Genomic DNA, 69,073 nt, shown 5'->3' on the forward strand with positions numbered 1-69,073 from the left:
AGTCCCCCGGTACATAGTTGTGTATTTTAGTTGTGGGTCCTTCTAGTTGTGGCATGTGGGATGACGCCTCAGTGTGGCTTGATGAGCGAGTGGTGCCATGTCTGTGCCCAGGATCTGAAGCCGGGAAACCCCGAGAGCTTAACCACTCCTCCACGGGCCCGCCCCCAGATTTCTTTCAATACTTAAAAACATTGCTACTTTGTCTTCTTGTGTCTAGTGTTTGTGCTGAGAAGTCTGACGTCGATTTGATTTTATTTCCTTTGTGTTGCTTTGGGAAGTGTTTAGCATTTTATCTGACTTTAGCGCTCTTAATTTTAATATGAATCTAGATGTGTTTTTCTCCCACTTAGTCACTCTACTTAGCACTCTGTGAGCCCTTTCAATCTGAGACCTTTTACCTTTCTCTAATTCTTAGAAATCTGTCACAATGATTTCTTTTTTTTTTTTAAAGATTTTATTTTTCCTTTTTTCTCCCCAAAGCCCCCCAGTACATAGTTGTATATATTTTAGTTGTGGGTCCTTCTAGTTGTGGCATGTGGGACGCTGCCTCAGCATGGCCTGACAAACCGTGCCGTGTCCCCGCCCAGGATTCGAAACAGCAAAACAGTGGGCCACACCGAAGCAGAGCGTGTGAACTTAACCACTTGGCCACAGAGCTGGCCCCTGTTACTATTATTTCTTCAACTATTTTCTCATCTCTCTCTCTTTGAGGAATGCTATTATCCGGACATAACACTTCTATTCTCAATGTCATTTAGCTCCTTTTTAAATATTCTATCTCTTTAGTCTTTTCTTCTGCCCTCTGAGATATTTTCTCAATCTGATCTCCCAGCTCACCCATTTTTTTCTCCAGCTGCATCCATGCTTTATTTTTCCCAATTGGTCTTTTCTTTTCTTTTTTATTTTTTGAGGAAGATTAGCCCTTAGCTAACATCTGCCGCCAATCCTGCTCTTTTTGCTGAGGAAGATTGGCCCTGAGCTAACATCTGTATCCATATTCCTCTACTTTATATGTGGGATGCCTGCCACACATAGCATGGCTTGACGAGCGGTGCATAGTCCACACCCGGGATCCGAACTGGTGAACCCAGGGCCACTGAAGTGGAATGTATGAACTTAACTACTGTGCCACCAGGCTGGCCCCCAACTGTTATTTTCTTTATGCCAACTAATATATATTTTATATTCAATATGCTTTCTTTGTTCTTTTTGTATGACATTCTTATTTCTATCACTAATCTTCTCTTTTATTTTTTTCAAGATTTTATTTTTCCTTCTTCTCTCCAAAGCCCCCTGCTACATAGTTGTATATATTTTCAAATGTAGGTCCTTCTAGTTGTGGCATGTGGGACGCCACCTCATCATGGCTTGATGAGCAGTGCTAGGGCTGTGCCCAGGATCCAAACCAGCGAAACCCTGGGCTGCCGTAGCAGAGCGTGTGAACTTAACCACTCGGCCACAGGGCTGGTCCCTCTTTTATCTTTTTGAGAATACTTATTTCTTTTAACTTCTTGGTCCATCAATTTTAATAATTTTGCTTCAAATGGTTCATGTTGCTCCTTTGGACATGTCATATAACAGCTACACATCTCACGTTCTGATTATTTTCGCTTGTGAGCGTGTTTCCCGGGCTGGGATGTGTGCTGTTCTCAGTCACTGTGCCTGGTGACGGGTATTGGGAGTAACCCTCAGTGCGGACAGACAAAAACATCAGAGAACTAGTGTTACCACCTCTTTGCTGCCACTCCCTGGCAACATCCTGGGCAGAGATTTACCTTTAAATTTTAACTTAAAATGCAGCTCTGGGAAGAGGCAGTCTCTTTAGGTTATAATCCTTCGGCTCTGGGGATTTGCAGGAGGAGGAGACCTGGCTGCCCCAGGTCAGCCCACACCTAGTTTCATCAGCTTCTGATCCCAACAGGCCTGTCATGTTGCCCTGTTTGCAGTCACCTGTCAGGGTTCTTGTTTTTTCTATGGAGGCAATCATATCTTGTTATTTTTTCCCAATCCTCAGACTTTATGAAAAATGTTTTTCTTACCGAAATGGCCATAATCTTCAATTTGATGTTGAGTAAGTTGATAATAAAGGGAATCCTTTCCCTGTTCTTGACTTTAATAGGAATATACTTTAAAGCATTTACTGTTCATTCATTTATTGTTAAGAATGAAATTGCAGCAGGTTTTTGGTAGATGTTCTTTGTCGGTCAAGATATTTCTTTCTATTCTGAGATTACTAAGAGTTTTTGTTATGAATGGGTATTGAATTTATTCTGGCATCTCTTGAGATAATCTTATGGTTTTAGTTTTTGATCTGTTAAAGTGATGATTTAAATTAATATATTTTCTAATGTTAGAACCATCCCCGCATTTGTGGCATAAACCCAACTTAGTCAAGATTTTTTTAAAGTATAATGCTGGATTTCATTTGCGATGGTTTATTTAGGATTTTGTATCTTTAAGCATAACTGAGATTGGCTTCCAATTTTCCTTTCTCATATGGTTCATTTCTGGCATTAGTACCTAGGGTGATCTACTTAGTACACAGATTTGGCTGTGCGTAACAGGTACCAAAAATAGCAGTGGCTTGAAGGAGGGAGATGTACTATCTGGAGTCACGTACAATCTGGAGGTGTGTGGTCCAGGGCTGGTTGGGTGGTTCTGCTCAGCTATCCCTAGTTTGGCTCATCTGTTTGCTAAGCAGCAGTGCGAAGGAATGGCATGTTCTCTGCCTTTAAGGGCGTGAATCAGAAGTTGCATACATCACTTCTGTCTACTTCTCTTGTCCTGAACTTAGTCATGTGGCTACACCTAGCTGCAAGGAAGGCAGCGTGGCCATTATTTGAACTTAAAAGGAAGTGTTCTTTTGCTATGAGATGCAAGGGGAGAACAGGTAATGGGGCAACCAGCAGCCTTTACCACAAAGGTTATTTCATACCTGCCATGTAAAGTAAGTTGGGCCGTATTTCCTTTTTCTATTTTCTGGAAATATAAATTTGTACAGTCATGCGCCACATAACGGCGTTTCGGTCAACAGTGGACTGCATATATTACGTGGTTACATAATATTGGCACCGTATAGCACAGATGGGCAGTAGGCTGGACCATCCAGGTTTGTGTAAGTGCACTCTATGATGTTCTCACAATGACTAACTCACCTAATGACGCATTTCTCAGAATGTATCCCCATTGTTAACTGATGCATGGCTGTATGAGATATTTTTTCTTGGTTATTTGATAAACTTGCCCATAAAAACCATCTGGCAGAGTGGTTGAGTTTGTGCTCTCCACTTCAGCTTCCCAGGGTTTCGCCGGTTTGGATCCTGGGCATGGACATGGTGCCGCTTATTAGGCCATGCTGAGGTGGCGTCCCACGTGCCACAACTAGAAGGACTCATAACTGAAATACACAACTATGTACTGGGGGGATTTGGGGAAAAAAAAAAAAACAGAAAAAAACCCCTCATCTGGATCTGTTTTATTTTTCATTTTTATCTTTGTTGTGTAGATTTATACTACTGATCAATTTCTTTAATGGTTATAGGCCTTCAGATTGTCTCTCTCTTAGTCAATGTTGGTAAGTTATATATATTTTTTCTGCAAAGCCACCTATATTTTGTAATTTTTCAAATTTCATTCACAGCTTCATCTGGGGGAATCCTGGTTAACCTGGTCTAAGGGTGTGAGCCTTCAAAGTCACTTTGCTTTTCCCAAATGCCTCAAGGCCATTCCTGGTTTAGCATCATTTTTTGTGTTAATTTCTTGTTTGGGGATTTTCTGAACCATGTCAGCCACGTAAACTAAAATCCCAAATCTGCATGAAGGCAGGGCTATGGTTAAAATTTCTCTTGGAAAACTATTTTTCCCCATCTAGAGCCTGGGTCAAGATATACAAACTTCCTGGTAATCTCATTTTGCTGTGGAGATTTTTCTTTTAGGCCATTCTTTCACTACGGGCGTAGTTTTTTGAGGTCTTTGCTTCATGTGGGGGGCTTTCCAATTCCCAGCTACTTGCAGGATATAAAGACTCATCTCTTCTCAATTGGTCCTTCAAAACTGAAGCCCTTTGTTTCCTGAGACTAGAAGCCACCCTTCCCAAGGACAGCTGTAGCATTAACCCATGCTTAGTTGGTTTTTAGTTCCTCCTTTGCTTTCGGCCTCTGAGAATTTCCTTTACTTCCTTCTGAGCTCAACTATGAATTAAAAAACGTATAACTGTCATATTTTAACCAGATGGAAACGGAAGTCTAATTCCTTTTTCTTAACACAATAACTTTACCAGAAGATGCCTTGGTTTTGATGATTCTGGATCATTTTTTTTCCTTGGAATATGGTGTGCCCATTAGATTCGAAGAGTCTGGTATTTATTTTAGATTATTTTATTCTATTTGCTTTGTTCTCTTCTTCAGGAATACCAATTATATGTTGGTTGGATTCTTCTGGTTTCCACATTTCTCATTCTTTTCCTCATAGTATTTTCTTTGTTGTCTTTTCTATTTCATTTTTATGATTTTCTTAAACCTATCCATTATGTTCCTGATTTTGTTTTTCATTGTGTTTATCCTGTTTTAAAATATGGACTTTATCTATGTAATGTTTTAATTTTTTCCTTTTTTGTCTTTTCTGAAGTCTTCTAATTCTCCCTTCTTCACCTTCTTTTGGTATGTGACCTTTTCTTTGAAACGTTGTACCTCTTTTTAAAAATCATTTTTAAAAAAGAGGTCATGTTATATGAATTTTTAAAACAATCATCCTTTTTGATTATTATTTACTTTGACTGGAATTAGTTGTCTCCTGAAGGATGGTGAGCTGTAGAGTGGGGTGGGAGTATAGTGGGCTCAGGTGGCCCCTGGGGGTGTGGAGGGGGATCTCCTTTCAATTTTTGGCCTTTGGGCGATAGGGTTGCATCACGGTAAAACTTGGTGTCATGAGGTCTGGCATTCCCTGCCTCCTCTCCTGCTTCACCCCAGTTCAACTCAGGTGGCATATTTGACTAGGAGGCCATGTCACAAGGCAATTGGAATGTCAAGCGAGCATGGTTTCTTCTTAAGCTACCCCCTCCCTGTTGTCCTGTGGTATTAAATTAGGTCTCCACAGGAGACCTCTCCTCAGCCTTTCCTCAACCTCCAATGTTATTGCTTCAAACAGAAGGACACTGGATATCCCTTCAAGGGGGTGGTCTACCCAAGGGTTTGGGCAGCATGTTTCTACCTTCCTGTGACACCCTTGTTTAGATCCACACATGACTGTATTTGGCAGGTGTCCTTGATGATTTTTGGCCTGGAGTTATACCAGTTTCCTTAAACTTGGTCTTTCCCCTCCTCTATGTTTCATTTTGTTTGATTATTCTTAGTGAGGTTCCAAAATGGAGAAACAAAAAATACCTCTACTCTACCATGCTGCATCGAGAGTTCCCCAGTCAGCTTTAAGACCTAAATTAGCTTATGTCATTCTATTACTTAAAATCCTCCAACGGCTTCCTGTTGTACTTAGAATAAGACTCAAACTCCTTACACTGGCTTACACAGCTCTGCATGATTTGACCCCCCCGACCTCTCCAATGCCATCTTATGCTATTATCTCCCTCGCCATCCATGCTCCACCCACACTGGTCTTCCTTTGCTTCTTTCACACCCCAAACTCCTCCCCATCTCTGGGCCACTGCCTGGAGTGCTCATCCTCTACTCTTTATGTGGGTAACTGCTCATCCTTCAGGTCTCAGATGAAAGATCTCCTCCTTCGCAAGCCCTTTCCTCACCACTCTCCCCGGGCGATGGTTCTCAATCATTGCACCCACTTCTTTTTATTTATAGCACTTACTACAGCTTGTAATTACACATTTATTTCCTGTCTTTCCTTGATTACATGCTCCACCAGGGCAAGGAATATGTCTGTTTTATTCACCAATATATCCCCAGGGCCTAGTGCAGTGTCACTACCTAATAAACATTTGTTGAGTATATGAATGAAGAATGAGTTGGAGAGTTGTATCCTTGGGAGCTGTGCTGAAGAGTTTAAATGATGCGGTGGTCAGCAGAGAGACCAGAAGGTTTTTGAGCAAGTGAGTGGCAGGATGGACAGCTATGACCAGAACGGATAAAAAAGAGAGACTGGAGTCCAGGAGGAGACTGGTCAGGAGGTTGTGTCCCAGGCCAGCTGGAGTGAGGCAGTAGCTACAGGCACAGAGAGCAAGGGTTGACTAGATGAGGTTCCAAGGAAAACCCAGCAGCATTTGGTATGTGCTCAGTTAGGACTTGTGACTGCCGAGGCTGCCTGGCTGGATCTGGAATTCTATAGAGCAAGGCAGAGATGATGCCTATGTTGCGACTGGATAACATGGGGGGCTGTGACAGCCTGGGGCTGGCAGGATGGAGCTGCCTGAGTGCAGATTCAAATCCTTTCAGTTTAGGAATGTCTAAACTGAGAGGGTGATGATGCTGTGAGAAAGAGAAAGAGAGAGAAAGGAGACAGAAGGAAGCAAGCAAGAGAGAAGAGGGTAGAAGACTAGTGACAGCCTTACCAGCAGGGGTAGGGAGAGGACGAGGAACTGGGGAAGTGGTCAAAGGAGAAACTTTGGGGTGAAGGAAGACAGTCAGGGTGACTGAGGAGCACTGCTCTGCAGCCAGGCCAACTGGAGCTCAAATCCCGGCTCCACATGTAACCCCCTGGACTGCTGTTTCCTGATCTATTGATCACAGACACTGCCCACGTTCTAGGGTGGTTGGGAGGATTAAATTAGATGATGAATGTACAGTACTTAGAGCAATGTCTACACAGAATAATCACTCAATAAAATTTAGTTTCTTTCCTCCTCCCTGTCTGCCACCCTCTTTCCTTCTTAGGAGGAGCTGTTTATCTAGCCAGAAGCTGGGCAGGTTCAGAAAGTCATTCTGTATCACTTCACTTAGGGATGATCTTGTTCTGAGAGACTAATTCTTGTTCATTCTTATGATTGCACGGTAAACCCAAGCACTCCAGAAATCAGCTCAATTTCTTCCCACAAGGAAATTTCCTTTGAGAATCCAAATGCACACTGGAGGCTGGTTGGTGAAGACAGAGCGAGGATAACTGGAGGTGGATGATCTTAACGGGCTGTGCAAGTAAGCCGGGACGATGACGGGCGTATCTACCCCATGGAGGGAGTCAATCTCCTGATCTATGAAATGAGGAACGGAGTGGCATTGATCTAGATCAGGCTAGGTTGTCATTAAACTGCCATTTTTGAAGCTGGACAGAGGTGTTTTGCCAATTATAATGGGAAAAATATGATCATTTCCAAGCCAGGAGAAGAAATGAAGCAAAGGAACAGATTTTTCACAATTTTAAGATTTTCTTTATTCTTTTTTCTTAAACTCTTAACACCTGATACTAGCAGATGACAAAATGAGGGCTCAAAGAACAAATAAATGTTGACAGGGAAATCAGGAGTGGATTATTTGTATTTTAGTGGATGTATGGGGTTTGATCATGGTTTTATGTTGCTGACATGTTGGATGACCCATCTCCACAATGACATTGGTTCTAACTGCGTGTCATGGTTTCTTCTTCTACTGCTGTATCTAATAACATTCACTGAGTGCTCACTATGTACTTTACATGCGTTATTGCATTTGACCGGTGAGGTGGGCGAGAGTATTCTCATGTTACACAAGAGGACACTGGTGCTTAGAGGGAGGTTGAGTAACCTCCGTAAGGTCCAACGGCCAGTGTAGTGAGTGGGGTAACTTGATTCCTTGTTTTGGTAAGAGACCCTTGACCATAGGGCTATCTGACCCACACTGGCCAATCATAGCATCCTGCCTCTCTGGAAACAGAGATTGGTCCACAGCTGAGTCCATGAAGCAAGCAGGGCCAGCCAGGGCTGTTCCTGGGCTATACGGACACTGGGTTTACAAAGTTAGAGCAGTCTGTGGCCATGTTCCTCCTTATATAGAAAGGACTTGCTACAGTAAGAGTGAAGCCGACATGCAAAGAGAGACAAAAAGTGATGAGGGAAGGAGGAAAAGGTGGATGGATGGTGGGACGGAGGGTGTCGAGTTCCCTGTTCTAGCCCCCAGGGCTGTAGTTCCCTGATCTGGTGAATTATCCCAGGGACCCTAACAGTTATAACACAGTACATCCTCTGTTTTGCTTCAGTGAGCGTGCGTTGAACTTCTGTCTCTGATCGCTGAAAGATCTTGATTAATAGAACTAGAACACGGTGAAGACAAGATTCACACTCAGAATCCAACATCTTAACTTCTCTGCTATAAGCATTTCCTGGTATCATGCACTGATCTCTTCAAACGTCTCTTTAAACCACTTCCTCTTGAGCAATACCCTGTAATTTTTTAAATCACTGCTCACCTTCCTGAGTCAGCTTTCTTTTTCTGAAGCTGCCCTTAGTCCTTTCCTGAGATTTGGGAAGTTCCCTGGGTTTATCAGAGCACATTAGAACACATCTCTCGAGTTGAGTGTTTCTGGGAAAATTGTTAATCACTCTGCTTTATGTTGATTCCTGTTGGCACCAGTTTCACCAAGTGACATTTTTTCCATCCTCAGTCCTCCATTCTGGCAAATGGCAGAGCCCAGCTTCAGACTCAAGTCAGGCTGACACTCAGGCCTGTGTGCTTGCTGGGCAACAGCTGGCCTCCAGGCTGTGGGAGGCTGTGAGGCATCTGCAGGCTGGAGTGGAAGGGTTGTGGCTTCTAAGTCAGGCATCTGACCTCAAGATCTACGGGGCTCCATACATTGACTCTCTAAGGAGTTGTGGGTCAGGGAGGCAAGGCCCCACGCCTGAGGTCCAGCTGTGCGAGGAGACGGCCCCGAGAGAATGTGCTCCTGCTAGCCTACTTTCACAAGGACACCAATGGCGGCGGGGCGGCCGGAGGTTGGGCACACAAGGAATGGTTTGTTCCTGACTGGAACCCCTGAGGAATGACCCTGGTTAGTTGTGTAGATGACAGCAGAAGGCCCAAGGAAGAAGCCTGAGTCCTGGAGTTTCTGAGGGTGCTAACTGTTCACAGCCCTCTCCCTTTTGAGTTCTGAGAAAATCTCTGAATCTCAGCTGTGGACCAGAGAACGTAATTTGGAGCTGAAACCAAAAAAGTTCTTATATTCCAATCTTGCTGCTTCCCAGACTGACCTTCCCCACCTCATCACAGAGAGAAGCTGCCCAACTGCACCCTGCTCTGAGGGGTGGTGGGGTCACCAGGGAGGTGGGGAGAGCAGGAGGAGGGGGTGGGGCCAGCTGATTGAGAAAGAAAGAGCCTCACCCTTTTCCTTCGGAGGAGAGAGGGAGTGGAGGAGAGAGGAGTGGGCTGAAGAGCCCCTCAGAGGAGAACCCCTCAGAGGAGAACCCCTCGGAGGAGTGGGTGTTAAATTGCCCCCTCCCCAAAACACTGGCAATGGCAGGAGGGAAGACATTCTGGTGATGTTGGAGATGGCTGGGTCTGTGGAACGGTAGCAAGTCAGCTTTTAGAAGGTCCAGGTCTGTGAGTAGCAGATTTAGAGCCTGTGTCTGGAAATGTGGTATTGAAGGGAAGAGAGAGGCTGGTGGCGATGGGGGACTGCACGCGTGCCTCCATCTGGCCATTTGCCAAGCACCTGGTCTGTGTCAGGCACCAGGGATACCCGGAATTAACAATACCGAGTGTCTATGTCCAAGCAGCCCAGTCTAGTAGAGGAGACACATAAACAAATAGTCACAGTTAAACATGAAAAGTGCTGTTATAGGGCGATGGGCAAGGGGCTGCAGAACTTCATAGGAGGAAGGCCTAACTGTGTGTGTGTGCATGTAGGCACATCACGCCATCTAATACGTGGGGAGGCTGGGACGTAGATTCAGGGATGCTGCGTGCTGCACAGAGAGGATGACATTTGAGATGTGTTTAAAGGGTGATTAGGAGATTGACAGGGGGACGAACCGAGGAAGGACTTTCCAAGGGAATGAATGGCTTAGACAAGGGCTCGGAGGCAGGCAACGGCACGGCATGTGCATCAGTAAAGCTGGGTGCCGAGGAAGGTGTGCCATGCTCTGTAGCCTTCTCCTGAAAGTTATGGGAGTTCCCTCAGTGCTTCACCTGGGGAGTGACATGCTCGGATTTGAATTTGGGGAAGATCACCCTGGTGGCAGAGCTGAGAAGGGGTCAGAGTGGGGGGGCAAGGTTAGAGGTGGGAGAAGAGACCAGAAGTGTTTACGGAAGACCAGGAGCAAGGTGATGCAGCGGGATCCCAGGCAGTGTGGACACAGCGGAGCCCTACGTAGTACGCGGAAACAATAGATCGCTTGACCGGACACCTGGAAGGCAGTGAGGAGGAAGCGGGAGGCTAGGAGGACAGCCAAGTTTCTCATCTGGGTCATTGGGTGGATGGTGGTGTTATTTTGGGCAAAGAGGAGGGCCAAGGGAGATGGGAGATCGAGGAAGGATCCTTTTAAGCTTATTTTAAATCCAGGCCAGAGTGCAACTGGAGGCAAGAGGAAAGGGGATTACTGAAGACGCCTGACCAGAGCAGGTAGAGGAGCTGGGCTTCTGGGCAATGGGTGTAGGGGTGGGGAGAGGGTGGGCAGAGAGACTGAGGCTGGTCTGGGTACGAATCGAAACGTCAGGCTCTCAGCGAGATTCTTGATGACTGGGGTTTACAGGGAGGTTTGCCATTGTGACTAAGTCCTGTGTTTAAGTCATGCCGCATTAATTGTGTGAACTTGGGCAAACTTCCCTGAGCCTCAGTTTCTTCCTCTGTAAAGTGGGGTAAGGTTGCACTAACTTTTTGGGACTGGTGTGTAAATTAAATGGGGATAATCTATGGAACTCGCCCAGCACACAGTAGGTGCCCCACAATGTCAGTCTGACCCCTCTGGCAAAGGGAACGCACAAACCCGTTTCTCATGGTGAATCCAGGCAAATCCAGAATGACCCGAACCACGTGTGATAACACGGGTTCTCTCACGCTAATCATGCTATCAGGGGATAGTTAGATAAATTATTTAACGCAGTTAAGAGAAAATATTTCAAAGTGTATTTTAGGGGGCAGAAAGAATAATAAAAGGGATCCTTGTGGGAAAAAGTTTAAGTTCAGAGGCGTGGTGCAACTCACCCAAGGCTGCCCGGTGAGTCAGAGTGAATGGCAGGGCTTAAACCCGTGGCCGCAGCAGTGAGGCCATTTCTCTTTCCGCTGAACTACCTTCGGAGAAGGGGCTGGGTGGGCAGAGCTTGGCAGTGTTCAGCCCCTCAGTTCTGCTACCTAGCTCCTTCCTGCCCCTATCCTTAAGGCTGTTAAACAGCTTCCAGGCATCTGGATTCCATCTCAGAAGTCTACCTGGGCTTCTCGGCAGGGACTGTCCAGGAAACACCTTATATGTTAGGCAGGTGTGAGAGGTGTGGGTGTGGGAAGGCTCCCCAAAGGTGAATCAGCACTGCCTCCTCCTGCGTGAGTCAGGAGACGGGCATGGCAACCCTGGGGGATGGGCGGGAAAGAGGGAGAGCAGGGAGAGACCTGCCTGCAATGACATGTCGCAACCACCAGGGGGCACGAACCAGGCGGGCAAATCCCAGCCGCCGCTGGTGGTGGGAAACCTCTGGCACCCGGAGCCAGGGCGGGGACGGAAAGCAAAGACTCAGCTTCTCAGGCTGGACACGGGCAGAGTCACTGCCAGGGGTGTGCCCACTGCCTGCCCGTGTCCCGGCTTCTCTGCCTTCCTGGAGAAGTGGAGCATGTAGAGCGGGATTGGGCTCCAGGGGTCATTCTATCCAAGCCTCCTGTTCTGCCGTGGGGAAGAGTTACTCAAGATCACACAGGCAGTTACTAACAAATTAAAGTGATCTTCACCAGTCTCAGGAATATGGCCGCTTGATGAGCACCATCCTTTTCCTTCACAGTCCCTTTGTTTCTGTGATTGTTTTGCTCTGGTCATTTCTCCCAGTTTCCATCTGACTGCCTCTTTGTCTCCCTTCTGTCCGCCTGTCTCGTCCTTGCGCACTGGGGAGTTTGCTCAGCTCCCTCCCTCACTGGGTGCCTGGAGGGAGATGTTTCCGGCAGGCACTCCTCAGGGATTTGTAGCTCTCTGAAGCTCTGTTTTCCAACCCAGTGTCTCAGTTCCACTCCTGGGATCTGGAGGAGAAGTTATGATTTGGTACATAATCAGTGGCGTGATTTGGGGAGGTGAGAAGGCCCCCTGGCTCCAAAATACTACCCCCAGCACCCCCCCACCCTTGCCATTCAGTAGCCATAACCACTGACTGGCACCTGCTTCTGCAGAAATGAATAAGACCCAGGCCCTGCCCAGTGAGCTCACCATGTGGGGGTGAGGGCAAGAGAAGACAAGCACACAAGTGATTCAGTCGAGGGCAGAATGCTCCAAGCACACAGGGACAAAAGGAGTGCTTTGTATGGGACACAGCAGGTGGGGAGGAATCTGGCTGGGCCTGGGGTAGTTCTCCATGAAGTAGGTGGCATTTGACTGGCCTTTGAAGGATAGGTGGGATTTCAACAGGAAGAGATGTGGTGGGTGGGCACATTCTGAGCAGGGGGATGAGCATAGGCAATGGGGCTCAGCCGCACCGGCTGTGCTCCAGGCACAATGAGCAAAGCAGGTAGGGTGTACACAAGGGAGGCTGGAAAGCAGGTGGGGGCCACAGTCCGAGCACCTCAGTGCCAGGCTTTATGAGAGAGCCATGGGGACGCCACTGCGACTCCTGAGCAGGAGCGGCACCTGCTGAAGTCCTCAGTTACAACAGAAGCCGCACTGTGGAGAGCCACGCATTGCACCCTGTGTCCTTACCCTCAGGGTGAAGGACTCTCGTTCCCAGCTCTACCTGAAATAGGTTTTCATGGGGGAAATTGTAGTATGAGGGGTCCAAGTGCGTGGGGATGAGGGGACACTGGCTGGCTGTGCAAAGATGTAGGAGAGGATGCCAGAGGCCCCAAGGCTTGACTTCATCTGTGCTGCTCAGACTGCCCCCACGTCCCATGGTGACCCCCAGAAAGAGAGCAGCCTGGCTTCCCGGCTGATCCTCTGTCAGTTCTCAGTCTGAGCTTCTCTGTGGCGTCCTGATCCAAAGCTCCCCGGGTGGGCCTGAGGAAGGGTGTCGTGCCAGCTCTCTCCTCCCAGGCCGGGCTGGGGTTTCCGCCTGTGCTGCCCTGGCCCTGGGGGAGGAGGGCGGTGCTGCTGAGTCACTGCCTGGGCCTCTGGGCCTGGAACCACGGGTGAGTCACCTAGGATTAGGGGGTGCTGGGGGAGGGGAAAGAAGCTGCTGGACATCTGGAGCGGAGGGGGGAGCTGGGCCCGCAGGAAGGGCGTTGCCCGCGCCACCGGGTTTTGGATAGACAGAGCAATAGGTAAAGGGGGCCTGAGAGGGGGCAGCGGGAAGCCTGCTCTGCCCCAAAACCCTTCCCCCGGGCTGGGTCCTGAAAGGCTGCCATATTTGCCTTTCTCTGGGTCTGGGGAGGGGCCTGTGGAGGGGGGTTAGGGAGGGCCGTGACTGTGGCCTCCCCTCAGGCCTGGCCTCCTGGTTTGGGAAGCTGTCCTGGCCTCACTCACTTCCCCCGCAAGCTGGAGAAGAGGAGGCCTGAGTTTACTCTTCTCCCTTTCAAACTCCTTGGGGCTTCCTTACACTCCACACAGACGTTGCTCACCCCAACTGCCATCGAAGCAGAGCCACCTGCATGTCTCACTGCTTCCCTGTCTCCTTCCAGACCCCTTCCCACCCAAAGGCAGCCTTTCAAGGTATTTCTAAGCACACCCGCTTGCCTCATGACCTGGTGAAGAGGTATTCCGGCGCCAGTGCCGGTGCCGGCTATTAGAAGTACCTTTGTTTCCCCCACTGCCTGAAGTCAGCCCTGCCCTCTTCCTCCTGATGTCTCCCAGCTGCCTTCTCTGGCCACTCGCTGTCTAAAGGTGGCCCCAGACGTGTGCACACATGCATGCACAAATGCAGACGGCCCTGTGAAGTCCCCGCTTGCACCTGCAGCCCCTGACACACCAATGAGCTGTGACTCACAGGCATGTATCATGAGAACAAGGTCTGGCATGAGTCTCCAGGCCCCACGAACAGGGCTGCGTCCCCTCACCCTGGGCCCAGGCTGACCCTGCCCCATGACATCTCTTACTCCCCTCTGTGGTCTGGGTGGGTGGGGGCTGGGGGGGGGGGGCTGCCCTTGGCCGCCTGGAGCTCCCCTCCAGCTGATGGTGGAGCTGGCAGTCTCTGGGAGGGAGGGGGCCGGAGCGGGGCAGTGGGTGGGGATGGCAGGAGGCCAGGCTTTGGCTGGATCAGGTTAGGGCAGGTTGGGTTTCCTTAAAATGCCAAGTTGGGGGCCAGTGGGGCTGGCGTATAAATCCCCACTCTGGGCACCTGGCCCTTTGCTTCCCTTCCTGAGGCTCTCTCTGCCCTCCGGTCTGGTGAGTACCTCTGTCCTGCTGAGGGCTGGGTGGGGCGGACCCCCATGGGTCTCTGCCTTTGTCCCTGTGTCTTGATCTTTGTTTCCAGAGTTTTCTCCCTCCGGCCTCCTTGGTGGATCAGCCTGGGACCTCTTGGGTCTCTCCTATTTGGAGGGATCTCTGTGAAGTATCAGAGAGGGTTTTTCCAGGTTCCTCTGTGAGATCTCAGTTTAGGGGTTACTCTGAGGCACTCTCTCTTGGGTCTCTCAGTCTAGAGGCCCTTCTTGGGGTCTAGGCCTAGGAGTATGAGGGGTGTGTGGGGGTGCTTAATGAGAATCCTGAGTTTGTTTGTTTTTTATTCTTGTTTTTTGCCAAGTCCTGGATTCTAGCAGGACTAAGGAACAAGAGCCAGAGCGCTCAAGTGCTTGGGCCCACCTGGGTCCCTGCCCTGAGTGGTGGCGTAGCTTTGCCCACTGCAGCCTCCACTCTTCCCCCACCTCTGGAAGGTGGGGTTGGAGGGGTTGGCGGGGCTGGCAGGAGCAGCCCAGGGCTTTCCCTGCCTCTGGCACCAGCTCCTCTGGCCACACCCTGGGACCTGCTTGTCTGGGCGTTCTCAGAGGCAGGGCCCTGGAAAAGATGACCCCTGAGGTCTGTCCCTGTGTTCCCAGGTTCCTCCCAGATCCTAGGGCACTGGACATTTAATTTCTTTAATTCCAGTCCCAATAGGATTCTCCTTGGTGGGGAGGGTGTTCCGTTGGCTCCGTCTACCCATGCCCTGCCTGCATTGAAACAGCAGCCCTTGGCTCAGGGGAGGGGAGACACGTTCCCTACCCTCTTAGAGCCCCTGTTCTGAGGGAGGAAACTCACCTGCCCACAGGGGCTTCCATGGAATGATGTGAGCTGGGAGAGCGACACCCCCTGGCCTTGGGAATCCCTGGTGTGAGGAGAGAAACAACTCCTCAGGGAAGCTCATATCCCTAGGCTGCAGCCATGGCTCCTGCCAGAGCCCAGGGAGCCCCCCTAACTAGCCTGTGGGGAAGCCCATCTCCCCATTGCTGACTCAGAGCCCACTGGCCTGGGAAGGAGCTGTGGAGAGAGGGTTCCAAATGGAACTCTGGCCACCTTGTCATTTCCCTTTCCACAGACATCAAGGCGGGGAGCCCTGCCCTCGGGGTGTGCCCCAAGTGTAATCAGAGGAGACACGAGGCCCTGCCCTCGGTGACTTCCAATGCGGGGGGAGGGTTGGCATCTGCCCTCAGAGTGAGGTGGAAGTGTGGCCCCTGCCCAGGGAGCCGCAGTCTGAGGGGAAGATGCAGCCCCTGCCTTCCCATTCAGAGAGATCTGGAGAGGCAGGTGCGGGCACAAGGGCAGAAGTGGGTCCTGCAGACTGGGCTCAGGCATGTCTATCACCTGCCACTCCTGTGGCCACAGATCAAGATGTCCAGTCCCCTGGAGCAGGCGCTGGCTGTGATGGTCGCCACCTTCCACAAGTACTCCGGCCAAGAGGGCGACAAGTTCAAGCTGAGTAAGGGGGAGATGAAGGAGCTTCTGCACAAGGAGCTGCCCAGCTTTGTGGGGGTGAGTGGGGCTGCCCTGGGCCGGGAGGGTCCTGGTGTGTGAATGTGGGTAGATTAAGTCTCTTCTCCCCTCCTCTGGGGTGCCTGCTGATACAGATGCCAGGATGGAGCCAAGCCCTTCATGGCCTCCCCTGAGTGGAAGCGAGGCCCACATGTGAGTGCTGTATGACTGGCTGCTCCCTGCAGCTTTGCAGAGAACAGATGTGCTGGTAGGGCCCTCAGAGTCCATCTGTCCAATCCCCTCATTGGAGAGTTGAGCAAACCAGAGCCCAGAGAGGGGAAGTGAGTGGCCTAAGATCGCACAGCTCTCTCTCTCTCTTATTTTCTGTATTTTATGCCAAACTAAGAAGGTGTGTAGGGAGAGAAAAGCCCAGCTAAGATGTGCACCCTGGGACGTTTTGCAGAGAAATGCAGTCAACTCTCAATTTGCCCTTTACCCTCCCCATTTCCACTAGATTATCCGCGGACACCTGGATAATCACAAAGTCAGGTCTCAGACATTGAACATATGAGGCATGCCGTTCTTTTCTTTTAAAAAATTTTTTGGTCAAATTTTTCTAGTTTGATTTCATTTTGGCTGATATTAAAAAGAGTTCACCTTTTCTGAATTTACTTTGCTGGTGATCGGAGTGGCCTTGGCTCCAGAAGTCAGCAAAATGGGGGTAACGTGCCCATCTTGCCGGGCTCCTGTGGGGAGCGGAGCCGATCCCGGGCTTCGGGAGTGCCTGGCGTGCTCCCAACTTCCAGCAGGGAGAGATGGAGACTCTCCCCAATGAACATCTGTCTGTCCATCCTCATTTGCGGGGCCTCTTAGTGACTCCCAGGGGTTCCCCGCCCACCGCTTACCCTGCTGTCCAGGGGGGAGGGGCAGCCGGGCTCTGACCAGTGCGTGTGTTTGGTGTGGAAATGGGATGGAGAACAGCCTAGCGATGAGCCCACTCTCTCTCGCTTTCAGGAGAAGGTGGATGAGGAGGGTCTGAAGAAGCTGATGGGCGACCTGGATGAGAACAGCGATCAGCAGGTGGACTTCCAGGAGTACGCTGTTTTTCTGGCCCTCATCACTATCATGTGCAACGACTTTTTCCAGGGCTCCCCGGACCGGCCCTGAAGCAGAGCTCTTGGCTGCCTGCCATGGGTCTCTTGGGCCCAGGAGGACTCTCCATCCCTTTTTGTTTTGTACTCAATAAACTTTTTTTTGTTTGTTGGTAATATTTTAATTGCTCCGTGATGCGCTGTAACCTAGCTAGATCAGCTGGAGTGTTAGAAACTGAGGGCCTCTTAGATCCCACCCCCTTCTGGGCCTTAACTCGCCTTCTGGAAGTCTCCCCAAGGCCAGAGCTGTGCCTTAGGTCCCAGACTTTGGGGTTTCAAATACCAGTAAAAATTTGGAAATTGAGATAGTTTGCTAATATATATATATATATATATATAATGTTTATTGTATATACCAAATAAAGATATTAAAAAAGGCAAACACCATCTATCATCACTATCATTTCATGAAAAAGGAAAATTCCAAGAAGGAAGGAAGGATATAATCTCAGAATGAGGGACAGACCTTGACATTCAGTACTGTGAGAAACCAGTTGTCTGGGATCTGCTCAAGAGACACATTAGTCTAATCGACCCACCCAAGCTTCCTATGAACGACTTGTCAGGTTTCAGACCGCAGGCGATGTCCCTGTTTCTAGCAAAGCTGCGTTTCTTTTGATATCTGCTTCCAGCTCGGCTAGCTCGAGTTTAAGTTATTCCTCTCCTGTTGGTCTCTGTTGAAAGCTACGAGGAGCTAGTTCATATCAACATTCTGATTTTTTTCTATAATTTTTCCTAAAATTGTAGCCTAAGTTTCCACATATTACACATCCTATGGTGCATCAGATAACAGTTTGACCAAATGCTTTACTATCTCATAACAAAGTCACCAACTTTCCAGACTGCAAAGGTTAAGTTCTCATATTTTATTGTTTCTGCCTTTGATGGCTCCCACTTTTAGTTACTCAATTCTCTACCAGTTAGGAAGGTATTCATTTGTAAGTTACGGGAAACCTGACTAACAGTGGCTTAAATAAGTTGACACAAATGCCTCACACAATAAGAAGTCTGAGGTGTGCAATTATGCAATTCAGGTTTGGTTCAGTGACTCAGAGACGCTGTTCTGGTTACCTATGGCTGCATAACAAACCATCTCAACACTTGATGAATTAAAAATGTAAATTTATTATCTCTCAAAGTTCTATGAGTAGACTGGTGTCAGTTGGCGGGTTTCTTACTAGGGAATCTGTCATGCAGTTTCAGATGAAAGTTGGGGCTGGAGTCATCTGAGAGTTCCAATGAACTCGACATCCAATGTAGCTCCCTCAACATGACTGGCAGTTGATGCTGGTTGCCAGCTGGGAGCTCAGCTGGGCATCTGGAATGCCTACTCATGAATTCCATTTGTGGTTTGGGCCTCTCAGAGCATGGCAGCTAGGTTCTGAGAGGGAGTGTCCCAAAAGTGAGCATCCCAAGAAGCCCAAATGGGAGCTGTGAGGCTTCTCAAGATTTATCTCAGAAATCCCAGAACATCACTTCTGCTGCATTCTATTGATCAAGTAAGTCATTAATGCTGGCCCAGATTCAGGGAGAGGAGAATTAGATTCCATTTCTTAATGTGAGGAGCAGCACGCATGAAATTGACAGTGACCATCTTTGGAGACAATATACCATAGTCTGTCTTCTAGCAACCACAGTTCACATTCCTTCTATATGCAAAATGCACTCACCTCCTTCCCCAGACCCACAAAGGCTCATCTCCTTAAGGCATTCACTTGAAGTCCAGGGTCGTGTTGTCTAAGTCAGGTCCGGATATGGATTTGCCTTCCCAGGGGCAGTTCCTCTAGTACCGCTCCTCAAGCACAACTCCCCTTGACCTGAAGATCTGTGAACAATATATTCAATGTACAAAAGTGAGACAGAGAGAGATAACTGCAATAAACACTTCTATCCAAAAGGAGGTGGTGGTGGATTGAAGGTACAGAGTGGTTATTGGGTCCATAGCAATTCTGAAATGGAGTCAGACACATGCCACCAGATTCTGGATTAGTTCTGCTCCCTATAAATGGTTCTTCTTGGCTCCGTTCTTTAGGCTCTTGATTACATTTTCTGAGCCAACTCCTTGCTGTAAGAAATGTCTCTGTCTATAGCTAAATGGCTTTCTCAGCTTCTTCCTGCTTATAGGAAGTTGAAGACCCAAAACTTCTTTTTGTTTTGAGCTGTCTTTTTTCCTTTCAGTCCAAGATGATATAATTCCCCTAAAAATGTTGTGGGCTTCCTGTGTATCAACTTATAATTCATTTAATTAGACAAAAGCCACACCTACAAATCTCTTTGAGACTGGCCCCTCTCCACCTTAGACTGAGAGTCAGTCAGTGTGCTGTGAGAAAACGTCCTTATGATTTTTAAAGACCCTCTTGTCTGAAAGCATCTAAGAGGCACACTTCTAAAATTAATAGAAGCTGTATTGTTTATCTGAGAAGATCTATGAGACTTGCCCTTAAATCTTTTTGAGGTCTCCATGAGGGATCTGTCTTTAGACTTCATCTTTGCCCTCAGGCCCTTTTTATTGGCAGGGCCCTAGATTTGACCTTTGCCCTGAGGCCATTTATTACTTTGAAAGCCATTTGCTGGCTGGAAAGACTGTCCTAGGTCTTCCATATTTCCTCTAAAATTCTGCTCAAAAACTGAACAGTTACTTCTTCTTCTTTGTTTTTTTTTTGGTGAAGAAGATTGGTGCTGAGCTAATATCTGTTGCCAATCTTCCTCTTTTCTTTCTCCCCAAAGCTCACCGGTACATAGTTGTATATCCTAGTTGTAGGTTCTTCTAGTTCTTCTATGTGGGATGCCACCTCAACATGGCTTGATGAGCAGTGCCAGGTCTGCTCCCTGGAGCCAAACTGGCAAACCCCAGGCTGCCAAAGTGGAGTGTGCAAACCCAACCACTAGGCTACAGGGCTGGCCCCTGAGCAGTTCCTTCTTTGGTTCACCTCTTTCTTCTCATATTTTACCATAGGCAGCTGGAAGAAGCCAATCGGCACTTTCACTATTCTATCTAAAAACCTCCTTAGCCACATCCATGAATTCACTAGGTACTCTTTCTGTTTTCCATGCTACCACAGACGATAGTGTTTCCAGACATTCCGCCACTACGTAGTAGGGGTTGCCTTTTCTTCAGCCTCCACTGTCCTTCAAATTATTACTAGCCATCTCCTTGAGGTTCTCCTAGCTTTCTTCCATTGCCTGGTCCCAAAGCCAGTGACATCTGCTCTCGGTTTTTGTAATAGCAGCATTCTACTCTTGCGGGTCTTTGATGAAAGATGCGAGGAGCCAGTCCATGTTAACTTTCTAAACTCTTCCTATCGCTTCCTCCATCGCCACACCTAGGTTACCATTTGATCTGCATCCTGAGTTACATGAGGGTACAGTTTGACCAAATATTTTGTCGTTTCATAACAAGGGTCCCCCACTTTCCAGCCTGCGCATATTGGGTCCTGCACATATCTCACTGTCTTCCCTCCTCCACTTAGCCAATTCCATATTTTAGATTCTTTTGCTTGAAGACTCTACTTTCAGATATGAAATTCTCTACCAGTTAGGCATTCATTCAGCTTTGAGTTGCAGATAACCCGACTAATAATAGTGGCTTTCGTTGCCTTCCATAACAAGAAGGCCGGGGCAGGCCCTTCAGGGTTGGTTCAGGGGCCCAGAGGTGCCACATGACACCCAGTGTCTTTTCATCTTTTTGCTCTGTAATCTACAGCATGTCTGCTTTTCCCCTCATGCGTGTTGCTTCATGATCACAAGATGGATGCTATACCTACAGGTCTCACTGCCCATGTTTCAGGCTGGAAGACAGAGGAAAAGCAAGGTGCAAAAAGGTTTACCTCAAGAGACTTTGCCTTTTTATTATGCAAGAAGTATTCTCTCCAGGATTTCCACTTAGATCTGTTTGGCCTGAACTACGTAATATGGCTAGTCCTAGCTGCAACCAAGTATTTTAGCTGGACGTGTTGACACTTGGAAAGAAAAAAATGGGTTTCTTTCAAAAATAATAAGGAAAGAGGGGATGGATAGTAGACAAGCAGTAGACAATATTGTCCTGAATCGTTTCCTTACTTGTCTTACGTCCCTGGGAAACTCTGATGCTTGGGAACTGCTTACAGGGTAGTTGAGACTAGAGCCTCTGAGAGATAGAAAGGAACCGAGTGAGAAGGTGCTGGGACAACCTGCTTGTCCTCACTTACTGTTCTACCTTAACTGTGCATCTGGGGCAGGCGAGGCAAGGCCGGGCAGGTCCCAGCGATAAAAAGAGGGAAGCCCACCTTCCTAATATCCTGTAGGAAAGGGAGCCAGTGAATATAGGTCAGGGCATCAGGACAATGGTAATTAACATTTCCACAGCAGCTCTCAAAGCTTCATTTGTGCACACTGTCATTGCAGCCTCATGGTAACCCCGAGAGGAGCTATCATTAGTCTCTTTTTACAGACGAGGAAACCGAGAGGGAGCAGCATCTGCCGTTCATGGAGCACTCCCTCTGGCCAGGCTCTCTGCCTGGCCTGTTTGACCGTCGTCTCACTGAATCCTCACAGCCTTTGGGTGGAGGATGTGCTATTAGTTTCTGCACTGCACAGAGGAGGAAATAGAGGCTGGGAGAGGTTAAATAAAGAGTAGTGTTGGGGCTTGGCTCAGCTCTGTAAGAAAAGGCCTCACTTGTATGGGACGTAGGGGTGGTGGTCTGGGCCTTCCTTCCCTCCCCCCGCCGTCTCCAAAGCCTTGGCTTAGTGGAAGGTGAGGGGACCTGGGTGAGCACAGTCTAGACACTCTTGGTCTCTTGATCCTGAATCAACCGGGAACTGGGCCCACTCAGTTGCGTTATTTAGAGGTTGCCTTATTTTAGTCTGATTGAGCACAGTAAATTCCGGCTTCTGTTGGGGCTCAGTTCCAGGTTCCGGGGCTGTTTGGGCTGGTGGAGACTGGCCTCAGCTGGCTGCGTCTGGAGCTGCCCCCAGCTGGCTGGGGACAGAATGGGGCTATTTCTTTTCCTTCTGCTTATTTGGCAAACAAACACCAGACGTTCCTAGCTGGTCTCAACAATCTTCCCTCATCCCGCCCCTCCCCCCAAATCTCTGCGCTGGGGGAGAGAGCTGGAAGGTCCAGAAAACAGCACTGTTCCCAGGACTGCTGGCCAGGGTCTCTATTCCTTCCTCCTGGAACTGTGGCTGGGAGGAGGGTCTCAGGAGTGTACAGCTCACCTCTCCTCACATCCTACTGTCACTTTAGCCTTTGTTCTTTTGGGTTCACTCCTGGTAGCCGATTGACCATCCAAGAAAAGAGAGACTGAAGGCAAAGGTGGGCTCTGAGACAAGCGAGTGACTGAAATAGGGCTCCCCATGCTCCTGTCTTCAGGTCATGCGATCTCCCCACCACCTCACTGCTCCCAGCTGGGAAATGGGCCCGGCAGGCATTGACTTGGCAGTCAAAGAGGCGGTAGGGCACAGGCTCTCCTTGATCCCAGTTCAGCTCCTCTCCCTGCCCCCTCCCCAATTCTGTAGCAAAGGCCTCCCTGCTCCAGCCCCAGTCATCAAGTCTCCCTTCCCACGCCTTCCCCAGCCTTGGCTCAGATGGTGAGAAAGGAGGTGATTCAGTTTGACAAGGTTCATTGACCCCATGGGGCTATGGGAGTGGGGGTTCACACTGTCTCTTGGGCCCAGGCCCTTTGGCACAAGCACACAGAATGTCCAAGTGTCTAGGACACTTCATCTTATTTCTCTGAGGTGCAGAGCCGGACATCGATCCTCAGAGGTGAGGCATTTCCCCAGGGGATTCGTAAGGTGGTGGTGATAGCCGGGGACAGAGGCAGGGAACGGGTCAGTGCTGCAAGTAGTGCTGCCGGGTCTGCTGTCACTTCTCACACCCTTCCGCTCCTCCCGTGGGGAGAGGCCCTCACCCTCCAGATGTGGTGCACCTCTCAGTGGTCAGCTCCCCATCTGCAGCAGGGAGCTCTGCTGAGGGACCGAGGGTGTTGGGCTGCACCCAAGGGTAGAGACTCGAGTGTGTGGACCGCAGAGGGTGGGAAAGGAGGAGGACAGTGGGTCCTGCTGGGGCTTGGAGGGGCTGTTAGCGTGGAATGCATTTGGAACCACAGCAGAAGGGGGATTCAGGGTAGACCCAGGGGAACAGCTTCCAGCAGGGCAGGAAGATTCCAAAGCCTGCAAGAAGGACTTGGGAAGGCGAGGGAAGAGATTACAGCTCTACCCCCTACTGTGTGGAGGCAGAAGGGTGGACCAAATGATATGGTGGGGACAGCCTAGTTCTCTCCCTCCACCTCCCCCCTCCTTGCTGCCTCCATCGAGGGGACTCAGCACGGGATTGTTGAGTTGGACTCAGAGACCTCTGCGCTGACATGTCCACAGTAACAGCAGGTGATACAAAGCACTTTCACTTTGGAGTCTTAGGGTAGGCATCTTCCAAACCCATTTTGGAAGCAAGGAAATTAAGTCCCAAACAATGCAAAGGACGTGCTCAAGGTCAGGTGGCCAGAGGGTGGTGGAGCTTGGAGTGAGGGTCCTCCAGCCACAATGTGCCTATACCCAGACCTCCCTCCACCCCCTCCCAGCTGTCGCCTCCCAGAGTGAGCTCTGGCCTCTCTGCAGTCAGCCTCTCCCAGTGCAAACAAGGGTGCAGCACCCTGGAGGGTGGGGCGGCCCTGCAGAGAAACAGGAGAGGACAGGGGACAAAGACATGTGTGCTCCCCTGACCACCCGTATAGAGCGTCCTAGCCCTGCGCCGTTTCTTTGCCTTAGCCCCGCATTACTGTTCTTCCTGGCGGTCAAATCACCAGTCTGTCTTACATTTATTTGTAAACGTCTGTTTCTCCCACTAGCTCGGCTTCTCCACAGAGCAAGGACTTAACTGTTTCATTTATGGCTCTACCTCCAATGCCTAGGACAGGGGCCTCTAAATTTTATGTGAATAAAGAATGGTTCCGAGACCTGCCACTTTTTGGTTGCATGACCTTGGGCAAGTCATCCACCTCTCAGTTAACATTTATGCTCTTTCCATGTGCCAGGCGATGAGCTTTGTAGATATTAATTCATTTAAGCCCCACAGAAATCCAGTGAATTGGTCACCATGATTATCCTTGATCACTGATGGGTGAGGAAAATGAGTCCTGGAGAGGTGAGGTACCCTGCTCTAGGGAGGTGGCCGGTGGCGGAGCTGGGATAGCATAGGTGGGAATAAGTGCTTGACCTAGAACTGAGTTAATTGCTGGTCCACTCTGGCCCCCACTTCTGTTCCCTACTCCCCATAATTCCTTGCCTATAAAACAGGGCTAATCACAGCTCTCCCTTCCCTTCCCTCCCCTCTGCTCGCTCCCCTCACCCACAGGGGCTGAGTCTTCAAGGAGACCATGGTACAAGCAAGGTCTTGGTGCTTGGCCCCGGGGGAGGTCAAGGTCTTGTAGGTTAGCTCTCTGGCTGCCTCCGTGAGCATTAGGGCTTCTCAGAGTCCTGGGCGCTCACCTCCTCTTCCCCCTCCCACACTCTTCTGGGCCTTGGATTCTTTTTCTGTGAAATGGGGAGGGGTCTCTCAGGCTGAGGGATGAGGGAGCTAATAGAGAAGTGACATGAGGGGATTTCCATTCCTGGTCACATGGTGGCCTGTGCCTGCTCCAGCTAAAAACAATGAAAAAAATGCTGGATAGCATGAAAAAAATCTTTTTCCAAAGCATCAAGGAGCTGACAAGGCAGGAAGGAATGAGGACATCAAAATCTAAGTGAAAGCTGACTCCAGGAATGAGCAGAGTGCCAGGGCCCCCTCCTGCCCCAAGGGCATTGGCCAAACACGCCCAAATGACCTTTGGCTTTGATGATTTGTGGAGAAAGACAGAAGCTGAAGCCAGGGGCTTACTTGAGGAGGGGAGAGAAGGGTGACACCCCCCATCATGCTGGGACCCCAGAGGGCTACACGTTTAAGCTAAAAGCCAGAAGAAACCCACCCCCACCCCCATGGGACGGCAAGGAATGTGGCCTTGGTGCTGAATGGAGTGGGAGGACTGGACACAAGGCTGAGGAGCTCCAGGCAGCCCATGCCTGAGTCTGCAGTCCAAATCCAGCCACAGCACTTGGAGAGCAGTGCGGGGAGAACTCAGCCTAGCCTGCTGGAAGTGTCCCCAGGAGAAACACACCTTCCTCCTATACTTCGGAGACGTCCTAGGGATGATCTCCCCAGGGAAGCAAGCAGCGTACAGCCCAAAGCCACCAAGGACCATGATCTGGAGATCAGGCAGGGAGGGTGGGTCTCCTGGCCTCAGTTGTTTCACCTGTAAATGAGGGGGCTTAACCCGATGCTCCCCAAGATCCCCTCTGCCACAGGATTCTCTAGGGGTGAGGCTGAAGTGTGTCCCCACTTTGGTTCTTCTGGGATCCCTGTTCACAGTGAAGAGATAGGAGGTGTATACGATGGCCTAACCCAGTCCATCTCCTCCAACTAGGCTGGAAGGAGATGGGCAGAAGGCTGGCCCCAGTTCCCAGCTCTGGCGGAGGGTGGAGGGAGGATGAAGAGGGCGGTGTCTGAGGCCCAGAGTGGGCCTTTGATGTGTGCATGGGTAGGTGGGCGGGTGGGGCCTGTAATAGTGGCTGCCCAGTGAAGGATGGAAGGGGAGCCCTGGGGCATCCTCAGCTTGACCTACTTGGGCTCCATAATTGCTTTCTTCCTTCCTTGGGAGGCTACAAATAGGGATGTCCCATCTCTAGGATGCTGCAGCTGAAACGCCAGCACCAGTGGTGAGTGCCAGCTGGGTCCTTCCCTGGACTGGGTGTCGGGCAGCTCAGGGTCTGTCTCCTGGCCCAGGGTCTGGGCATGGGGGCAAAGGGATGACCACAGCAGGGACTGATGATGTGAGGGCTTCCCTTGTACAGAGAGGGGCTATCAGGAAGCTTGGGATAGGAGATGTGCAGAGCTGAGGTGGCGCCTTGGGGTGGGGGCAATGGGCTAAAAGGGTTGGCGTTACCCGCAGTTAGCTCCCTCTCCCTCCCCCTGCCTCCTTCCTTCATTCCTGCCAACGGGTTGAGACAGGCCAGGGCTGCATGGGGAAGAGAGGATTCCCTCCAGTCTCCAGGCACTGAGCTTCTGAAAAAGCAACAGTGGTGGCGCCAGGCAGGCTGGCAGGAGCCCAGAAGGGCAGCTCAGCACCTCTGAAGTTCCTTATTCCCTGGGATCACGGCCCTTTCCTCTCCTGGGACCCCAGACACCCAGCTCCAATCCTGGGCTGTCACAGAGTGAGACCGCAGGCAGTGCTTGGTCCTATGCTCCCCTTCCTCTTATCTCCGCCCACCCGCCCAAACACAACCATGCCAACCATTTGTTCCATAGGGCCCAGCAGAGGGGGACTCATGAGGGAGAGAGCCTTGGCCCTGGCAGCCTTGCATCACCAGCCGCCTAGCCCCTGGGGGAACAAGGAATGAGTCACTGGGCTCACAGGGAAACAACACTTGCCTTCCTGGCTGCCTTAGGGTTTTCCCAGGCTGGAGGCATCCTTCCAGAAGGGCGAAAGGAAGGGACAGTGGAATTGAGGGGGTGGGCAATTTCGAGAAGGGCTTTCCTTCTTGAAGTGTACCCCTATGCAGGGCCTTCTGTCTCAAGATCCCCAGGACACAGGGGGATGGCCTCAGGTGGGGCAGATCACAGATTGGTAAATACCACAGCTGGCTTTCTCTAGAGGCCATGTGGTTCAGGTCCCTGACTAGGGCTGTGAGGTGAGATTAGCTCCATTTTGCAGAAAAGGCATCTGAGACTCAGAGAGGGTAAATGGCTCAATTGGGGTTGCACAGCTAGTGAGAGGCAGAGAGGATCCCAGAAGTTTTTCTTTTGGATGCAGCTTCCTTGAGTTTGGAGGAGGAGAGATCAAGAGGAGGGGATGGTGGTGAGGCGATGGGTGCTCCTCTTGGACTGACACTCCCTGAGAATGTCCAGCTTCTCCACGGGCCTGAGGACAGGGACAGGGGCAAGGGCCTCCTTGAGCAAGTTTCTACAGAAGGAGCTCTGGGGTTCTGAAGCAGGGGAGGCTTCTAGGACCAGGGGGCTGTATCTCATGGGGGCTGCAGTGTGGGACTGAGCCCTTCCTGGGTTTTGGGGATGAGAAAAGGTGGAGGGAATCAGGGAGTCCCGAGGGAGCCCCTGTGTTAGGGGGTGCAGGTGGTGTTGGGGGCACTCTCCTTGAGGGGTTTGCAGTGATGCTGCGGAAATGAGACCTCTGTCCAGGGAAATCACAACGGGGAGCAGTAGGGAAGCAAATTAGTGCAGCTGGTGTGATCACGGAGGTCCTCTCAGAGGAGCTTGTGGGTCCAGAAGCCTGGTGGGGATCAAAACAGGTGTAGAGCAGTCCCCGGGAACACGGAGGGCAGAGGTGAGCAGAGGGGCAGCGAGGGCCTCTGCCGTGACTCACATCCTTGTTCTGTGACAGTGAGGATGGCCAGGCCTCTGGAGCAGGCGGTGGCTGCCATCGTGTGCACCTTCCGGGAGTATGCGGGGCGCTGCGGGGACAAGCACAAGCTCTGCCAGGCAGAGCTCAAGGAGCTGCTACAGAAGGAGCTGCCCACTTGGACCCCGGTGAGTACCGGGGTGACCAGCCCGCAGGGAAGCACTGCTTGGAGAGTCTCTGCAAGGAGAGACCTGGGGATGAGCTCTGTGCACAGGACAGCAAGGAGGGGTGGAGGCTGCTCTTTGGGGAGAGGACTCTGGGTGAGAGCTGACACAGCAGGCGTCTCAGTTTCCTCATCTGTAAAATGGGGTGACAGTCATCATACCTGCTGCCTTGCAAGGTTGTCAGGAGGATGAGCGAGATCATGGTGAAGAAGGTCTAGCACACAGTAGGCACTCAGGAGCACATAGTAGGTGCTCAATAAATGATCCCAGGAGGAGGAGGAGAATGAGGTGGAGGAGGAGGAGGAGGATTAGGGAGGGGGTTAACATGGGTGAGTTATCAGAATGGGTAGGTGAGGTTGGCCCCCAGAAGAGGTGTGGGTTGGGCTGGGTGAGACCAGCCAGGAGGGGAGGGAGGGAAGCAGTGTGTGTGTGTGTGTGTGCGTGCCCGCGTGCGCACGTACATGCATGCACACAAGGCTGTTGTGCTCTCCTCAACCTGCCCCTTCACCCCACCCCTCCCTCACAGACGGAGTTCCGGGAGTGTGACTACAATAAATTCATGAGTGTTCTGGACACCAACAAGGACTGTGAGGTGGACTTTGTGGAATACGTGCGCTCGCTCGCCTGCCTCTGCACCTACTGCCACGACTACTTCAAGGACGGTCCCCCAGAGCCCCCCTGCCCCCAGTAGCCTCTGCTCCAGTGGACAGGGCCGGCCAGAGGACGGGGGCTGCTGGGGCCTGCTCCATCTCTGCGCTGAGCTGGTCCTGGGCATGTCACTCACACTCCACCCCACTCCCGTACTCTCTCCATCTGGAATCTCTCAGCTTTGCCCCTGATATGTTAACCCATTTTACCCACGAGGCCGGGGTATGTGAGGGGACCTCCCCAGGATCACAGCTAGTGATGGGGAGAGCAGCCAGCCGCTGCCTTCCTATGGTGATGGGTTTGAGGCTGTTGAGGCCCAGCAGAGTGTGTGCATGAATGAGACCATGATGGGAAAGGGCCTGTTTAACTCCTAATAAAGAACTGGTGTCACTTGGCTTGGTTTGCTTCTGCGACAAGAGCCAGGGCCTCGAGTCAGAGACCCGCTGAGGTCTTCATTCCCCTCTGGCCTTTTCCATGGGAGGACAGGAGGCTGAGCGCAGTTTCAGACCCTGCAGAAACGAAATGGTCTCAACGGCCCAGCAAAAGGGGGTGGGGTCCACACAAGGACAATGTCCAGGGGAGGTTGGGGGGTGTCTCTCTCTCTCTCTCTCTTTCTGGGGTTTTTGAAGAAGAAGCTCCCTTGGGCTGTCAAGGAGCATGAGAGGGCGGCCTGAGGTTCGCTGGGGTGGAGCTCAGTCCTCGTGACAGGATGCTCTGAGGGTGGGGCCATTGGGGGTGGGGTGGGTTTGTTCCTGCCCCCTGCTGAGGGAGCCCAGAGTGCAGCACTAATAGGATTAGGGTGTCTGACGTCTGATCAGGGTGTTGCTCACCCAGCCAGGGAGGGGTGCCCTGCTTTGGAGGAGGAAGGGGATACCTTGAGTCAGACCCCAGCCCTGAAGCCACAGCCACCTGAGGGGCTTCACCCCCAACTTCTGACCCCCACTCAATCCCTGAGTTCATACCCCACCCTGAGAGGTTAACCCTGATCCTTTCCTCCCCCATTTGTGCCATTTCACCTCCAACTTTCCATCCCAACCTGCATTCTTCATTCCTGGTACCCATCCCAGCTCTAAGCTCCCCCTCCTGACACTCTACCCAGCCCACCCGCTCTGGGTGCCTTCAGTGCATCTCTGAGCCTCCACGCTGGACTCCCACTCCCCACTGCATCCCTCCCTCACCCAGACCTTTCTCCACTGATGTGTCTGTCTGGTTCCAAGGTCTCCTTTGGGTGTTAACCTGTTCCGCATCCCAGACCCCCAGCTCCTGCCCTGGGCCTGACCCAGCATGGCAGAGAGCACTATGGGGAGGGGAGAAGGGCAGAGTGAGCTGTCCTACAGCACTGAGCCTGGGGTCCCCTCCCTTAGTTTCTGGGCAGCCACATTTCCAGGACAATATCCTACCTGTCACCCACGACCCCTGGATCCCCTTTCCAAGCTGCTGGGTGGGACCACTCCCTCCTTGTCCCTCTACTCCAGGCACAAACCGCCCCTTCCTCCAGGTCCCTAAAACTCACGCTGAGCTGTGCCCACTGGGGAGGGGCGTACTCCACTGAGGCCCCCACCTGTGCCCCCTAGGGCTCTCCCATTGTCCACCTGTATCTGTGCCAGCCTGGGGCCGGAAGCTGGGTTTCCAGGCTGGGCTGGTGGAGGGGGCCGAGGCACTTAAACCACATCAGCCCACAGCAGGAGGGCTGTCTTTCCCTCTCCCCCATCCCCTGTCATGGGCAGGGCCTGGCCAGGGTATAAATAGGTCAGACCGCTGGGCTTTCCCCACTCTTCCTCTCTCCCCAACCCTCTCTCCTCAGCGCTTCCTCTCTCTTGGCCTGGTGAGTTGTGGTCGCCTGACTGGCATGCGAGGGGTGTCAGGCCGAGGCTCGGGGTCGGAGAAGGGGGGCTGGTGGCGGCCAGATGTGCTAAGTGGGTCCAGATGTGAGGTTCTGATGTGGAGGATCTGGGGTGGGATGTGTGTGTGCGTGCATGTGTGTGCATGCGTGCACATGTATGTGCACGTGCAAGAGAGAAAAAATAGCAAAGTGTGCAGGTGGCTGGGTTCGAGCTATCGGAGGGGTACTGGGATGCTGGGGCTTGCATATGCTGCTGTTGTAGTATGTTTTGGTGTGCATGTGACCTGTGGGTATGCACAAGCACAAAGCTTCTGTTTGCACAAGCCCATGTGCACACTTGGGTGAGGGAGGCAAAGTGAAGGCAGAAGGCGACTGTGTGGGCTTTTGTTTAGTAGTGTCCTATGAGCCTCTGCCTTGCACCCTGCAGCCCAGCCCAAGGGAACTTGGCTGCCCGCCCCACCCCTTCCCTGCATCCTTGCCTCTGCCACCTCACCCGGCCCCTCCCTATGCTAGGTTAGGCGCTAGGCCACTGTTTTTTTCCGCTGCAGGCCCCTGGGCAGGCTTCCAGCAGCCTTGCCCAGTGCTGGGAGGGAGAAGAATGGGCCTGGGTGGGGCTGCTGTGGGCTGAGCTGTGGGAGTGAACAGACTGAATAAGGGATGGAAAAAGCGCTGTTGTTGAGCATGGCCCGAGGGAGGCCCCGGGAGCTTGCTGCCTGAAGCCCAGAGCCTGCGCGCAGTGGGCCTGCAAATGTTCACATTGCCCACCGCACTCACCCTTCCCACCAGGGGCTGAGCCCTACCTTTCTGGGCTCCCCGATGGCAGGAGCAGGGTCTCACCAAGTGGTCCTGGAGGGATGGGGGTGGGTGAGGCATTCTGAATACATGACTGGGAGTGGGGGTGGGAAGACAAGGGTGTCTCTGTGACCCTGCCCCCAGATCCTGACTGCCACCATGGCGTACCCCCTGGAGAAGGCCCTGGATGTGATGGTATCCACCTTCCACAAGTACTCCGGCAAGGAGGGTGACAAGTTCAAGCTCAACAAGTCAGAGCTAAAGGAGCTGCTGACCCGGGAGCTGCCCAGCTTTTTGGGGGTGAGTGCCTACTGCCTGGGAGTATGCCCCCATGTGGAGCATTCCCCACAGAGGAGGGCAAGGCCCTGGGAGGCCCAGTCTTCTTGCAGAGCAGTAGCTGCAGCTGGCATCTATCACTGAGATGGGGAAGGGGGGCAGAGCTTGCTGTGGCTGCCTGGGGTGGAGAGAGAGAGTGCCCACCACTCCCTTCCTGGCCCCCAGCAGAAAGGGGGCTGAGTACGGGCCAGACACTCTGCCAGGTGCTTTGCACAATGTAACTGAAGAGAAATTAAGGCTCAGAGAGGTTAAGTAATTTCCCAAGGTAGTGTGCAAAGCTGAGATCTGCAAACCAGGATGGTCTGCCTCTTGCTGTCATTGCAGCCATGAACAATTTCCGAGTTTCTATTTGGCTCGTGGATGTGAAGGCACAGTTAGGGAGACACTCACACATCTACAGACTTCCCCAGAGCAATCGCAGCTTCCATCTGTATCAAACTTTATGCAGTTTATAGATTGCTTTCATGGCCACTATCTAATCGGATTCTTAAAATGACCCTGAGGGAAGACACTGTGGTGCCCTTCTCCAGCTGCACCTAGATACTCTGACTTCCTCATCTGAGGGGTAACCCTCCTCCCATCCTAGTTTAGCCCTGAGAGCTGGAGTTCCAAAACTGGGCCCCCAAAGGTGGCTGCACCTTCCTGAGCTCTGATCTGGAGATGGAATCCTGGTCTAGTCTTGGTTCCACTCCCGGGCTTCTGGTTTCTACCTGTAGCCTCTTCCCCCGTAGAAAAGGACAGATGAAGCTGCATTCCAGAAGCTGATGAGCAACTTGGACAGCAACAAGGACAACGAGGTGGATTTCCAGGAGTACTGTGTCTTCCTGTCCTGCATCGCCATGATGTGCAACGAGTTCTTCGAAGGCTTCCCCGATAAGCAGCCCCGGAAGAAATGAAGGCTCCTGAGATGCGGGTGGGGCCTGCCAGCTGGGGTCTTCTCTGTTGGCAGTGGGCATGGTGCCTCACCTTGGCTCCTCCAGATGGGTGTATGATGCAGAGCAAGTTCAATAAAGATTCTTGGAAGCTTTGAGGCTGATGGTCTGAGAGACTCTAGGGGTGTGTGTGTGGGGGGCGCTGAGAAATATGTACGGGTGGTGGTGGGGAGCACTGGTGGTTGAGCTTAGTTTTGTGGAGAGCAGACTAGTGAAGGTGGGAGAGGGATGTGAGGTGACTGAGGGTGTGTGTATGCACGTGTGTGTTTGCGTGTGATAGAGTTGACTCTGATGGGGCCGAAGGCAGGGGGAAAGAGACCCGCAGAGGCTTGGAATGCCCCAGCTGTGGGATCTTAGCCAGCCTGCTCACCCCTCCCCACTCTCCAACCTTGCCTCTGGCGAGACCTATAACTGAGGCTGGAATGGGACTGAAGGTCACATCTGTTCCTAGTTGGGGTCTGGAATGGAGTCTGGGCACCCTGGGGGAGAGATGGGGAAAAGGGTTGAGTCACAGGGAGGGAGTAGCGAGGTCAGAGTGGAATGGGACGGAGGGCTTAGTCTTGAAATTTACAGCCCAGGCCCTGTCCTGTCACGGCTTTCCAGTGCCCTGGCTTCAAACCCTGGGGATGGATGAATCCTTCCTGTCTGTGGAGGCCGTGTGCAGGGAGACCTGGCCATTGGCAGCAGCATGAAAATACTGTCCTTCTCTAACCCCTCTCTCTACCGCAAAGGTTCTGGGGTGGATCTGTTATCAGTTAGGAATCATGCCCCTTCAGAGAAGGACGAAGGACCTCAGAAGGGATGAGTAGAGGATAGTGGCTGGGTGGGAGTGAGGGAGTCACTGGGAGGTGACCCTAATTTTGGAGACAAAATTCCAGACATATGATCTGATAAATGAAATTGAGATTATCACCCCCCCCCCCCCCCCCCCCCCCCACATCAGACACGATGTTGCTTTCCCTTAAAGGCTATTGGCTCCAGCATGCAGTGGGTGAGATTGAGGTTAGACTTCCAGGCCTCCTGGGTGATATGGGGACCTTTAAGAAAGAGGTGAGCAGAGGGCAGGTCCAGAGGCAGGGAGGGTTTGGTTCCCTTGACCTCCCAAGCCTTCCCCTTTGCTTCTCATCTCATCGTGTTTTTCTCTCAAGTTTCAGAGGAGTTGGGTAGGTGACTCAGATGTTCCCCTAGAGTGTGACTGCGGAGACTTGGGTAGAATTTTCATCCAGGAAAAAGTTTGCCTCCTCCCCGCCTCCCTACCCGCCCTAGTCTGCCCATCTTCCACGGGAGTGCCCTCCCCTGAGCCTCCTCCTGCATCACTCTCTACTTCGGAAACTCCTGTTGCTTAGCGACCAGTCCCTGCTGCCTCTCTAGCCTGGCCAACCGGGGGTGGGAGTGGAATGGGGGCTGGGGGGGAGGACCCAGGCAGGCTAGGGTGGGGCTGCAGCAGCGACAGATTCTAAGCCCCTAACTCGGTTCTGTTCTCATACTTGGACTGGTTGGCAGTAGAACAATGTCTGAGTCTCTCCTGGGATACAGGCAACTCTCTCTGACCCCTACCCCATTCATTACTGCACCCTGATCCTGCTGCCCCCAACCCACAACCTCTACCCCATCACCCAGCCCCACCCTTTCTCAGATCCCCTCCTCAATCCTTGATTCTCAGTCCTCCATTTCAAGAGTCTCTGTGAATTCTTTCCCATGAAGATGAGTGAGGTTTAGAAGAAATCGCTCATTTAAAAGCCCTTTAAAAATCTTAGGCTCCATACTAGCTAATGACCCTGACAATGCCCTTGGCAGGAACCATCGCCCCCCACTGCTTCTCATCTTGAGGTGTGTCTGCTCCGCTCTTGGTGTGAGTGGAGGGCCCCAGTGTGGAGAGCAGCCTAGGGCATGGGGAGATACCCTGCATTTGGCCCACACCTCCTGGGTCTTCTTTCCAGGATAGCCCGCTTTCTCCTCCTCCACTCTGTTGTCCCATCAGATTGTGAGTTCTGATTTTTGGTTGGGAAAACAAAGTTTCTGGGACTGAAGATGTGTGTGCCATGGTGAACTCAGTGTGCCCCCCCTCCCTCCACTTGGAAACAAGGAAGGTGAGATTGGCAGAGGGGGTTTCTCCCCAGCCCCATCCCAAGAGGCTCTCACCTGGGCTTCCTCATGTCCCCGGCCCCTTCTCATTGGCCCTTTCCCTGCCCTGGTTTCCTGGTGATGGGAGCAAGGGAATAAAGACAGAGAGCAGTGGGAGGGAGCCTGTTTCCGCTGCCTGGTTCTCTGGTTTACTCTTTCCTTGGTGAGTCTTTCCTTCTGATCTTCCTGCTCATCCATATGGTGGGGCAAGGCGGGTGATGAGACCAGAAGGTGACAAGCTGTGGTGACCTCCACCAAGGAAGGCCCAGTCCGATGAGTGGGCATGTGCTCAGGGAGGAGAGGGCAGAGGATCTGGAATTGGGGTTATCAGAATTTCCTGAGAAGTGACTCTAGGGGTGGAGGTGGAGACCAGGACCAGCCAGGATGCTCCTGCAGATACCCAGAGGCGCTTGCCTTCAGTTGTGGTCCTGGCTGAGTCTCCTGGAGGTGGGGAGAAGCTGAGGGCTGTGGGTGGTGGGAGATGAACGACAGGTCCAGTTCGAGAATCACGAGGTGGGCTTTGGGCTGAAGGGGAGAGCCAGCAGCTGCTTCCTCCTTGCTCAGGACTCTACAGAGATTTACCTGCACCCCTCAAGTTCCTCGGGTGTTGCCTCCTTCCTCCCTAAGGGGGAAGTGGTTTTCAAGTCTGAGTCACAGGAGCTCCAGCTGCCTTGTCCCTTGGTGGGTGCAACTGTGCTGATGGCCTGGAGGGCTCCATTCAAACCCAGCCTCTGGCTCCAGCTCTCAGAGTGACCCCGGAGCTTTCACTAGGCCCGCCCCCCTCACTGCCTTGTGGCAGTCTGCACGTGCAGTTCCCTGGGCTGGAGACTTGAGACCAGCTGGACAAGTCCAATCACCTCTCCCCAGTTTCCTGTTGAGACCTTATCTCCCAGTTCCAGCCCCCTCCAACCTCTGGACTCTCCCTTTGCCCTGTCCCCCACTTCTACAATGGGACACTCCCTGCTATCAGGTCAATCAGGCATCTGTGCACAGGAGGGTGACTATGGTGAGGACTGTCTCTGGAAAATGAGTGCCCAAGCTGGACGGGGCAGGGAGAAGTCCTTACCCTTTATCTGCTCCATGTCTGCCACCAGTTTTTCTTTTGGGGAGGTCATCCTGTCATCCCTCTGCCCCTAGACCCCTTTTTCAACATTCCCTAAGCAGGAGAGTGTGCAGTCTCCTGCGAGCCTGGTCAGTCTCACCCCTCTGGCCGTTCCAAGATGGCCTTGGGTCTCAGTCCAACCTGCGCCGACACATTTGGGTCTACTCGTTGGTGGATTTCAGTCCCATTACGGGTTCCAGTCTCTGGTCCTTGAAGGAGGGGCTGGGAGGTGGGGGGAGTAGAAGGTCTGGCTTCCCCTCGCAATGTAATCGTCTCCTTTCCCTTCACCCTTCAGAGCCACACACCGTGATGGAGACTCCTCTTGAGAAGGCCCTGACCACTATGGTCACGACTTTCCACAAATATTCGGGGAGAGAGGGCAGCAAACTGACCCTTAGTAGGAAGGAACTAAAGGAGCTGATCAAGAAGGAGCTGTGTCTTGGTGAGGTAGGTGACTGTCCCCCTCCCTCCAAAGTCTGAGTGCTCCCATGAGTACCATGAGGGGGTACCATGAGGGGGAGCACCCATACCACTGACAGAGTGAGGCGAGAGGCCCAGCTCTGCTTCCATAGACATCTAGCGTGAGGACACACACCTGCCGTCAAGGTGCCCTAATCTCAGTCAGGAGCAGGGTGGCCAAAAGGTACGGACAGAGACCAAAGGAAGAAGGTGGGCAACTTGGGCCAACAGAGCTTTGGACCTCCGTGCTGGAGGGTGAGTCAGGGTTCCCTGGAAAGAGGAAGGGTGGCATCTGGAGGGTGGACTACGGCCTGGGTGAGGGTTTAGAGAACGAGATCAAGGAAGCTTCTGTGTTGAGGCTAGACCTGCAAAGCCATGGTGGAACCTGTATGAGAGATCATGGGGGATGAGGGGACCCAGGGGGTCCAGGTCGAGCTGTGCACTGCTCAAGGGCAGGGCCCCAACCTGACGCCCCTCCATGCGCCTGGCACATCAGGGGCTCTCAGCTGGTGCTGACTTGGAACCAAAAGGACCTTTCTGCTCCTTTGTGAACACAAGGTTGGAAGGAGACCTAGTTGATTCTTACCAGACGGAGATGGTGGGAGGGAGATAACTGACAGAGGGGAAAGCCTGTGAGGTAGTCAAGATATTATTTTAACAGTTAAGAAAAAATTGAGGCTTAGATACATTATATAACTTGTCCAAGGCCACAGCTAGTATGAGGCTGAGTTGGAATTCCAGGCCAGGCCTGTGTGTCACCCTCCCTTTTTCCTTTAAAATTCAGCTTGCAGGCCTCTCCTGTCACATCCTGAGCCCTGGTGGGCCGCCCCAGAGAGCAGCTCCCCTGAGTTGCCCCTGTGGGCAGGGGAGAAGCAGGCGTGGGTGTCCCCCGGCTTGCCCTCCGGGCTTCCTGCCAGGCTCTCTGCATCCTGGGGTTAATGAGGGCAGAGGGAGGAATCACGAGCTGGCAGGGGTTAGTTACAGGGGGACAGGGCCCCTGGGGAGGGCCTGGCTATAATAGGAGCCCAGACTGGGAACAAAGATCACGTCACAGAGAGGCTGTTTCCATCTCCGTATGTCTCAAAGTTCTGTCTCCTGTGGAAAAGCTGGAGCTGAGGGCCCTGAAGAGGGGATGGCAGGATGTGCCTGTATTTTCTTCTTGTTCCACCCGAAGGCCCTGTCTCCATCCTCTTGGCAGAGCCGGGCTTGGTGGGCAGGGGACCAGACAGAGAGTAAGACTGGGTGCCAGGCACTCACTTCCACTCAGCTGTCTTGCAAGCTCTCCTAGAGAGGAAGGACTCGACCGTTTCTCAGCTCCAATACACTGCTCTCCTGGAGAGACGTGTTGTCTGGGTCAGTTCTCAACTCTCCCCTATAAGGACAGAAGGAGTTGGAGACAGGCATCATGCTCAGGCCGCATAGTCACCGACCTGTTTCTATTAGGTGTTATATACAATCTAGACCATTATTTCTTTGGATGGTGCAGTGTTGAGAGAAGGGAGGCTTGACCAGCCTTCCTGCTGTGATTTATTTAGATTCAGGAGTCAGGTCCCTGAGCCTCTGCTTGGTGCCAGGCCCTGTACTGGGTGTGGGCTGAGGGGAGACTCGGGGGGGGGGGGGGGGGGGGGGGGGGGGGGGGGGGGGGTCGAGATGCTCAGACGGTTGCTGACCCAGCTGGGGATCACCCTGAGGCTGCCTTCCCAGGGGATGGGTGGCACCACACACAGCAGTGGGGCAGGGCAAGGCGGTGTGGCTGACCTGTTCCTCTTCCTGGGTCCTCGAAGAAGAGGAAGGAGAGCAGTATCGATGACCTGATGAAGAGCCTGGACAAAAACAGCGACCAGGAGATTGACTTCAAGGAGTACTCAGTGTTCCTGACCACGCTGTGCACGGCCTATAACGACTTCTTCTTGGAGGACAACAAGTGACCGGGGCTCAGCTCCTTGCCCTTGGCCTCTGCAGCTCCTCTCACAGACCCTCTGTGGCCCCTTGCGCTCCTCTCCCTCTCAGATGGACCCTGCTTCAGACTTCTCTCCCATCAAATCAAATAAAGATTTCCCATTCCAGGTGTCTGGAGGCTGGTTTTGAAGACATCTTGTCCACCTTGGCTGGGGATAGGGTGCAAGGAAAATCTTCTCCTTGAGTGGGTTGACAGTCTCTGGCATTAGGGTCCTGGGCTTCCACCCCACTTCTTGTCCTTCTACAGTGTGACATCATTGAGCTTATCTGGGCTTAGGTTTTTTTTTTTTGGTGAGGAAGATTGGCCCTGAGCTAACATCTGTTGCCAATCTTCCTCGTTTTTTTTTTCTCCCCAAAGCCCCAGTACATAGTTGTATATCCTAGTTGTAAGTCATTCTAGTTTTTCTGTGTGAGATGCTGCCACAGCATGGCTTGATCAGTGGTGTGTAGATCCGCACCCAGGATCTGATCTGGTGAACCTGGGGCAGCCAAAGCTGGCATGCAAACTTAACCACTATGCCACCCGCTAGACCCTGGGCTTAGTTTTGCCGTTCTGGAAAATGGGGAGATTGGGCCAGGCTTCTGCTTGCTGCAGAGATGCAGAGAAAGCTAAGAGGGAAAGTGCTTTGAGAGTGAGGACACGGAGGGAAGTGGTGCACAAGCCAGTCTGATTTGTCACCAGCTTGCTGGAGGCCACCCTGCAACACCAATGCAAAGGGGAAGTCTGGCTCTGGCTCCAGGCCAGCCCCCTTTCCCTCTCCTCCATATCTCCCTCAGCCGCAAGTCCCACCCCAGCCCCTCCCACCCCAATCATCTCTGGGGTCCAGTGCTTTTTGCTCTCCCCACCTCTCCCTATCAAAATCATTTCTCAGGACAGGATCTGAAAAAGATTTTCACTACAGGGTGAATAACTAATGATGCTTACAAGGCTCGGCTCAGGCGTGTGTGCACAGTAGTGGGCAAGAGGCTCCGGGTGGAATGCCAGGCGCCGGGGGAAGGGAGTGGGGGCGGTGGTAGGAATTTATTTTTGCTGGGAGATGGATGTTCTAGACGTCCTTTAAATCATATCCTGTAGACCACTGGCTGGTCCTCTCCTTCATCTAGGGTTGACCCTGAACACCCTCTAGGCGCCCCGCCCCCCCATGCCCTCCACCTCCCCACCCCCGTGTCACACGTCTCACGACGGTGGGCAAACTGAGCTATGGAGATTAGGGGGCGCTCCAGGTCACTGGGCTTGCGGGGGGTCTCCACTAGGGGCCCCCATCCTTCCGCCAGGCTTCCTCACCCTCGGAACGCGGAACAACCCCGGGGCAGGAGGCGTGGAAAGTTGAGAGGGGCCGGGGGTGTTCGTGTTGTGTAAACCACGGGCGCGGGGTGGGGCGCGGGGCGGGCCCTGGGCGGGTAGGGTGGACACACCGGCCGGTATAAGGCGGGCGGCCGGTCGGCTACACAGCGCATCACCTCGACCGCTCCGTCTGCGCTTCGCTGCGGCCCCGGGTGAGTTCTCGCCAGCGCGGCCCGGCGCCCCCGCCTTCGCCCAGCCGCCGCCTGCCCCCGGGGGGCTGCTGCGGACTCTGCGGGCGGCGCCGGGATCCCGCTGCGGCGTCTGCGAGCCCCTGGGCCGGCGGGAGGGTCGGGAGCGGCGGGCCAGCCCCGGGCTGGGCGTGCGGCGGGGCGGCTCCCCGCGCTCTGCTGGGGCGCGGGAGGGTGTGGCCTGGGTGTGTCAACGCCGCAGCTGTGGTCTTGTGAGGCTGTGTGTGGGGCTGGTTGTGCTGCCTCCACCTCCCCGCCCCCCATCCTCCCCAACTTCTCCTGGAACCCCTGGAGTTCTCAGCGGTGGCCCTATTTGCTCTTTAGGATCCTTGCACCACCTCTCCTCGTGTCCCCCTCAGGCCGCTGATCTCCTGAACCTAGAGTCTGCCCACTCGCTCCCCTTCAAGCCCTGGGTTGTCTCCTGAGGCCACCTGTGTGTGCCTGAGGCTGGGTGGTTCAGGCAGGCAGACAAAAGGAGTGCGTGGGGGTCGAGGAGAAGGGGACAGAGCTCCTGGGGTGTTGGGTGAGTGGGAAGCCCCTGCTGACCAGCCCCTCTGCCCCCAGCTCTGAGTCCAGCCTTCAGCCATGGCGTGCCCCCTGGATCAGGCCATCAGCCTCCTCGTGGCTATCTTCCACAAGTACTCCAGCAGGGAGGGCGACAAGAACACCTTGAGCAAGGGTGAGCTGAAGGAGCTGATCCAGAAGGAGCTCACCATTGGCGCTGTGAGTGAGCCTCCCCAGGCTGGTCATCCCACCCCTGGCCCTGTAGAAGCAGGATTAGGAGAGGGGGAGGAGCCGGGGCATCTGACTCACATCTACCCACCTTCTGGGGCCCTGGTCCACATGCTCACTGAGCCCATTGGTCCACTCCCCTGAGGGGGTAGGGGGTCCTCTCAGCCTGGTTTTCACTCCCCCGAGTGAGGAGCAGGAGCAGACCAGTAAAGCCGAGTGAACCCAAAGTGGACTTGGGGCTTTGGTGACAAGTGAGCACAGAGCCACTTATCTGAGAGAGGGCTGCCTGGGAGGAGGAAGGGAGAGGACCCAGGGGTCTTGTCACCACTGAGTCTGGATTTCCCATTCTAACACGTTAGGAGCTGGAGGACTCGGAAATTGCAAAGCTGTTGGATGACCTGGACCAGAACAAGGACCAGGTGGTGAACTTCCAGGAATATGTCACCTTCCTTGGGGCTTTGGCTATGATATACAATGAAGTCCTCAAGGCCTGCAGTTAAGTTGGCAAAGTGGAGACACACTCTAGTGGGCTCGTCTGAGTCAAATCCAGTGGTTGTTAATTGTACAATAAATATTCTTTTTGGTCGAATCTACCCCTGTGTCCTGGTTGCCCAATGATTTCTGTTTCCTCTTCTCTTTGGTGCTGCACCAGCCATGAGACGGTTTGCTCACAGTCACCTCCCGGAGTGACTCAGTGACTCACCGGGGGTGGGGGGGGCGGGGGGGAGGGAGCTGGTGGGAGGGTGTGTTGAGAAGCCAGAGCTGGTGTGTTGAATTAAGAATGTGCACATTATGACCTGCTGACTGAGGAGGAGCCAGCCACCCACAAGGGGGCAGCAGGTAGCTCCCTCAGCATCCTGGTCCTATTTCAGGGAGGTGAAACCCACAGGGGTCGTTTTGATTGAAGGCACAGTTTCAATACACCGCCACAAAGGAAGTAGAGTCACTAGATTTATTATTACTTACAGATCCCAGAAGTAAGGGGGCGCGATGAGCTGGGGGAAGGGCAGTCCTCTGTCCGGGGTCACAAGTGAGCCTGAAATAGAGAGCAGGGTAGCAGGAACCTATTACTTAGAAGGTGAATGGGGTGGAGGTCATTCACTTTTTGAGGGCTTCACTCTAAGTGGTTATTGTAAAGGTGCTCTGGGAAAAGTAAAGCGGGAACTTATGGCGGGAATCCTAAACTCAAGTCCTTATCTAAGTGTCCAGACTCTGGCTGAGCATGAGCAGGGTTATCCCACTGTGAAATGCCGAGGCAGCATCTCTGGAAAACAAAGTTGTTTTTTTCCTCACAGAGGGTACACACGATGGTGGACCGACCCTGCGAAGGCCGCTGTTAGCTCATAAGCTGCCATTCTGTGAATTAGAAAAGATGCCCCTTCTGGATGAAGTCATCTTAAAGGAAGACTCAGTGGTCCCCAGGAGAGAGCGTTCTGGGCTGGGCTTGGAGAAGGAAATGATGCTTGAGCCAGGCTATGATGGGTCCAGATTGGGGCAGAGAGAGTCCTAGCGGGGTCTCCCAAGACAAAGACGTGTTTTAACTTTGAATGTGGTGAGAGGGGAAGGATGGAAGGGCCATGGGGCAAGGCTAGTCCACTTTCTCACCACATCGAAGTGGGGGCAGAGAAGGCACAGCTGGCATGCCCAAAGCCTGGGGGAAGCATTCCACGTGAGACCACTGAGGGTGCGGTATGACTGAGTTCACCGTGCTGCCTGGGCCCCAGTCAAAGGCGGGAGGCACGCTTTAGGAGTCTGTTCCTGCATACAGGGACAGGGTTCTTTGTGTTGAGGGTGGTGGTCTGAAGAGCTGGCAGCTGCATGAACATGTGAATCACGGGGTGCTCGTGAAGGGGGCCAGGTAGGGGTCCCTGGGGCTGGGCCCACCACAGCTTCAAGCCTTTCAGTCAATATTGAGCCAGGCCATCCCTGCAGCCTCAGCAGAATGAATCACCCCAGTTATCCCATTGGAGCCAAGACTGGCTGTCAGCCCCCTGCAGGGAAGATGACTAATTGTCTGAATTATTGTCTGAGTCCATTGTTTGTATTAGTGTTTTTGGGTAGGGAAGGTGGGGTGCAAGGGGGTGAACTGTCTCAGGGCAGTGGGGCATCCCTTACAGTTCTCTGCCCTCCGGGCCTAGTCTGAGCCAGGCAAGTTCCTCTGTAGGAACCTCAGAGGGAGGTCACATCTTCTTTCCCCTCTTACTCACCGCCCCTCTTCCCTGAAGGCCCAAATGTGTGGAATTAAGTTGTCTTCTTCCTCCGTAGGGTGGGGATGTGCGCACAGTCCCCAGAGGGCTGGAAGCGTCGCCTTTGGAGTTCCTCCTTCTCTAGTTGCCTCCGCTGCCCCACAGGGCATAGGCACTGGCACTGTCGGGGAGCAGGAAGGACTCAGAACTCCAGCTGCCCGTCTGCACAGCCACGTGCAAGCCTTGGCTCTATTCCACTTCCTCTGGAAAAGTACCTTCCTGGCCCCGTAGTGGCTGGCAATTTGGGGTGTGGAGTGAGCACCCTTGCGTGGGCAGAGAGCAGGAAGTCTGGGTTGGTTTTCTTGAATTCCTGGGGAGGAGCTGATGGTGGTGGTACCACAGCCCTGGTCATCAGGGAGCCCGTCCTATGAGGAGGGATACAGGACGTGGACACCCAGGGAATGTCAGCAAGGGGATTTTTTTGCTCCTAGCAATCAAATCCCAAAAAAGCAACTCAACTTCACCTGAGACACACCTGTGATGAGCAAGTCAATGAAGGGGAGGGGTTTGCAGAGACAAAGAGAATCGGAACCCCTGCCTCTCCCCTCCGCTGCTTTCAGCGGGGAGAAGACCTTGGTACAAAGAGGGAGGAGGAGTCGTTTCAGTGGGTGAAGACCTGCTGCCGCTGGGAGGGGCTGCTCAGGCAAGGCAGTCAGCATGAGCTTCCAGGGAGCTCCGGTGGGTGGGCAGGCAGGCCAGGAGGTTGAAGAGGATCAACAAACATTCTCAGTCCACCTGCTAAATAAACAGGTGTGTCCTTCTGCTTCTGCTTCTCCACAGTGGTGGAGGGGAACAGGAACATGGATTTAAAAAAGAAAACAAAACCCCAAACAAATAGCAAATCTTTCGTTTGCTCTGAGGGTATGACTTTAAAGGGTTTTCTTTTTTGCCGAGCGGGTGGTGGGAGGAGGCAGTATTTGCACTGGAATCTGGTGAGTGCAGCTGTCAAAGGGTGTAAGTGGGTGTGGAGAGGGGCACAGACTGCACATTTTTATTGCATTTGCCTCCAACCGAGGAAAGTTGGAAGTGAGCCCTTTGAGCTCACTCTGTGGAGCAGTAGTTTGGGCTCAGAGGAGACGGAGAGGTTCAGAGGTAAGCTGGGGGCTTCACGTCCTGTCCCTTTGCTGAGGTTGATCCAGGAGGTCCAGTTCACCTGCAGGCTGGACAGTAGGCGTGGCTCTGTGTTCCCCAGGTCTCCCTGCTGAGGCTCATTTTTGCCCTCTCCGTGCATAACTGACATTAATCCTCCAATCTAGCCACCGTGATGGCCGTGAGGCTGAAGCGGCGGCACCACAGCCCTTTTCTGTGTCCGGAGCGTCTCCCGTAAGAGGAGTTTAGGGCTGAGTCACAAGTGTAGCTGTTTGTTCTCTGCCAAGCAAACATGAAGTTGTCAAGAACAATGCTGCTTTCCGTTTGTATAGCACTTTTACTTTCACAAGGCACTTTCAGATCCATTGTCTTTTTGATCCTTGGAAGATTTATGTGTAGTGTGTGTTACTGATCCCATTCAACAGGTGAAGACTAAGTTACAGGGAAGAAAGTGCCTCTACTCAGGGCAAACTATAAGTTAAGAAGGAGCTGGGACCACAACTGGGCACTCCCCATCCCCTGCCCAGTTCGCTAGTGCTATTCTTATCACACATACTGTGGCCATTTCTTCTCCATCTTTTTCCCTTACATTTTTTAATTATGTATTCAGAGTATTCCAGGATGATTTATGGAATGCATCTAAGATGAAGAATAATGACACAAGACCCATTGAGTCTCAGAAATGAACATTATCATTACCTTTCAACCCCCTGGGTTGTCTTCCCCATCCCATCTCCTTCCTTCTTAGTGGAACCACTGTTTGATCATTGAATTTTCTCATTTCTTCTTTCCTTAATAATTTTTACTACATATATTTTCATCTGTAAACAATGTATGGTTTTTGATAGTGGTGAGTTTTATATGGTTGGAATAATACCATGTATTTGTATATAGTGTGATGAAGAAGTCAAATCTGTTTTCCACATAAACAATTGTTCCAGAAAAATGTATTAAAAGTTCCTTTCCTTCTCTACCACTCTGCAATGCGGTGTATAATAAATGTGTGTGTGGGCCTGTTTCTGAGCTCTCTTTTCTGTTCTATCGATTGACTGATCTATTTCTAGGCCAATACAGTGCCATCTTAATTGTTATATTTTTGTAATAATCCTTGATATCTGGTAAGGCAAATCTCCCAGCTTGCTCTTTGTTTTCAGGAGTATCTTGGCCTCCTATTTTAAAATAGACACTTTAGAGTGAGCTTGTTAAATTCCGCGAAACAACTTGTTGGGATTTTGATTGACATAGCATTGATTCTATAGATCAACTTGTGGAGAATATTGAATCTTCCAGTCCATGAACATGGTTTATTTTTCCATTTATTTAGGTTTTCTTTAATGTCATTGAATAACATGTTATCATTTTTGCCATAAAAGCACCTAATTGTATAATTTGTTGACGTTGTTGCAAATGGCATGTTTAAAAAATATATACATTGTTATTGGTATAGGAATGTAATTGAGTTTTAAAATACTTAATTTTTTTTTTTTTTTGCTGGAAAAGATTCATCCTGAGTTAACATCTATTGCCAATCTTCCTGTGTCTCTTTTTTTCTCCCCCTCCTCAAGTCCCCACTACATAGTTGCATATTCTAGTTCTAGGTCCTTCTAGTTCTTCTATGTGAGCCACCGCCCCAACATGGCTACTAACAGATGAGCAGTGAGGCTCTGTGCCCGGGAACTGGACCCAGGCTGCTGAAGTGGAGTGTGCCAAACTTTAACCACAAGGCCATCAGGGCTGGCTCTAAAATTTTTAATTGTGGTAAAAAATATGACATAAAACTTACCATCTTAACCATTTTTAAGTACACAGTTCAGTAGTGCTAAGTATATTCACATTGTTGGACAACAGATCTCTAGAACTTTTTTGTCTTGCAAAACTGAAAATCTGTACCCATTAAACAAGAACTTCCCATTTTCTCCTCCTCCTAGTTTTTGGCAACCATTATTCCACTTTTTGTTTCTAGGAATTTGACTACTTTAGACGTCTCATATAGGTGGAACCATACAGTGTTGCCTCTTGTGACTGGCTTATTTCACTTCGTCATGTCCTCAAGGTTCATTCATATTATAGCATGTGACAGGATTTCTTTCCTTTTTGTAATTGTTTTGTATTGATTTTATATTTAGAAACTTTGCTAAACTCTCTTATTATTTCTAATAATTTAGATTCTCTTGGGTTTTCTACAGAGCCAATTATTTCAGTCTGCAGATAATCTACTTTTTGCTTTTTCCTTTTTAATCCTTATGACTTTTATTTATTTTTCTTGCCCATTGTACTGGTGAAGACCTCTAGTACCTTGTTAAATAGAAGTGATAGTGGCACTCCTGTTTTGTTTCTGATCTTTTTTTTTTTTTTTTTTTAAAGATTGGCACCTGGGCTAACAACTGTTGCCAATCTTATTTTTTTTCATGCTTTATCTCCCCATTTCATCTGTGTTTTAAAATTTATTCATAGAAAGTTACTCATTTATATTATAGTCTTATTATCTATATATGTGAAGCATTTCTAGTTATGCTCCCTAATTTTTTGGTTCCTAATGTTAATTTGTGCCTTGCCTTTCTTTTTATTTTCCTTGAATAATATTGTCCGAGGATTGTCTTTTTTTCTTCTAGTTTTTCTGAGAAACCAAATTTGGCTTTATTAATTCTTTCTATTATATATTTGTTTCCTAGTTCATTAAATTCTGCTCTTGCTTTTATTTTCTTCCTTCAATATTGTTTGGGTTTATTTTGAGATGACTCATTTGTTTTTAAACTTCTGTCTTTTCTAATATATGAATTTAAGGCTATACACTTTCCTCTAAGTACTGTTTTAGCCACACTGCATGAGTATTTATATTGTTATATTGATGTATATAAAAATATAATTTAATTGTTCAGTTCTAAGCCTTTTCTTATTTCCATTATGATTTCCTTTCTTCACATGAGTAATTTTTAGAAGTCTATATTATAATTTTCAAACATATGTCTTTTTCCTAGATATCCATTTGTTATTGATTTTTAACTTATTTGCATTGTGGTCAGTTAACAGGGGATTTATGACATCAATCCTATGAAATATGTTGAAAGATGTCTTCTCTGCTTTGCTCTAGCATGAGGTCAATTCATAAAAGTTGTGTAGGTGTGTCAGAAGAACGTGTATTCTGTGGATCTCTGTTTTCTTTTTTCATGTTGAGGCTTTTTTGTCTGCTTGTTTTCTCAGTTACTGAAAGAAGTCTGTTCAAATATCTCACTGAGGCCGTGAATTTATTAATTTCTTTTTGTAATTCTGTTAATATTTGTTTATATAGTTGAGGCTATAGTATTACATGCAAACAAGGTCATAATTATTATATCTTTGGGAAATTTTGTATTAATGTGTGGTGACTATTTTCATCTCTAATAGTGCTCTTTGCATGTTATATTATATTTTATATTAATCAGCTTTTGTTTGGTTAATATTTGGCATGTGTTTTTTGGTATTTTTTTGGTTAATATTTGGCATGTATTTTGGCATATAATATGGCATATATTTTTCGTTTTTCTATTGTCAACTTTTCGTTATCCTTTTGCTTTGGATATATCTTTTGTAAACAGCAAATATGGCCTTAAAAAATCTGATCTGATGATCTTTATTTTTTAACTGGAACTTTTGGTTCATTGAGATATATTGAAATTACTGATACCTTTGTTTTTATTCCTATCATCTTATTTCATGCTTTCTATTTTTCCACTTTTTTTTTTAAAGATTGGCACCTGATTTAACAACTGTTGCCAATCTTCTTTTTTTTCCTGCTTTTTCTCCCCAAATCCCCCCAGTACATAGTTGGATACTTTAGTTGTGGGTCCTTCTAGTTGTGGCATGTGGGATGCCACCTCAACGTGGCCTGATGAGTGGTGCCATGTCTGCACTCAGGATCCAAACCGGTGAAACCCTGGGCCGCAGAAGTGGAGCTCAATTTCATCAAGTTTAGCAAATAGCCTTAAGGCAAAAGCCAGCTTCAAAGCTCCTCTCATTTTCCTGGATTCCTATTTTTATTTAGATTTAGCCTCTGAATATTTACTAAATTCTTTGTTCACTGATACAATTTAAAAAGGGGTTTCAAATTTTATGCAGCATTTGAGTTGTTTCTAGTTGGCCAGAGTATGTATTGCCATTATTTATTCTTTCATTCAGCAGGTATGTGCTCAGAGAGGGCCTGTGTGCCAGGACCTGTCTTCACTGTCTTAGTTGTCTTGGAGGAAATCCACTCTCTGCCCTGAGGGGGTTCCCTGTCCACAGCGAGGCCGAGGAAGTCCTTTCAGTTTAGTTAGATACTTGGCTTCAATAAATAGATTTCATAGCTGCAATAAGATATCTCACAGAAATACAAAACACAACTCCCTAGCCCCGGAGTGAGGCTGAGGCTCTGAAGAACTGCAGTGCACCAGAGTTAGATGAGATGTTAGATGTGCTCTAGTACAGTGTGTTAAAGCTGTGTTCCCTGGAGGTACTCCATGCAGGGCTGCTGAGAACAGTCAAATAATTTGTGTCCTGCACAAAAGCCCTGGCAGGGGACTCAGTGGGGGCTGAAATTCAGCCCGTGCTCAGCTGTCCAAGCTGCCACCTTGGTGCCTGGCTGCATCTGTCTGGAAGATGAGACGCTTTTCTCGTTTGCATGAAGGCAGCGTACAGTTTAGCAGGCCCAGAGACGTCATGCAGTGTAGGGGAGGAAGAACTATTCCTTTCCCCTCCAGGTCCTTCTGGCTGCTCTAAGAATTAAATTCACATGAGACAGAACAACAGGAGAAAATCCAACCAGGCTTTATAACCTGTATACATGGGAGAAACCCAGGAAAACTGAGTAACTCACCAAAAGGGCCAAAGCCTCCACCTTAAATACTGTCTTTAGCTAAAGACAAAGGAGGATGTTGGGGGTAGTGGTTTGGGGCTTCAAAGGGGAGGGAGGCAATTCACATGGAGATGGAAAAGCAAATGTTTGGTAAACAAAAGTTGACCCTGCCTTGTAAAGACAATGAGAGGTGGAGAAGACTTTGATCAAATGGCCCTTGCTGGGTTCCTCCATGTCTATCACACCTGGTTTATGTCATACTATAATTATCTTATGGTATTAACTCCTTCCTGGAACGGGCTTTCTATCTGAAATTCTTTTAGGCAGTTAGGGGGAAGGTCAAAGTTTCTTCCCAAATCTTTTTTTTTTTTTGGTGAGGAAGATTGATCCTGAGCTAACATCTGTTGCCAATCTTCCTCTTTTTGCTTGAGGAGTGTCCCTGAGCTCACAGCTATGCCAATCTTCCTCTTTTTCGTGAATCTTTTTTTTTTTAAAAGATTTTATTTTTCGTTTTTCTCCCCAAACCCTCCAGGACATAGTTGTGGGTCCTTCTAGTTGTGGCATGTGGGACGCCACCGCAGCGTGGCTCCATGAGTGGTGCCATGTCCACGCCCAGGATCCAAACCAGTGAAACCCTAGACCACTGCAGCAGAGCATGTGAACTTAACCACTCGGCCATGGGGCAGGCCCCACTAAATCTTTTGTTCTCAAAAATAATCAAGGCAAAGAGACATATTTTGGGGTGGCAAAATCTGATCCCCACAGTAGCCAAGGGAGTAAGGGGGAAGCCTGATAAACAGGCTCTGGGACTTCTTCCTAGTTTCTAACAAGGAAACTCTCAGTTTTGCGTATTATATGAATGGTTTCTTCCTAAAAATTCGTTAAAAAAAAACCGACATAAGGTTTTTGATACTTTTTTCTTTTTTGAAAATCAGTAATATGATCCTTCTCACCCCTGACTCCCCTTAGTTCTGCAGAGGAAGTGGTAGAATTTCGAAGAGGGAAAGTTATTTGGTGGCTTAATTTGGCCAGGATCACATATTCAGACAAAGGCCACTGGATATAGGATACTGTGCAAGCTGGCCTATTCACCTCCAGGAGCAGAGTCTGGCTGTGGGTGAGAGTTGGTGAGTAGAACAGTCTGGCCTGGCAGGGAGCTGGGGAGGCACAGGTATCGGGCTGGAGATGCAGCTCGGGGCGGTGTGGAGGGCCAGGGAAAAGGGGGGCCCCGGACATTGTCCTGTAGGCTAGTGGCTTCCTTCCTAACTTGTCAACTGAATGCTTCTTTTCATATAATTATTTTTCACAATGTAGATACTTCCCCCCCCCGCCCAGATTACATCAATAAACATGGTCATTGTAAAAAAATGGGAAAATATTTAAAAATGTAAAGGAAAAAAAACTCATCTGAAATCCCATCTTGATGAAATAACCATTGGTTTGATTACATCCTTTTATACATCTCTTTTTAAATATATAATTTTACACATATGGGATCATATAATAGATGCTGATTTATTGGTGATACATCCGAAATTTGTTTTTTTATTTTTTATTGTGGTAAAAAAATGCATAACATAAAATTTACCATGTTAACCGTTTTTAAGTGTGCAGTTCAGTGGTGTTAAGTACAGTCACGTTGTTGTGCAATGAATCTCCAGAACTCTTTTCATCCTGCAAAACAGAAACTCTGTACCCAACAGACAACAACTCCCCACTCTGCCTCCACTTAGACCCTGGCAACCACTGCTCGACTTTCTGTCTCTATGGCTTTGACTACTGCAGGTACCTCATAGAAGCAGAATCGTACACTATTTATCTTTTTGTGACTGGCTTATTTCACTTAGCATAATGTCCTCAAGTTTCATCCATGTAGCAGCATGTGCTAGAATTTCTTTCCTTTTTAAGGGAGTATTATCTTTTAAAGTATTATTTTTTGAAGTTTTTTCTTTTTACTTGCTTTCTTCTCTATCTCTCTTGTTTTTCCCCTGTAATTGCCCCCATAAAAAGGATTCTCATACCAATTCCAGTGTGTGGAGTGGGGAGGTTTCCCCAGGCCACCAAACAATTCTTGGACATCTGCCGGATGTCCTACAATTCAACTCAATTCTGACACTATCTGCCTGGAGATAGCATCAGATTCCATGGGTTAAGAGCTCAGTACCATAGGACTGGCCTCCCCCAACTTCAGGTGCCGGTCACAAGCCAGGTCGTCACCTGTGCTTCTGACCAACTGTCTATAGATCAGAGGTTGGAACCTCCGATTGAACGTTCCAACTCAGGATGCCAGCTGCAAATCTGGATTGTCATTTGTACTTCTGAGCAACTGGCTATAAATCAGAGGTTGCCACAACCCCCTTCCTGGGTTCCGTTAATTTACTAGAGTGGCTCACTGGACTCTGGAAACCCAATTACTCACTAGATTACTGATTTATTACAAAAGATATTAAAGGATATGAATCAACAGCCAGATAAAGAGATACACAGGGTGAGGTCCTGAACAAAGGAGCTTCTGCCCTAACGGAGTTTGGGGCCATGGTACGTGGGAGCATACTAGTTCACCAACCTGGAAGCTCTCTGAATCCCCTCCTTTGGGTTTTTATGGAGGCTCCATTACATAGGCACGATTGATTAAATCATTGGCCACTGATGATTGATTCAACCTCTAGTTCCCTTCCCCTCCCTGGAAATCTTCAGTCTCACCCCTCTATGCCTGGTCGGTTCCCCTGGCAACCAGCCCCCATCCTGCGGTGCTTTCGAAAAATCATCTCATTGACATAAACTCAGTTGTGCTGGAAAGGGCCTTGTTATAAATAATAAGATACCCATTTCACCTTTATGGCTCTGAAGCATTTTTCAGGAACAGAGGACAAGAGACCAAATATTATAACAAAAGATGGTCCCGTTGCTCTTATCACTCAGGAAATTCTAAGGATTTTGGGAGCTGTGAGCCAGGAACCAAGGATGAAGACCAAGTATGATACTGGTCAACACAAGGTTGACATAAGGAAAGCCATATTGTAGAAAAGAGACCATATTGTAACTTTGAATGACTTCCGATTAACTAACCCAGACATGCTCTGTAGCTTTTATGGACCCTCCCAGCAGCTATAAGTTGACAACCTTGTTCTTTTGAGTTCCTCAGGAACGTGATGGCCCCAGGCAGAGAGTCTGTGCTGCTGGCCATCATCACGACAACTGAAAGATCAGGGTATCGGTTGTTGCTCTGCTCTCTGATGCATATCCAGTAAAACAAAAGAGTATCAGGAACTGAGACCAGACGTCTGGCCCCACCTGGGGGTCAGATGGAGGCCCCACTGGGATTAGGTCTATTTTTCAGGGACTGTTAAAATTTGGGTTGTCTATTCTTCTTATCCTTCTGGTCAGACACTTGATTATAAAATATGCTTTTTAGATGTTGAGTAAGATACAAAATTCTAATAATACAAAAACATCAACATGAAGCTGGGAACAAGAGAATATTTCCACGGGTCGGCCCTGAGGCCGAGTGGTTAAGTTCGAGTTCTCTGCTACAGTGGCCCAGGGTTTTGCTGGTTCGGATCCTGGGCGCGGACATGGCATCACTCATCAGGCCACGTTGAGGCGGCGTACCATGTGCCACAACTAGAGGGACCCACAACTAGGATGTACAACTATGTGCTGGGGGGATTTGGGGAGAAAAAGCAGAAAGAAAAAAAAAGAAAAAAAAGATTGGCAACAGTTGTTAGCTCAGGTGCCAATCTTTAAAAAAAAAAAAAAAAAAAGAGAGACTATTTCCAAAGGAATGTTAAACAGTTTCATTCCTCTAACCCAGATCTATGCCCTAATTCAGCAAGAAGTAGCTAGGTTGGTCCTCGCCCCGAATCCCTCAAGAATGAGAAATACCAAAGAATAAGAGGGATTGAAACCAGCAGAGAGTTAGCCATTGATGATTAAGTAGCTAGGACAAATGGTTTTTTTTTCCTTTTTGCAATTAATCATTATAGCTTTACTTGTTTTAACCCACCCATTGTTAACTGCACTGTTTAGGCAATATGCTGACTCCTACTAGGTTCCTATGGATAACATCTCCCTGGAGCCTGAGTCACCAGGGTAATGGATGTTTGAGCTGTTTTTCAGGAATTAGAACCCCTTTGTCCACTCCAGGCCGGTTGAGATCACCAACTCATCAACTGGGGCTGTGCAGATGTCAGATAAGCGGCCTTTTGACGTCAAGAGGCTAAAAACTCCACCCTCAGATCATGCTAATGCTGCCATTTTGTGAACATGGTTCCTATGAAGAAGCATGAAGTCTGACTACGCTTGCACAGATCATCAATTACCTCACCTCTCCTCACCTCTCCTCACCTCCAATCACCTACCCCCCACTTTTCAGACCACCTTGCCCCCCATCCCATAAATATCCCTGAGTCCCTATTTTTGGGAAAGTGGATTTGAGACTCATGCTCTGGCTTCCTCGCATGGCTGCCTTGTGATTAAACTCTGTCTCTGCTGCAGTCTCATGGTCTTGGTGTTTGGCTTTCTGGGCGGTGGGCAAAAACGAACCTGGTTTGGTAACAAGTATATGTGAGAAATACATTTTGTTCATCTGAATGACCAAACAGATATATTTCTTATAAATCACAATATCACACCCTTCTTCTCTTTCACTATTGGGTTTTCAATATTTATCTTTATTAATGTTATCCTGAATGCACACCTGAGGTGTTCTGGACAGAGACAGATTTCTCATTAATTTCCTTACAGTAAATAATCAATGTGTCAGGGTTGCCTTGGCCCACGTCTTACCTTGGGCCAGGTCCTATTCAAGGACCAAACATCCAAAGGTGAGAACAAGGAAAAATGATTTTCCTCTTCTTATAAAGGGGAAGAAGGTCTCCTTCCGAAAGGGTCTGTCCTCCTGGAAGCTGTCCTCCTCTCCTTCTGAAAGAGTCTCCTTGCAAGTGTCCTGGGCCTGAATCCTAGCCCCACCCTTTGGAATGCAAATAAAATGTATCCAGGAACCAGACAGCCCTACAGCCTCCGGTCCCTGGTTCTAGAGATGTCTCTACACATCATACATCCCTTTTCAAGTTAAACAGCTAGAGAGATAGGCTTTAGGTCTTCCAGTCACCTCAGGGCTTAACCTAGGGACCTGCTCCAGTTGGTGAGCATTTCATCTTCTCTCTGGGAGAGAAGTTTTATTATCCTCTTGGATAAGCATTAACTACACAAATGGCTACAAACCTAATTCTCAGGGTTTGTGAAGAGTCCCGGGGGCCCAGTCTTCTACTGCAGCACTGAGAAATTCACCACAATTTTATTTCCCCACAGTCAAACCAACGGCAATATACTAGAATGCATTCTTCCGTAGCTCTCTTTGTGGTTGTCACTACGTATAAATATAATTCCATGTAAGATGAAACGTAAGAGATGTTTTTGTACAACGTAATTTGGATTATAAAAGTGGGATCGTGATGTATTTTTGTCTCATTTTATTTTTTATCCATTTAACATATGTCATGAAAACCCCTTCAACTCAACTGGTAGAGATCTAAATCCTCCTTTTTTTTTTTTTTTTTAAAGATTTTATTTTTTCCTTTTTCTCCCCAAAGCCGCCCAGTACATAGTTGTATATTCTTCGTTGTGGGTCCTTCTAGTTGTGGCTGAATCCTCCTTTTTAATGGCTGTATATTATTCCACAATATGGAAGCACCACAGTTTATTTGACAATTTTCTATTCCCTAGTAATGGGTAATTACCACTCCAATTTTTTCACTATAAAAAATAATAATCTTGACGAACAAACATTTGTGCATACAGACCCTTAAGGACTGATGCATTTATTTCTACAGAACAGATTCCCAGGAGTGAAACTGCTAGGTTGAAGGGTGTATGCATATTTAATTTGAATAGCTATTGCTATATTACTTTCCAATACAGCAATAACAATTCACACTTCCCATTAGTAGTAAATGAGAGCAGCCTTTCCTGGCATCCTGGACAGCCTTAGGCGGTATCATTTTGAAAAGTTTTGGCCAGTCTGATAGGATCCAGTGCATTTTGAACTACAAGAGCTCTAGTGGATCCTCAGAAGTGGCTTAGAGACTTTCTCATGGTGGGGTGGTGGCTCAGATGAGGGGTCTCCTGGTCCCCTGCCCTGTTTGAGCGTGAGGTCTATATTTTTCATATATCAACCTCCCCCATAAGGCTTTAAGAAAGAGTTTCTTGGGATAAAGGAATGTTTGAAAGCCCTGTCTCTAAGCTACATGGTGTGAGGTGGGTATTGAAGATTCTGGATACGATGGTGCCTCTGTGAAAGCCTGGATTTCAAAGAGACCTGGAACCTGGGGATAGGGAACTTGGAGGGGAGGCAGAACGCCCCACCAGGAAGCTGGCGCCCCAAGCAGGTGGAATAACGAGGATCTGACCTGGAGCACAGCGGGGTGGCAGGAAGAGGGCAGGCACGGGCCCAAAGATGAACATGCAGCATTCATTGGATGTGGGGGAGGGGAGTGAAGTGGGGAGAGTCTAGGATGTCCCAGGCTGGCACCCCAGTGGCAGGCGGCCTATGAATGTACTCCTGGAGATAGCACTCCAGTGTTCCTGGCCCTTGGGATTTAAAAAGGGACCTAGTCCAAATGGTGAGCAGGGTCAGATCCAGAGGAGCCTGAAGAGGGAGCAGAGTGAGGGGAGGTGTTTTGTGCTCCCCCTTATAGGCGGTGCCTGGGGGGCAGTGAGTCGGGGTGGGGCCGACTGTAGCGGTTCTTGCTGCACAAGAGAAGAGTGTGGCAGGGAACACCTCAGTGAACCACTGGCCATTGCTGAACGGAATGTCAAGCTGATCCCTCTTTCCTGTCCTCTGAGTGCCCGACTTCCTGGCCTCTGTCCTCCCAGCTGCCACGGAAGAGCAACCCAGTCCACTGTCCAAAGAAAGAAAGAAAGATTGGGAGGGTACCGAGGCACCCTTTTCCCACCTCTCCTCAGGAAGATCAGAGTCACAGCGTCAGGAGGCCCTCCTCTTGCCTCCAGGCTCTCTTTCCATCAATAGACCTCTCTGGTTCCTCCTCCCACAGTTCTTCAAGCCTCCAAGCTTTAAAGTTGCCCCATTCCTCACTTGGGACACTCCATTGCTCTCCTTATATAAGAATTCCCAGCCTTTAATCCCTTGGCACTTTGAGTGCTAATGGAACTTTCCTGTGCCAGGTTTGCTAGCTCTGCAGGGTTCCCAGGGTGGGTAGGGGGAGGGGCGGAGTCTAGATCCAGGAGTGGGGATGCTGATGAGGGCTCCGATCCTGGGTCTTTCTCTTCAGTATCCGAAGGCTGGGACTGATTTCCTCACAAATTACCTAGAAGAACTTCCACAGGCCTGAGGAGCTTTTGCCTCTCTGGGCCCTATTCTCCATAGAAAAATATTAAAAAATATATTTTGTGACTGCATTGGTATAAAGACAAATGTAAACCAAGATGGATTCATTACTACATATTCATTATTATTATATTCAGATTTCTTGTGCTTTTAAAAGAAATAAAAATGAAAACACTTCCAGGCCCTTGGCATAGTGCCTCCTGTACCTTACGGGTGCCCCCACCTCGAGGCCAGCACCTTACCCAGGGAGTATTCTCTTTACAAGAAAAAAATAGCTTAGTCTGTCTGTCTTTCCTTTTTTTTTTTTAAATACAGCTTTATTGAGGAATTGAAAACAGGATCTCGTAGAAATATCTGCATCTCCACGTTCATTGCAGTATTACTCCTAATTGCCAAGATATGGAAACAACCAAAGCGTCTGTCAATGGACGAATGGATAAACAAGATGTGGTATATATACAATGGAATACTATTCAACCCTGAGAAAGAAAGAGATCCTGCCATTTGTGACAACTTGGATGAAACTTGTGGGCATTATGCTAAGTGAAATAAGTCAGACAAAGACAAATACTATATGATACTTATATGTGTAATCTAAAAAAGCCAGATTCAGAGAAACAGAGAATAGAGTGGCGGTTACCAGGGGTTGAGGGGTGGGGGAAATGGGGAGATATTGGTCAAAGAGTACAAACTTCCAGCTATAAGATTAACAAGTTTGGGAATCTAATATACAGCATGGAGATTGTATTTTATAATACCGTACTACATACCTGAATGTTACTAAGAGAGTAGATCTTAAATATTCTCACCACAAAAAAGAAATGGCAACTATGTGATGGGATGGAGGTAGGAGGTAATATTACGGTGGTAATCATTCTGCAGTACATCACAGTATCAAATCAACACAGTGTACACCTTGAACTTACACAATGTTATGTGTCAATTATATCTCAGTACAACTGGGGAAAAAACAAACAAACAAAAGCTTTATTGAGATATAATTCACATATCATAAAATTGACCCTTTTAAAGTGCACAATCCAGTGGGATTTCTTAGGGAGCTTAAGACAACAGAGATTTATTCCTTCACGGTTCTGTGGGTCACAAGTCTGAAATCCAGGTGTTGGCGGCCACACTCCCTCCAAAGGCTCTGGGGAGAATTGGTTCTTTGTCTCTTTCAGTGTCTGGTGGCCACTGGTATTGCTGACTTGTGGCTGCACTGCTCCAGTCTCTGCCTCTGTGGTGGCACTGCCTCCTCTTTTGTGTGTCAAATCTCTCCCTGCCTCACTCCTTTTTTCTCCACTTTAAAAAATTGCAGTAAAATACACATAACATAAAATTAACAATCTGAACCATTTTAAGTGCTCAGTTCGGTGGTATTAAGTACATTCATGCTGTTGTGTAGCCATCACCACCATCCGTCTCCAGAGCTCTTTTCATCTTATAAAACTGAAGCTCTGTACCCATTAAACAATAACTCCCCTTTCCCCTACTTCCACAGCCTGTGGCAACCACTATTCTACTTTCTGTCTCTATGAATTTGGTTATTCTAAGTGCTTCCTATAAGTGGACTCATACAGCATTTGTCTTTTCATGAGTGGCTTATTTCATTTAGCATAATGTCCTCAAGTTTCCTCCATGTGGTAGCACTTGTCAGAATTTATTTCCTTTTTAAGGCTGAATAATATTCCATTATATGAATATACCACATTTTGCTTATCCATTCCTCTGTCGATGGACACTTGGGTTGCTTCCACGTTTTAGCTATTGTGAATAATGCTGCAATGAACATGGGTGTGCAAATATCTCTTTAAGACTCTGCTTTCAATTCTTCATTCTCCCAGGTGCAGCAGAGGGAGCTCCTCTCCACCACTCCTCTTGGTGTCCAGGGGTGCCCTTTAGTTGTAGAGTTTAAGGGTGCTAAGGAAAGCTGTTCGTCTAGTGTGTGTGTGTATGGTTGTCTGTGTTAGAGTGACAGTTGTCACTGGCCAGGCGTTGCTCACTGGGCGGTCAGCTGGTGGGGTGCTTGGGGCAGAGAAGGAAGTTCCCTCTCACAGGAAGACTTGAACAAGGACTAGTTGGGACCTTGGGTGCCGATGGTGTGAAGACTGAAGGGTCAGAGGGCAAGGGCTAAGTTCCACTCCATCTCTCAGGAGCTTGCCAAGGTGCTTTGCACAGTTCCTTCTCTCAGTCCTGTCACCCAGCACCCCCTGGACAATGAATGGCTGAATCTCTGAAAATTCCTCCAGTTCTGCTCCCCATTTCCTCCCCACTTCAGACTCCCCTTTCCTTCTCCGTCCTTTCCTGGCGCCCCGCCCCAGGCTCTCTCCCATCACCTTCGTCCCTCCACATCAGAAAGCCTGTTCTAACTGTAGCTTAAACTCATAGTTACAGGAAAACCAGTCGAGTTGGGAAGGCTCATTCTCAGTGATTGCTATATGGGAGAAAATGTCAATACCTCTATTTTGGTATTTGTTTCACACATTTTTAAAATATGGAGGTGAATACCTCTATTTGATGTAAAAGTTTTCAGAATTTATAGCATTAAAAACACTGGAATTATGTACTAAATGTATTTAAAAAAATTATAAACTACAAAACATCAAATTAAACATAAAAATTTCAAATATAAATATTAAACATATATTATTATTCTAACCTAAATTAGTAGATAGAATTAATAAAATATTATTCAAAAACTAAACTAAATACTATATAGAATTAAAGAAAATTTAATTCACTTTGAAAAAATGAAAGGGAAATGATATCTTTGTGGAGGAAGAAGGAATTTTCCTGTACCCTTCTGGATTCTTCTGGCTGATCTAAGAATTAAATTGACATGAGACAGATTAACAGGAGAAAATCAAGTTGAATTGGGTACATAGGGGAGCCCTACATACATGAGAGAGTCAGAGACCCTACATACGTGAGAGGTTCAGAGACAAAAAGGTAAAATGAAGTATATAAGCCACCTGAGCTAAGGAACGAGATAGGGGTCTGAGGCTTCAGAGGAAAGGAAGGTAATTCACAAGATGATAAGAAGAACAGATGTTCAGTAAACAGAGGTTTGCCCTGACATACAGATAGGTCATAAAAATGTACTTCTGGTCATAACTCTTATTATAGGCAAGGCCCTAATTTAAATTCTTTAAAGGAGAGGTAAAAGTTCCTCAAGTCCGCAGGGTCTTCATTACCTTTAGCTCAAAATGTTCCACATGCCAAAGTGACGCATCCGGGGGAGGCCTGTTCTGAACCCCCTCAGTCCCACTGTTGAAACTTCATGAGAAGTTTCACATTCTACAAGTGGGGTTGGTGGATTGCTCCATCTCACTGAACCAGTCTCTCAGTTTAGGGGGGCGTTTAGTCCAATGAAACACTTGTGTCCAATTTCAGGAGGCAGTGATGCAGGTGGGCTCCCAACATGAGGCCTGTGGTGCAAGCAATGAGGTATTTAATAAGAAGCATTTCTATGGAAACAACAGAAAAACAATGGTTAGTGATTGGAGCAGACTATAATCCCAGTTTCTGCATTCTGAAGGCAGTCAGTTGAGGAGAGTTCTAGATGTCTGGTTCCAAGCATTTTCAGATGAAATGAGGGCAAACAAGAGCAATCTGACAGATTTTCCTAGTTTTCAGTTTGAGTGTCTCTGATGATCTTTCTGAGTGGCCCATGAAGCAACAGGTATGGAGATTGTCCATATGCAAGCCATTGTGATGATTTCTCTGAAATTTATGTCAAGTTGTTGGGCTTCAGTTTTCAGGGCTTCAAGAAAAAGAGCAGGGGCCAGCCTGGTGGTGCAGTGGTTAAGTTCGCACGCTCCACTTTGACGACCTGAGGTTTGCTGGTTCGGATCCCGGGTGCAGACCTATGCACAGCTTGTTGAGCCATGCTGTGGCAGGCATCCCACATATAAAGTTGAGGAAGGTGGGCATGGATGTTAGCTCAGGGCCACTCTTCCTCAACAACAACAAAAATTAATTAAACAAAAAGAAAGAAAAAGAAAAAGGGCAGATGTAGTTCTCAATGATTCCAAGTCCAAAGGTGAGAGAAAATTGGATATGTTAGTTTGGAAGGTTGTAGCCAAGACTGGAAGAAGGGAGAAGAATTCAGGATCCAGTCCAGTTAGCAGATTGTAAACAAAACCTTGAAAGACAATGACCAGCATTAGAATCTAATATCCACAAAGATGTTTTTATTGAAACATAATTCTTCTCTCTAAAATCACATCCATTTCTATCAAAGATCATCACAGTGAAATTAATTTGTATGTAAAATGTCTGGTCTCAAGAAACTTGGTCTATATTCTTTTTCTATTTTGTTTTTTAGGAAGATTAGCCCTGAGCTAACATCTGCTGCCCATCCTCCTCTTTTTTTTTTTTTTTTTTTTGCTGAGGAAGACTGGCCCTGAGCTAACATCCATGCCCATCTTCCTCTATTTTCTATGTGGGACTCCTGCCACAGCATGGCTTGCCAAGCAGTGCCATGTCCGCACCTGGGATCTGAACCAGCAAACCCCAGGCCGCCAAAGTGGAATGTGCGCACTTAACTGCTGTGCCACCAAGCTTGCCCCTGTTATTTTCTTAAGTGCAGCAAGAATAGTGATTGATTACATAGGATCATTTAAATCTGCTTTGCTAGAATCTTTCACAAGGAATTTCCAGATTGAACTTTTAAAGGCCTCTTGAGGCCAGGAAACCAAGCCAAGGACTTCCCATCAGACTTGCCTGCCATACCTATAGATTTGGGTGAGTTCTTCTCTTCTCGATGTTCCAAGATATCCTGAGATTCCTGCACCTGCCATGAAGTGACCTTCCTTACTCACCTGGTAAGGCTGCGGGGAACACTATAAGCAAGATATCAAGCCAATACTTCCAAGGTGCTTTATTTGCTCCATACAGTCCACCTTGATTCCTTAAAGCTGTCTGGTCATGTCTGAGTCCATGCACATTCTCTCTCAAATATGACATTCAAGTCAAAGCCTTGGGAACAGAACCAGTTTGCACCTGTGTCCTGCTACAAGGAGAACAGATTCTGTTGAACTTATCCAAATAATTATATTGCCATGAAAATAAGAATACTCACTAAATTTCTGAATCCTGGAGGAATAAGGTAGGAAGAAAAAGATAAATGTTTCAATTATGTTTACAAACATATAATTTACCAATTGCTGTAGTCATAGTTGGCTTATGAGAAAAAAAATTTTCTTATGTCTGGAAAACAAAGGATTAAAAAATAGTAATCTTTTAGACCAAAAGTCATAAAAATTATAACCATATTTATCAGTTCATTCAGCCCTATGTATTAATTCTTGTTCTTCTTGAATCTAGTTTTCCTTTAGGTTTTTTGACTTTGTGTGACGATTGAGAGTGATAGGAATAGTGCTAACTCCAAGAAGGTGGCAAGGTTTTCACTGAGACTCATATGATTTGCCTAGTGAAGTGGGTCCCTCGATCATTGGAGATTGTGGAAGGTATACCCCAAATGGGAAACACATTTTCTAACAGGCTTCTTTGCCATTGTGAGGCATCAGCTTTGTGGCAAGGGAAGGCTTCAATCCACCTGGAAAACATACATATGATAACAAGAACATATTGATAACCCGTACTAAGTGGCAGGAGAATGAAGTCCAGCTGCAGGTGCTCAAAGGGCCCAGAGCGAGGAGTTCAGAGGCCTCTGGGGGCAGAAACAGTCTTTCCTTTAGTGGGTGAAGGAATGTAAAAGCCAAAAAATGGGGCTTTCCGGGGAACTGGGAAGAATCAAGCAGCCGTGTTTGGTTTCCTACAGCCCCAACTATTTGTTTAATCGACAGCTACTGTTTACTCATCTTAATTTTTGTTATTCAAGAACGTACTGTTGCTATGTTACAAAGACATCAGGAAGGCCAAAGTCTGGCAGTGAAGCTCAATTTTTTTTTTTTTTTGTGAGAGGAAACAGAATGGACTTCATCCACATGTGTCATAACCATTACAGATTCTGTCCTTGCTGCCTTTGCATGAACTTCAGCTAAGGCACTTTCCTGTTATTCAGTGTAACCCACAGTTTTGATGACAGACAACATTTTACACATTACATATTAGATTTCCAGGAATTTCACATAATTTCTGAAACTCCTATAACATATACAGATACAAAATAAAGAAGGCTTAATGTTATTTCTTATTTAACAATGGTTCTCATGTAATTTAACATATCAAATAAACCTAATTAGCTTAATATTCCCCTTTTTTTTTATAAGGAGAGAGAACAAATCTTTTATTTATTTATTTTTTTTAGGGAAAGATTTTCCCTGCCCTAACATCTGTTGCCAACCTTCCTTTCCTTTTTTTTCCTCCCCAAAGCCCCAGTTACATGATTGTATATCCTAACCATAAATCCTTCTAGTTCTTCTGTGTGAGCCACCATTGTAGTATGGCACAGACAGATGGGTGGTGTGGTTCCAAGACTTGGAAATGATCCTGGACTGCCAAAGTGGTGATGGCACTGAATTTAACCACTGGGCCATCAGGGCTGGCTCAAGAACAAATCTTTTGAGATGTTTCAAGGATCCTCTGACAAATCCTGAAGTTACCTAGAGGTTAAAAAAGACTTCATTTAGAACTTGATTTTGGGAAGTTTGTCAAAAATATCAAAGAGGTTTTAAAAAACTTGCCTAGGGGCTGGCCCCGTGGCCGAGTGGTTAAGTTCGCGGGCTCCGCTGCAGGCGGCCCAGTGTTTCGTTAGTTCGAATCCTGGGCGCGGACATGGCACTGATCATCAGACCACGCTGAGGCAGCGTCCCACATGCCACAACTAGAAGAACCCACAACGAAGAATACACAACTATGTACCGGGGGGCTTTGGGGAGAAAAAGGAAAAAAATAAAATCTTTAAAAAAAAACTTGCCTAAATTAGGATCAGAGGTCATTATGAAACAATATTTAGTTATCTATTTAACCAAAGTGACAAAAAGATTTCAAAGATGAATATAGAGGGTTACATAGCTGCAAAACTTCAGCTCCTTTAGTAGAAAAGTTTCAGCTTTTAACACAAAGCACCGGAGACGGTTCTGATAAAACACAAAAAGGTAAGGAAAAACCTTTCATGATCTCTTATCAGGGCCAGACCAATATTCCAAAAATACTTTGTTCTTTTAGGAGATGAAAAGAAAATTAAGTTCCAGTTTTATATAAATACATTATTGATAGTATTTTTTTTAAATTCTTAAAATAACAATTTAATTTTAGCTAACTTGACCACATGTAAAATTTTTTTCTTCTTTTTACTAAAAACATACATTTTATACTAAGATATTTCCCTTATTGTTTTAGTAGTTTTAATTACATATGCTAATTAGAATCTTTTTAACCCTCACAAACCTTAATTTTCAGTGAAAACTAAGAAGTTAGCACTTGTGAACTATCTGCCATACCAGCATTCTTTAGATAGGCAAATTTGTGAATTAATTTCATAATCTCTAGGACACATGCTTCTTTATAGTACAATCTTTCAATAAAGCACAAGACATGTTTACTAAGACTTAAATTCACCTTTTAGTTTCTCTGTTGTAAGAGGTTAAAAGTATGTAAACTTAGATGTGTTTAGCAGTTAATGTTTCAGTATTTTATCTTATTTGTAAATGATCTAGACATTCAATTAATTCTCATCATTTAACTTAGTAAAACTCTAAGGTTTCAAGTTACTAAAAAATATTTTGAAAGCTATTTTTAAGTATATATACCATAAGACACAATTATCGATAAAAGATTAACTGAAAACCCTTTTTATTTTACTTACATCTAGTTAGTTCACTTGTTCCCAATAATTATGTTTAGATTACCTACAAAAACGTCATGAGACATTAGACAAAGTCAGCCATCAAATTTCTTCTTTGCTGCCAAATTTTGTAACAGAGGCAACATGAATTTGTTTGGCTTTTAGTAAACCTAGGCAGAACAAAAGTTTTACATTTAATGCTGATAACTCTAATGACATGCCTATTTTAATTAAAAAGACAAACTTAAATTAGCTTTAATACCAAATATTTTCCTAGATCATGTGATCCTGAAATTTATCTGGGTTAATTTCTACTATATTTTTGAGAGTATACTCAATTTATATAGCCCTTGTTTGTTTTTCAGCCAATTAAATAGAACTCTCTTATAAATTAAATTTGATAGTACCATCTGGAGGTAGAAAAATACCATGCGTTTACAACATACATATAGATAGACACACATACATAGAGACCTCATAGCTATTGTTTTAAAATTACCGCCACAAATCAAGTCAGTAATACAAAGCTCACTTTTTATGAAAGAGCAGTTGGATTCAAATTGTGTTTCTGGCAGATGGGATAAATTAAGGTACCAGCTTAGATGACTAAAGCTTTTTCTACTAAAATTCGTGGAGGAGACAATTAAGATGCTAGATTTTGGGCAAGGGTGCTTCTATAGCTGTTTGCCTCTTTTTTCTTTTTTTTCCCTTCAGTTTTAGGAATTGAGGAGAGGTTATAAGCCTTTTGAGATAAGTAGTGGAGGTTTTTGGGACTGGTGAGAGGGAATGGGTGGAATCTGCATTGCCTCTAGAGCTGCATTTCCAGTTTTGCAAAGATTTGTAAGATAAGGACAGTTACTCTCAATTCCTTAGAAACTGGTTGTAACTTAAATGACACCATAGGTTGATCTACCTGTCTAACTACATCATCCATAACTTGCTTCTTTTCCTCTGGGTACATAGTTTTATTTTAACTTAGGGAAGAAGGCCTACAAAAAAATTCCTTTTGGGCTCTGAATATCAGCTTCCAATCTGGCTAATTTTTGAGCATAGAGCTACTGAAAAACTCCTTCTAAATATCTTGCCAGTTTTCAGTCTAGATAAACAGTAAATATTTCTGGCAGTATTAAACAACTCCATGGACTCAAGTGACATATTCAAAGGTTACTACCTTCCTAAGATTCGGAGTCACGTCCAAAGACAGCCAAAAGAAAGAACCGCCAGCCAGCATGTCCCATGTATGTGGAAGGCCAAGCCAAGCCCTTAGGACACAAAACCAGACAAGCAAGAAGGCAACAGCTATCCTTGGGAGAGAAAGGGTCAATAATCAATGGCTCTGGGTTTGGAAAGGAAGAGACAATGTGCAATTTTATTTTCCTCTCTTAATGGGGCACTACAGAATGGCCATTGATATTTCTAATTCTTTTCTACGTTTGGTAGGATCTTCTGAAAGTGAAAGTAAAAAGGCTTTATAATCCAAAGATCTGTTGTTGTCCCAGGGACAAGAATTCCATGGGTAAGTCTAGGATATGTCCACAAAAGATATTGCACAAATGGGCCTGAAGCTATCAGAGCCTGATGATAGCGCCCAGTAACGCGAGCCCTACTGCCTGTTCCAGGTGCTTCTGCTGAATTCATTTTCTGGCTCTCAGCATTTACATGAGTAACCTGTATACTCTTAGGGATTAGGCTGGTGTGGACTCTGTAATCTCATGGGAAAAAGGAAGCTAAAACTGTCAGATGGGGCCAGATTTTAAGAAGGGGGTTTTACGTTAGATTTTTGTTTTAAGTCTAATTTTCTGTTCTCTCATCTTGTTAGGGAGTCTTAATGGCTAGTCATTATGCAAATATGAGAGCTCTCTAAAAGTTTTTTTTCCAATTTAGAAGTTTTTCCAGTTCAAAGGATCCACCATCTGGCCATTGATGAGTAGGATCGTGATAGTGACTCAAACCAATAAGCCCTGTTATGTCTTAACCATGGCCCCAAAGGAGAGTGCAAAGGACGCAGTCCTCCCAAGTTCCAAAAGGTTTACTCCCAAAGATAGTCTTAAGAAAGAAGGACCTCTTGTGACAAAGCCCCTTGAGAGCTGGCACAGCTGGACAAAGAGACTCAGAACCCCAATCTATTCTACTAGCCATCAGATATGCCCCAGTAAATACACCTTCTGGATTGGTGGAGCCTGGAGAGAATTTTCTCATTGCTTAAAATACCAAGCTTTCAGGACATATAACAAGATGGAAGGAAAAACCTCACATGGTGAGTTGGCTCAAACAGGGAAATCTTTCCAAAAGGCAGAACCCATGAACTCTCTGCCGATGGAATTTCCTTCTTAAGACAAATGACACAATAGACAGAAAAACAATGACTGTCTCTGGGAGGAAATGGATCAAGAGTACTTTACCAAATTCACCAGAGTTGCTAAAGTTCGAGAAACTAGTTTCACAAATATTTTCTCCTGCTAATATAAATTTAGGAAAGAGAAAAAAAGACTCTTATCACTCTCGCTTCCAATAGACCCTGCAGCAGACAGAGATCTGGGAGTCTGATGGGACAAGAACTCTTACCTTATGCCATCACTTGTCAGATGTCTCAGGATCTGTCAGCTGCAGCAGCTTTGGAGGGAGTGGAATCCAGCCAGGGAAGTTTATCCTGCCGACTATACCAGCTGTATGGGACAATGAAGTTTTCCTGTACTCTTCTGGGTCCTTCTGGCTGGTCTAAGAATTAAATTGGCATGAGACAGATTAATAGGAGAAAATCGAGTTTAATTGGGTACATACAAGAACACCACATACACGAAAGACTCAGAGACAGTAAGATAAAATGAGACATATATGCCATCTTGAGCTAAGGAATGGGATAGGGGCCTGAGGCTTCAGAGGAAAGGAAGGTAATTCACAAGATCATAAGAAGAACAGATGTTCAGTAAACAGTGGTTTGCCCTGACATATGCATAGGTCATAAAAATGTACTTCTGGTCCTAACTCTCATATGGGCAAGGTCCCCAATTTAAATTCTTTAAAGGAGAGGTAAAAGTTTCTTGAGTCTGAAGGGTCTTGATTACCTTAACTAAAAATAGTTCACATGCCAAAGTGACACATCCGGGGGAGGCCTGTTCTGAACCCCTTCAGTCCCACTGTTGAAATTTCATGAGAAGTTTCACATTCCAGACGTTGGGTTGGTTGATTGCTCCATCTCACTGAACCAGTCTCTCAGTTTAGGGAGTCGTTTAGTCCAATGAAACACTTGTGTCCAATTTCAGGAGGCAGTGATACAGGTGGGCTCCCAAAATTAGGCCTGTGGTGCAAGCAATGAGGTATTTAATAAGAAGCATTTCTATGGAAACAAAAGAAAAACAATGGTTAGTGATTGGAGCAGATATAATCCCAGTTTCTGCATTCTGAAGGCAGTTAGTTGAGGAGAGTTCTAGACGTCTGGCTCCAAGCATTTTCAGATGAAATGAGGGTAGGCAGGAGAAATCTGACAGACTTTCCTAGTTTTCAGTTTGAGTGTCTCTGATGGTCTTTCTGAGTGGTCAATGGAGCAACAGGAATAAAGATTATCCATATATAAGCCATTGTGGTTATTTCTCACCTAGAAAGACAACGAAGAGCACTAGAATCTAATATCCACAAAGATGTTTCTATTGAAACATAATTCTTCTCTTTAAAATCACCTCTATTTCAGGCAACGTAGAAGTAAAACTCTCGCTATTTGCAGACGACATGATCTTATATATAGAAAACCCCAAAGAATCCATAGGAAAACTATTAGAAACAATCAACAGCTACAGCAAAGTTGCAGGGTATAAAATCAACATACACAAATCAATAGCATTTCTATACGCTAACAATGAACTAACAGAAAAAGAACTCAAGAACTCAATCCCATTCACAATTGCAACAAAAAGAATAAAATACCTTGGGATAAATTTAACCGAGGAAGTGAAAGATCTATACAACGAAAACTACAAGACTTTCTTGAAAGAAACTGATGATGACATAAAGAGATGGAAAGACATTCCATGCACATGGACTGGAAGAATAAGCATAGTTAAAATGTCCATACTACCTAAAGCAGTCTACAGATTCAATGTTATCCCAATCAGAATCCCAATGACATTCTTTACAGAAATTGAACAAAGAATCCTAAAATTCATAGGGGGCAACAAAAGACTCTGAATGGCTAAAGCAATCCTGAGAAAGAAGAACAAAGCCGGAGGCATCACAATCCCTGACTTCAAAGCACACTTCAAAGCTACAGTAATCAAAATAGCATGGTACTGGTACAAAAACAGGCACACAGATCAATGGAACAGAATTGAAAGTCCAGAAATAAAACCACACATCTATGCACAGCTAATCTTCGACAAAGGAGCTGAGGGCCTATAATGGAGAAAAGAAAGTCTCTTTAACAAATGGTGCTGGGAAAACTGGACAGCCACATATAAAAGATTGAAAATTCACCATTCACAAAAATAAACTCAAAATGGATCAAAGACCTAAAGATTAGGCCTGAAACAATAAATCTTCTAGAAGAGAATATAGGCAGTACACTCTTTAACATCAGTTTCAAAAGAATCTTTTCGGACACCATAACCCCTCAGATGAGGGAAACAATAGAAAGAATAAACAAATGGGACTTCATCAGATTAAAGAGCTTCTTCAAGGCAAGGGAAAACAGGATTGAAACAAAGAAACAGCCCACTAATTGGGAAAAAATATTTACAAGTTATTTATCTGACAAAGGGTTAATCTCCATAATATATAAAGAACTCACACAGCTCAACAACAAAAAATCAAACAACCTGATCAAAAAATGGGCAGGGGACATGAACAGACATTTCTCCAAAGGAGATATATGGATGGCCAATAGACACATGAAAAGATGCTCATCATCACTAATCATCAGGGAAATGCAAATCAAAAGTACACTAAGATATCACCTACACCTGTTAGAATGGCAAAAAGATCCAAAACCAAGAGTGACAAATGTTGGAGAGGCTGTGGAGAAAAAGGAACCCTCATACACTGTTGGTGGGAATGCAAACTGATGCAGCCACTATGGAAAACAGTATGGAGATTTCTCAAAAAGTTAAAAATAGAAATACGTTATGACCCAGCCATCCCACTACTGGGTATCTATCCTAAGAACCTGAAATCAGCAATTCCAAAAGTCCCATGCACCCCTATGTTCACTGCAGCATTATTCACAATAGCCAAGACATGGAACCAACCTAAGTGCCCAGCAACTGATGATTGGCTAAAGAAGATATGGTATATATATACAATGAAATACTACTCAGCCATAAAAAAGGACAAAGTCGTCCCATTCACAACAACATGGATGGACCTTGAGGGTATTATGTTGAGTGAAATAAGCCGGACAGAGAAAGACGAACTCTGTATGACTCCACTCATAGGTGGTAGTTAACATATAGACAAAGAGAATTGATTGGTGGTTACCAGGGGAAAGGGGGGGTGGGGCGAGGGCACAAAGCATGAAGTGATGTACCTACAACATGACTAACAATAATGTACAACTGTAATTTCACAAGGTTGTTAACTATCATAATCTTAATTAAAAAATCACCCCTATTTCTTTCAAAGATCATCATAGTAAAGCTAATTTGTTTGTAAAATAAGTCTAGTCTCAAGAAACTTGGTCTGTTGTTTTCATAAGTGCAGCAAGAATAGTGATTGATCATATAGCCTCTTTAAATCTGCTTTGCTAGAATCTTTCATAAGGAATCT

The 69,073-nt window shown here is 47.9% G+C and overlaps 5 protein-coding genes across 7 annotated transcripts; all 5 read left to right on the plus strand.

Annotated features, from left to right (window-relative positions):
* Positions 1 to 13,843: 13,843 nt before the first annotated feature.
* S100A2 (S100 calcium binding protein A2) lies at positions 13,844 to 17,139 on the plus strand. Of its 2 annotated transcripts, none has more exons than XM_046684248.1 (3): positions 13,844 to 13,978; positions 15,785 to 15,931; positions 16,886 to 17,139. In XM_046684248.1, exons 1-3 carry the CDS (start codon positions 13,961 to 13,963, stop codon positions 17,036 to 17,038), a joined length of 318 nt encoding a protein of 105 aa, XP_046540204.1. In that variant the 5' UTR covers positions 13,844 to 13,960; the 3' UTR covers positions 17,039 to 17,139. The 2 variants fall into 2 exon arrangements, with proteins under 2 accessions (XP_046540204.1, XP_046540203.1); XM_046684247.1 differs by lacking the exon at positions 13,844 to 13,978 and adding an exon at positions 14,221 to 14,374.
* Positions 17,140 to 25,659: 8,520 nt separating this feature from the next.
* Positions 25,660 to 28,655, plus strand: S100A3 (S100 calcium binding protein A3). Its single transcript, XM_046682791.1, has 3 exons — positions 25,660 to 25,752; positions 27,432 to 27,577; positions 28,140 to 28,655. Exons 2-3 carry the CDS (start codon positions 27,437 to 27,439, stop codon positions 28,302 to 28,304), a joined length of 306 nt encoding a protein of 101 aa, XP_046538747.1. The 5' UTR covers positions 25,660 to 25,752; positions 27,432 to 27,436; the 3' UTR covers positions 28,305 to 28,655.
* A 1,336-nt stretch (positions 28,656 to 29,991) lies between these two features.
* Positions 29,992 to 32,262, plus strand: S100A4 (S100 calcium binding protein A4). 2 transcript variants are annotated; one of them, XM_046682767.1, is made up of 3 exons: positions 29,992 to 30,086; positions 31,041 to 31,196; positions 31,964 to 32,262. In XM_046682767.1, the coding sequence occupies exons 2-3, from the start codon at positions 31,056 to 31,058 to the stop codon at positions 32,126 to 32,128; spliced, it is 306 nt and encodes a 101-aa protein (XP_046538723.1). In that variant the 5' UTR covers positions 29,992 to 30,086; positions 31,041 to 31,055; the 3' UTR covers positions 32,129 to 32,262. The 2 variants fall into 2 exon arrangements, with proteins under 2 accessions (XP_046538723.1, XP_046538725.1); XM_046682769.1 differs by having other exon boundaries at positions 30,065 to 30,086; positions 31,011 to 31,196.
* Positions 32,263 to 35,699: 3,437 nt separating this feature from the next.
* Positions 35,700 to 37,777, plus strand: S100A5 (S100 calcium binding protein A5). Its single transcript, XM_046682770.1, has 2 exons — positions 35,700 to 35,837; positions 37,637 to 37,777. Exons 1-2 carry the CDS (start codon positions 35,700 to 35,702, stop codon positions 37,775 to 37,777), a joined length of 279 nt encoding a protein of 92 aa, XP_046538726.1.
* A 1,396-nt stretch (positions 37,778 to 39,173) lies between these two features.
* On the plus strand, positions 39,174 to 40,666 carry S100A6 (S100 calcium binding protein A6). The gene is made up of 3 exons (XM_046682816.1): positions 39,174 to 39,305; positions 39,906 to 40,064; positions 40,433 to 40,666. Exons 2-3 carry the CDS (start codon positions 39,927 to 39,929, stop codon positions 40,571 to 40,573), a joined length of 279 nt encoding a protein of 92 aa, XP_046538772.1. The 5' UTR covers positions 39,174 to 39,305; positions 39,906 to 39,926; the 3' UTR covers positions 40,574 to 40,666.
* The last annotated feature ends 28,407 nt before the right edge of the window (positions 40,667 to 69,073 follow it).

Source organism: Equus quagga, chromosome 13 (assembly GCF_021613505.1).
Source record: "Equus quagga isolate Etosha38 chromosome 13, UCLA_HA_Equagga_1.0, whole genome shotgun sequence".
Classification (NCBI taxonomy): domain Eukaryota; kingdom Metazoa; phylum Chordata; class Mammalia; order Perissodactyla; family Equidae; genus Equus; species Equus quagga.

Bases quoted from the DNA above. Each gene is read 5' to 3' on its own strand.
- S100A2 (XM_046684247.1), top strand. From the start codon at position 14,276: ATGCCAAGTTGGGGGCCAGTGGGGCTGGCGTATAAATCCCCACTCTGG. The intron at 14,375-15,784 runs GTGAGTACCTCT...CTGTGGCCACAG, and splicing joins TCTCTCTGCCCTCCGGTCTG to ATCAAGATGTCCAGTCCCCT. The intron at 15,932-16,885 runs GTGAGTGGGGCT...TCTCGCTTTCAG, and splicing joins AGCTGCCCAGCTTTGTGGGG to GAGAAGGTGGATGAGGAGGG.
- S100A3 (XM_046682791.1), top strand. From the start codon at position 27,437: ATGGCCAGGCCTCTGGAGCAGGCGGTGGCTGCCATCGTGTGCACCTTC. The intron at 27,578-28,139 runs GTGAGTACCGGG...CCTCCCTCACAG, and splicing joins AGCTGCCCACTTGGACCCCG to ACGGAGTTCCGGGAGTGTGA.
- S100A4 (XM_046682767.1), top strand. From the start codon at position 31,056: ATGGCGTACCCCCTGGAGAAGGCCCTGGATGTGATGGTATCCACCTTC. The intron at 31,197-31,963 runs GTGAGTGCCTAC...CTTCCCCCGTAG, and splicing joins AGCTGCCCAGCTTTTTGGGG to AAAAGGACAGATGAAGCTGC.
- S100A5 (XM_046682770.1), top strand. From the start codon at position 35,700: ATGGAGACTCCTCTTGAGAAGGCCCTGACCACTATGGTCACGACTTTC. The intron at 35,838-37,636 runs GTAGGTGACTGT...TCCTCGAAGAAG, and splicing joins AGGAGCTGTGTCTTGGTGAG to AGGAAGGAGAGCAGTATCGA.
- S100A6 (XM_046682816.1), top strand. From the start codon at position 39,927: ATGGCGTGCCCCCTGGATCAGGCCATCAGCCTCCTCGTGGCTATCTTC. The intron at 40,065-40,432 runs GTGAGTGAGCCT...CTAACACGTTAG, and splicing joins AGGAGCTCACCATTGGCGCT to GAGCTGGAGGACTCGGAAAT.